Below are 60,948 nucleotides of genomic sequence, written 5' to 3'. Positions count from 1 at the left end.
ATTTGCACACTTTGTGTTTAGGTCTCGCACCGCCCCGATCGGTCCTCGTCGAACCGATCGCGGAGATGGGAGTCGACGCTCTCACGAGATAATTTCAGAATCGGTCCGGTCGTTGAGACTGAATATTTATCGATAAACGTAAAATAAATAGTATTCGATCCCCCGACCGGACGATCCGATTACAGTGTCGATGACGATTTAAACGATACATGTTAACGCGAGAGTGAGTCTGCGGCACGAGCGCGGGCGGGACACAGCGCGCAGCACAGCGCGGCGAGCGGCGGGCGCGCAGGCGGGGGCGGGGGCGGGGGCTAGTCGCGCGCGATGGGCGTGCTGCACGCCGCCGCCGGCGCGCGCCGGCCCGCGGGCGAGCGCGCCGCCTGCGCCTCCTCCGTGCCCGCCGCCGCCTCCGCGCCCGCCTCGCCCTCGGCCGCGGCTCCGCTCGCACTGGCACCGCACAGCGACGTGAACACGCTGCTCGATGACACCTCGCGCACGCATCGCTTTTGCTCCGCTGCAATTTTATTTTATTATAAATGTAACGTGCGCGTCCTCGATATACGATTTCCGATTTATATGAAGCGCATCGATTTGATGTATCGAAGTACAAAATAACCTAAAGTGTTAAAACCGATATTTAATAATTTCGATAATGACGTTTTAATATACGTCATTACGTTTTTCTTAAAGGAATAAGCGAAATTAATTACTGTCAGTTTATATAAAGTTGTGAAAAATGTTTCACCATTCAGTATAAGGCTGATTTTGTAAAAGCAAGAAGTTATATATAATAGATAAAATTTCAAATTAAATCTTATACTTTAGTGTAGCTTACCAATTAGGTTCTGCACGTTGTCTATGACCACCTCCGTGTTGTACGTAGCATCGACGGCGCGCTGCAGGAACGCTGTCCACGTGCTGAGCTCTGCCTCCTGCGACAACGCACGACCTCATGGTTACATCACTGTTTCATGTCAACTCAAAGCCAAGTAGCAATACACCCATCATACACGCCAGCGTCGAGCGATAACTCTCCAACACGTCGATATAACACAAAGGTGTACAAAAACACATCTCAACAAATGCAACAAATCACATAACCTAAATCGTACAAACTATTATTTATTATAACGTGAAAGATAGTAATACATTGAGTGAGTCCTTCCAAACGAACGAATCAAACTTACGCCTTTGTAATGTTAGTATCATTATGGTTTAGTGGAGTTACAAATGCCAGAACTACATATGACAGTTTGATCACTTGAGGCTATCACAATTCATTTCTTATCAGCAATTTAAAGGGTGACATATCGATTAGTAGGAGCAGGTAAGCAGTAAGTAAGGTTCGCGTTCTTTTGTTGAAAGTGTCCTATTTAAAGAATCCGTACAAGTTCACCGCGTTTCCTAATACGGAAGTCATGAGTGATTATCGGCAGTACATTATGTCTGTGCGTACAATTAGCGTGTTGTAGTTGAATGGAGCCTCGGCCGCGTCAGACACTCTGGCAACGATCCTAAAATAAAATATGACATCTGCCGTCGGCCACCAGCGCGCTCGACTCCTAGTATCACGGCTCTATCGAACGTTTTGACATCACAGGAAACTACGACATGACGACATCAATTTGCTTTTAATCCTGGTTAATCTCGTATTATTAAGGATAAATAGATTTAATATCATTTTAAGAGGTAGGATTTTTTAAATCATTTATATAAATAAAAGCTTCAAATATATATTAATACGTAAGAAACCTAATCCCACGTTAAAGTGCCGCGTCCGGGCGAGGTACCGGTACCTATTCTCTTGAGAAGATTTTAAGAAAACGTGCTCGTGTTCAATGAAATCTGCGCGGTCGGATTCCTCCCGATTGTTTTCCTTTAACGCCGAGTACGAGAACAGTAATAATAATAAAATAATGAATATAACGAAAATGGTACAGATAGGAGGCCCATGTGTCGGGTATCGAGCGTCGAGGCCCGCGGCGGTCGCGAAGCCGCATGACCACGAGTACCTCCCGGTGTCGGGTTACACGACGCCCTTCCCTAGCGGCGGAGTTGTCGGACACCACAAATCAGGTCAACACTGACTTTAGTCACACTACAAATAATCTAGGTTAATTAACCCGAGTTTATGAGGTAACTTTATTCTATTCTTTAAAATGTTAAAGAAACAAACATAATACTGTTTGTTAAGTATTAGTTTAACACTAAGAGCGTTTATCTTAAAATGTATTGCATTACAGTTAAACATATGTCAGTAACATAATGTTAGCGAAAACATAAATACTTACTGATACTATTAAACACTGTAAACAGACCGAATCATACAAGACGGCACTGCAATCGTATTAATTCACGTGAAACATGCTCCGCGAGGGATGGGTATTTAATATTTATAATTCCCATTGAAAATTGCTCTTTGTTAAGGTTCCTCACCTTAAAAATTAATTAATCATCCAAGTCGACGACCTCACAAAACAACATTAAGTAATTAATAAATAGTTATAATTGAAAATAATTTATGTTTCACGTGCACCACTATACAAAAAGACATCATGAAGACTAACAACATGCTCGTGCATGCTCACTAAAAGTGATAAGTATCAATTATTATTTATCCCTACTAATGTTCCTCTCATAACAAGCTGAGTTCGAGCTTGTGGTACATGTGACGATGTATTGTACGAATAATTTAATTTAATTTTCTATGAATATTAATTGCATGTATAAAAGATATTCAACAATTTTGATAGTGTAACGTCACGACTCGAGTTAAACTTCGTACTGATAATGAAAACGATATGGTTATGAAGTTTTCAGCATATTACGATATATTCTCTCGATCTCCTAAATTAGATTGAATGTTTGCTTTCTCTTTACGAAAATAGATCAAAAGAAGCCGAAATACACTTAAAAAGACTAAATAGAGTAAAAACAGCGCGCGAAATAGTTCCTGTTACGCGGCTCGCGGCACGCGGCACGCGTAACGCGGTGCGCGCGGCGCGGCGCGGCGCGTGCGCGTATAAATAGCGGTGACGGTCAGGGCCGTGATGTGCGGTCGCTGCACTGTTTCGGCTGCGCTGGTTGATGTCATCTTAATGATACTACGATGATAGATTGATTTTAAAATTTGTTTGGACCATTCGTTAAAAAATAACAGAGAAATTGTAACTTAGTGATCGGTGTGTAATGATAGTACACTGAGTGCGTTTACTTAAGACACGAGCACTCCAAAGGTGCCGTTATGTACCTTCACTCGTATAATTAGTTTGAAAATCAATGTTACTCAGGCATTAAATAAGCGCACTGAGAACACCATAAGTAGCAGCACCTTAGCAGTAGGTCAATCGGTCAGGCCGCGAAGCGATCCTGTTACTATGACCAATATAACGATGACGCTGATCAAATTTAGACTTTCAATGAATCCATCCTTCTCGCCTGCCAGCTAAATAACATATGACTCGCTAACGTTTAAACATAATATTCTGTAGCTGTTGTAATTCAAATTACATCATAAATTGTTGTTGGTGTATCCACAACTTCAATTGATCGAGTTCAACTAATATTATCGATGTTGGGAATTAAAGCACATGCTTGGTTTGACCTTTTAGAAAGATTTACAATATATATATATTACCCGGCCTTTTAAAATTAAACTGTGTTCTATGATAAAGTCTTAATTAAGATTTCTTTCAGAATCTTCCCTGATATGACCCTGAGTACATATTTGACCACGCTGTTCAATTGTTGTTCAATGAATATGTTATGTATTCGTCTCCGTTGTCGATACTCGATTATATCACGTGACGTTTATTTTTGTGCCAGTTTGTCTGTTTACTTTATTTTATTATTACAACATCGCACTGGCGATGGCGATGGCGTGTCTCGCCGCGGGCGCATCCCTCTCAACTCTCGCTCTTCTCCTAGATCTCCTTTTTTGCAATAATTACCAGGATCGTGATATTCTCAGCTCGGTCGGATATTTTGATAATCACAACACTCCGCTCCTTCGTTCCGTGGCAAACTCCGAGGCCTCCGAAACTCCGACGGCCGGGCGCTTATTTAGCTCGTCACGAGCCGGTTACGTATCTTTAATACAAAAAGCGAAAAATAATCTACAATAATATTAAAGAACAAAATATATCTTCATTATTATGGCTTATACAAATTAATATATAAATTCTAGCTAAAAATAAAGTTTGTATGCTTATTTAGATTATTCCCAATTCGATTGCTCACGGAGCTTCATTTACAGAAACCGAAAATGTCTGAATCATAAAAATAGGTCACCAACTGATCTGAATATTAATTAATCGTCGGCCAAGCAAAGCGCACAAACAGAACAATAGACTATGACATAAGAATCACAATACGGCATCTGCGATTGAACGGCGGTGGTTTCAATCGTTAATCTCAATAGCGATTGGAATATTACAAAAAGTGCAAAGGGAATGTAAAAACATTAAGACGAGAATGGAGCATGTATGTACCACTGCGAGAGAAGTAACTTTCGAAGCAAAACAGGTTAAGCACTGGGTGCTGCGAGTGAGCGTTAGTGCTAGTTAGCACAATAGTCAGGACCCCCACGCGTGACGGAGCACAAACAACAGTCGACGTCACGAGCGCCACGCTCCCGCCTCCTCTTACATTACACGGAGGAGACTCAGTGCCCACTAAACGCGCGATCACTAACATATCATTTGGAAATTTTAAATAAAGAATCGTTCTTTCTTTTATGTTCTCGGGTCTCTTTAGTTATTTAATTTCTCGTAGCTGAAACATATTTTACTAACAACGTGTCTCGTTAGTAGAGAGCGAAAATTATATGTTGTACAGATGGAACATTTGGTAATCCGAAAATTGAGTGAAATTTAATTAATCTTGTAAAATGATGATGTAAAAGTGCTCGCTAAAGTCTACTTGGATAAATAAAACCTTTGATTTGATAAAAACAAATTCCGTGGCCGCTCTGCGACGGAGAAAATTAGGTCAGCGTCGGAGCAAGGTTAAGGACCATCGAACTGTGTCGCCTCCCCTCACACCTCCACGCTTGTTCTATCTTTGTTTAAGAGATTTTGGGAGTTTCTAAAAACAACTACATGCAAACTGTTTCATCGTTTCGATTGATTTCGTACTAATTCGCGATTTTACAAAAAAAACTTTAAGTAATTATTTTTGCAAAACGTATCACGGAGCGTGTTGACCTCTTAATTAACCTCGATTTGCTGACTTTGTCGTTTCTTTCATCTCACCGTGTCAAACGTTATAATAGTGTGCGATGACCCGGTAATTATATGACTATATAACTATATAGAAGAATTGAGCCATTCTTCATTAAATAATACTTAATACGAACTCATGACTACCGAAAAACGAACTAAGCGGTCGAATCAGTCAGATATCAGGCATATGTACCCTATGGCCAGGGGACACGTGCCGGGGCGGCAGCCCTAATAATGATAATAGATATTTGGACTCATCTAAAATAACATGAAGAACATTTTAAAAATGATAATTAGTCATGTTTTCTATAACTCATTATTACCATAAATAATTAATAATATGAATAATTTTTCATTGCAGAGCGAAATCTTTTTGTGTCCTGGGCGCTAAGTCTTAAAAAACGCCACTGGATCAAATTGAATGTTTATACATTTTTTTCAGTATGTACCTTTGTTGTCCTTCAAAAATGACAACATTACAGTAACAACAACTAAAATTTTAATAAGTGTGAAACTAAATACACCTAGAACAGATAAACATTAGCACGCGACGCGGATCAAAACAATCGTTCGACATACATCTACATATTTATCACGAGATTGCGAATCCAGGAGAGATACGACGCGACCCACTTCTCTTTATCAGATACCGTACTATTCTGCAAACCGAGACTAAAAGAAATCTTCAATTTTGAACTAGCAGATTCACAAACAAACTAATTAAAAAAATATGAACCACTCCAGACACCACTACGATATTATATTACCCGTGCCCGTAGCTACACCGGCCAACTCGTCCTCAAAACCGAAACACAAACTTTTGATCTTTAGCGGTCATTGGTATCGATCACGGGTGGTCCTAGACAAGTCCATTTTACCTCCGGATAAAGCAAGATGTTTTTCAATCCTTTAAGCTATTATAGATCTGTATACATAAAATATGAGATACCCTGATTCAAATTTTAAGTAAAGAATAACTTCGCACGTTTCTTCTATAAACTCCGGTACTTGTACCTTTTCAAGATTAAAGTGAGATTTCCAAAATGTTAAAAAACGCCCTTTTTATTACGGTTTTATGTTTCGTGTATCGTTTTGAACACACGTCGCAAGGCAGCTGTCGAATAATAATAATACTCATATGGTCTCCGATAAATAAACTTTCTAGCTAGAACCTTTCTTTGTGTAATATATCGGCTTGACTTTCACCAAACCACAGGAAAACGCGTCTAATATCAGACGAAGCGAAAAACATGTTGCCGTTAGGCAAACTTGTCGTTCTAATTTAATTTGACTCCATACTAAAACATATTCAATATAATCATTAACCGCTAGAGGAACAGTCGACACGTGAATATAGTTCAGCACGAGGGTCGAGGTCCGAGCGTGTGGCGGCGGCGGGCTCGGCGGTGGGCTCGGCGGCGGGTCGTAGCGGCGGCCGTCCTGTGCTTTCACCGATTAGGCGAACAATGCCTCCGCCCGACGCACCGCCCGCGCCATTAGAAAGGTAATTTCCGTTTATATGCAAATCCCATGCACGAGATATTACAATTGCCCTCATATTTGATTGTACCGCTGTTTTGCTTTTACCGGCGCCTTTAACAGAGCGTGTCCACTGTATCGAACGACTGCTACGATGACACGTTAATCCGACCCGAAACGCGAACATCTCTTCCGGACCTTAACGGTGTATTATGAAAGTGAATCAATATGAGTCACTCTCGTACGGTCATAATGGAGATGAAACGGCAGTATTTGTCGATTCTCCAAATGACGAATGACTCGAAGCCACGCAAATTGATTTCACTTATTTTCTACTGCTACAATGTGATAATGCAATATCGATTCAATTAAATGCACAAAGAAGCGATAATGTAGTCATTGAGTGCTGGTCGGCGACTCCTCGCGCGCTTGCTTTGCGTTAAAAGTGACAGTGCGAGGTTGCGTCGACGCATTTTAATCGGGACCGGCCGCTGACGTTCGATGATACAATCCAATTAATATGAATCGAGTCCTTTTCTAATACGGTAGTTTTCTAAGGTGTGAAAGTATAGCACGCTGAGACGATTACAGACTTTCAATTGGGGTTTTCCTGGCAGCCCGTTTGGGATTACTAAGTACAAATATTTGTAGCATTGTCGTTCCTTTTTTTATTTTTTATTTTTTTATAATAACGGTAGGCGCGTGGGCGCATGAGTTTGGTGGTAGATGATGTGGTGAGGGGTACTGGACTGAGGTACCTGGGAGGTATCCCTCAAAACTCTACCACCAAGTAACTATAAAAAAAAAACAATATGTTTGTATCGGCCATTAAATTTACCGTCTAAAATTAACTAAAAGCTGCGTGACAAATGTTAGAACTCATCAACAATTGACCCCTGTTTAGCCGGCCCGATCAGATAGTTACCGTGGAATGATTAATGTCGACACCTCGGGGTCGCTAACCTGTCGAACAAACTATACTTACGATGCGATAGATGTCTACGAAGTTCGTATCAGTTTCTCTGTTTTAATTAAACTCGATGCGATAACACATAATGAGCGCTTTATCGCTGGATTAGTATTGTTCACGATTGACCGTGAGATATTTTTATTGAGAACGTCGTATCTGGCGCATCGTAAACAACGCGAAGGTGGGTGAACTATTTGTGTGTTTACATGTCGAACGTCGAGTGGAGAACATCAGTGAGTGTGACCGTGTTACTGTGACATTCGTCCCGCTGTATTATTTTATCGATTGTCATATGAATAATCTTATGTTGTATTGAAATATCAGCTCACGATTAGAGGCTATATTTTAAATTTATTTTGTTCGATAAAGGCTACTGGACCTGTTTTTTTTTTCATAACCGTTTTATAAGACTTTTCATAAAGTTTTAATAAAAAAACATCCAATCTTCCAAAACTAAAGTCGTAAAAAAAAAAATAACAAAATAAACAGAAAACAAAAGAGAAAATAAAACTACCCCTAGAAAGAAATATAAAGAATGAACAATGGCCCGGAAAAGTTGGTAACGTTTCTGAGCTATAAATTATGAAGTTTCGCTCCGAGAATATAACAGCGTACATGAGATCGTCAAATCTACGCGCGAGGGATTATATTTCATACAATCACATCTGCCGGTCGCGGCTGTTTAGCGACATCTAAGACGATGACAATTCATACGCATTTAATTTAAAATGCAATTTTGAAATGTGCAATATGGAATCAGACTACGGCTAGACGTGTCGCGTCGAGACTCTGAGACAACAAAGTTCCGGCGCGACGGTCGACGACTCCCCGAGTGTTGGCACTTGGCAGCCGGCGCCGCGGCCCGGAGCGGCACCGGTCTCGACCATTAAAAAGACAATAAATCTGTTGCTCGTCAAAGTTGAACCGTCAATTCCACGTAAGAAACATCGGCCTGCAATTTGTAAAATAATGTTGAAAATTAACTTAAGCGGCTCTCTTCTCGCTTTGAGGATTTTATCTTCATATTTACCTTCAATAGGATGTATTTGATTTAGGATAAGTTGAGGTTTATATGACATGAGGCACCTGTCTCGTGTCACGTGTCCGCGATCAATCAGCCGCTCCGGCGCGACGGCGAGCGCGAGACATTACCGCGTTAACGGCATAATTGCTGCCGACTCAATTGCCCGCGCGGTTAATTGGCGACCGCATGTGATTTCATCGCCCACCCTACATCCTCGATGACCGTTGCCCTCCGCGACGCGCCACTGAGGGGTCCTGCTCCCGCAGACTTGCAAATCGCTCCGTATACATCCTAATTGAGAATTAACAACATATCCAAATTGAAGCCGCTATATACAACAGCAACATGCCCGAAAAATAAGTTATATGTAGATCGATAATCCTACGAGGCTTAAATAATTCGTCGCCCACCGCCGCGGCGCCGCCGCCGCGTCGGAGCTGAAATTCACTACACATTAACCAATACACTAGTTTTCATATTTCCTTTTAAAAATTGCATTACTCGATGCTGGGCATTACCCAAGCGGAACGAGACTATGCAATAGCGTCTGTGACAAATGCGATAGAGAAAATGAATATATTTGTTTGTCAAAGTTAAAATTTTAACAAAAACTACAAGTAAATGTAACAACTACGAGCGAATAACTTGATCGAGTCTTGAACTGGTTTAATCGAGGCAGAAACGGAAACTATTACAACTATTGAAACAATATTTTAACACCGGCACCGAGAAACGTCGTATTAGATACCAGTAAGTCCGCATTCTTTTCTTGTTCAGAAAAACATATTTATAACTTAACTAGCTAAATACTTTATGATATCTAAAACACGACTTATGTATGAGGTAAAGGCGTCCCTTTACGGCCCGCCGCTTTGTAAACGTACATATATGAAGACAGTGCAAAAGGATTTTATATCCTATTATACTTAAATTCAGATTTTCCTTGCAAGAATTTGCCGCCTAAGCATTACAATTTTAAATTTAAAAAATACTGTTTTCACCACATAAATAAACTTACAATAATAATAACATAGCCATGTGTGATTAAAATGTTTCCACTAGCAGTTAGCTCGAGAATAACCGATTGGAAACATTTACAGGTACTGGAAATAGCTTCCTTGACCACAATACCAATAATGACCAATGCTAAGGCTACTGTTAACTGCCTCATGCCAGCATTTATAATGTGCTAAGCGTTTAATAGTGTTTTAATCTTCGAAGCGAACTTGAAACGGTCACGAGCTACTGATGAACGATCACGTTCCGTTCGCAATATACGCTTGAATTATAACCATTAGAACAAATTAATGATGTCTTTACCGTGCTCAATTTCAACTTGAGAATCGTTAACCATTTATATACGCATTATTTATCGACTCTATTTTAAGTATGCTCAATACAAAACAAAGCACACGAACGATATGTCTTACTAATTTAGAAAAGTTGTGATTATTTTTTAAGCCATATGCAGATTAAAGATTACACGCGTACGTGTTTGGGTGCGTACGTAAAAATGTTCTGTCTTCTATCTGGTAATTAAATATAGACGACAGAAGACTTGCAATTCATGATTTGCAAATATTCATAGTGCTTAGCGTATTGCAACGACCCAAAGTCGTCAAGCGGTCCCTTTCAAAGAGGCTGATGAAACATCGCAAATACAATTACAGCAACACGCGTCCGTGAATGAGGTGTAATCGTGAGCAATGAAGGCGAATGATTTAAGTGAGTGAGTGTGAAAAATTGTGTGCGCGGGCGAGGATAATCAAGTGATTCCGCGGGAGTAACGAGGGTCGACGCCCTCCGGCGGCGGCGCAGCGGCCCAGCACTGAAAACCGAAACAACCCGCAACTGTACACTGGCCTAATATCTAGTACACTCAGATCTAAACTAGATCTGTGTACAAGAACAATAAATAGTTGAGGAAATAGTGTACTTGTATAGCGTTGCATTTTAAACTAAATATAACTCTGGTAGAAATACTAATTAAAAATACATGTTTGTTTATTTACATATTAAAAGAGATGTTTCCTACAACTACGTTCAAAAACAATATATTTTCTAGTAAGTAATTAAGAATATTTGATGGCAAAATTAAAAGAAATAATCGTTTGTATCAATACTTGGCTAATTTTTGAATATTATTTCATTTGGTACTGTATACCTACTGGTATCATCAATGAATAACAGATAGTGCGTGGTATTTACGAGCACGTAAAGAAAATATTGGCTGTAATGCCGTAACACGCGGAGTACTTTAGTATTGCAAAACTAACACGTTGAAGAAACTCACCGCGGCTCGCGTTCTTGCAAGAAAATAGAAATATTTGACGAGTTCTGTGCGAATGAGGGCGACGCATAGTGTGGTCTAAGTGCTGCAAAGTTTTATTAGTATTTAAAACGAACTTAAAAATACAGAATGTTATTAAATTCAATGCGCTCTTTTATAAATGTTTACATCTTTCGAAAGGAAAAGGACATTTCGATTTTGATGATATAAAGTGAGGTGGTCTAATATATTTATATAAAGTGAGGTGGTCTAATATATATATTTTGGCTTGGTATTAAACACGCAATTAAATTGGTCCGACAGAGAAGTATGGAAGAAGAAGTCATGCTGCGCCGACCCCAAGTAAAATTGGGATAAGGGCAGGAGGATGATGATTTAAACACGCAATTGAAAGACGTTTTCAAAATCTGTCGTATCAAATATTGTTGATTAATTTATTGTTTTATTGTAAAATTTAAATGCATTCGGAAGAACCGAAATTATAAATGATATTATTAAAATGTTAAATTTTGCACGAAAACATGCGAAGTTTAGCCTAACCATTTCATCTATACTAAATACTCGTTTTTTCACGTTATGGGTAACATAGATTATCTAATAGTTCTCAATGACACAAGTTTTGTAAAAAGGAAGCGAGTAGACGGCCTACAAAGCAAGTAATGGAATGCTATAAAATTACAAGTGCGTAGTAACTCTTTCATACTTATGTACACATTAATGCTACGCGCGGTACGGTGTTGATCCGACTATTGAACTCTGTTGAAGAAAAAAATACTAACGTATTTACATGGATTTATAGTAAAATAATTCAGTTCCAATTTTATAATATGTACAAGCCGTGTACAATGTTGGGGTATACCATCGAAAACATTCAGAAACCCATTGAATTTTCTATTAGATGTTACCATAGATATCCTGCATTACCCATTCCCTAAGTTTAGCTCGGTCTCGGTGCAAGCAAAAAAATTATCTGCAATGATCAATTATAACTTTCAACAAAAAAAACCCACCTTGTGTCCAGGTTTGGAAGTTATTGATTTTACGACAACTAGCAAAACTTGCTATAATGCTAAACAAAGCCGAGCTTACATGTATGTATTTTAAGGCCAAAATAATTAACAAAATGATGGTTGAAACGAAAGTTAGGTAATAGATTTCATACGAAATTGCTACATATAGGTACATATATAGTTGAAAACCTGAGTAAATCATGGATATCAAGTACATTTCCTGACAAATGAATACTATTTTTGTTTAAAAATGATGAATTTCCATATAGAATTTTATCCCCAATTTAGGCTCCTTAAAGGATGAATTTTCGAAATCACTATAATAACTGGTTTTTACTAATGTACGCAAGCCTTAGTACTTGCCGATTTCCATATATATCATCCTCTTATATCTCATTACAATAAACGTAAATTCCAATTTTATGAATACTAGCATTAGAGGTAACGATTTCCCATACAAACTCTCATCCCCCACCTTACCCCAGTATGTGATGAATTTTGAAATATCTTATATTAGTGTTCATCTACTTCCCATAAGAAATTCCAGTGCAAAATTCTATCTCATTAGAAACACCAGTTTAGACTGCACATTTTAAGTAGTCAGTCAATCGATAACAAAAATACATATAAGGTTAAAATATAAATATAAAGTTTTCGTAGCAATCCGGGTGCGTTATTTTTCCGAGTCATCGTAAGCGTGGTGTGCGTAATGCTAAGGAACACGAAAATAGTCTTGAATAGGTGCGCGACAAAAAACCGACGTAAACTACTAACAATACGATTTCCATCAGTAACCGTGTGGGAAAAAATAGTAAAAACGAATGGAGCCAGTTTTTACAGCGGTAGTGCTTCAAGGCAACGACCGACCGCCAATTATATATCAACAAAACAATGTTACAAGTAATTTGTTATCGTCGCACATCTCTAAATCACTTCAGAATTCATTTAAAAAAAACGAACAGGACAGAGTGTATCCAGCCATAAACTATTATCTGAAGACGCGTACGTATGTATGTACGTCTTACCTTGTGCCTGTAGCTATACGCACCCGTCAAACCGGAAAACAAAAATACATTACAGTATTGCTGTTTGGCGGGCAATATCTGATGAGTGCCCTACCTCCAAATTAATAGTTAGTAGTTACGCAATAAAGATGTAAGTGTGAAATGTATCATCTTGCAAATATCAGCTATTTAATGGAAATCACTTCAAAAACTATGGCGTTTCAGTTTTGCGTGTGTGTTTGACTTAAATAATCGACTTGATCCGGTAAAAACTGATCTTCTTTGTTATGAACGTGGAAGCAAATCTTACACAACGATGACTCGTGCAGTTGAAAGGCATTTTATTAACCAGCCAGCTGACGTTAAGGGCACGCGCGATCTTACAAACAAAAAGATTCAATTGTGAGAACACTTGACAATACCACTTTGTTAAAACATCATTTACAGTTCGTTGCAATACCGTGAGAATTTATATGATACTGACTTATTTATTTAGACGCAAGGGCCTCCGAGTGTCCACTTCGTCATTAATCAAGATCACTGTGCAACGAATTTACTTTTTTTTACAATTTATACTTAACTTCACTCGTTAGTGTAGGAGTCACGTTAGGAGTCATGAGTACATGTTAAATAAATTAATCTTATGTTATACACAACGGAGTATCTCTAGTAGGTACCTACACTGCTTTGGTTTTTTTTTCAAATATTAAAATATTGTCTTTTAATGGGATTTATTATATACGCAGGCTGAGTTAATGAAAACTCTTATAAGTAAGACAGCACTTCTATAATAGAAAGTTAGATAAATGATTTATTGGGAGAGTAGTAAGAATCATATATTATAGTGTTGCTAAACCGGCCGATTAGAAAGACTGATGTGTAAGATCGAAAAAAATACAAGGACACTGACATATACATACATCACGGAGGCAGCAACATAAAAATATACAATTATTGCGACGATTTCAGATTTCAAGTTTTCGTAATGGAAAAGCTGACACCGAAGTAATCGACGAATTAGAAGATGACGCTAGAAAGCAAAGCACAACAAAGGGTTCAGTGTGCTCAGTTGACGCACAGACTGTCTGTCGTGAGAGACGAGGATGAGACTTAAGTATTTAGCTCTTAAGAAGCGACCGACTTAAGTAAGTAGCATTGCTCAGGCAACTATTACGACTTCTCCACTAATGAGCGTTTCAAAACCGTGTCATTACATTCGGTTTAAAGTAAACCGTTTTATGTTAAGTAAGTAGGTAATTAGTGATATTATAAGTTCATTATGAATCATAATCGACATTAAAATACATAAGATAAATCAATATATCTGAAGCGGCAGGAAGTAAAATATAGATTAAGTCGAGAAGAGCCAATAAGTAGCTCAGTAATTTCTTCTTGGCTTTTTATATAGTTTTGTTAATGTTTCTACATTTATTGTCTATGTTGATTTACAAATCGTTTCGCACTCCAGGAATACACATAGTCCGAAGTAGATATTAAAGCAAAATTAAGTTTTCAATACATTTTTAAATATTCTAGGAAAGTTCGCCAGTGATTAAATATATAGTTTAAATAATAAACAGCTTTTATTAGATGAATAGCTGAAATTGGTGATCTTTATACTTAAGTTGTTTTGGTACACGACCCTCCTGCAAATATGCTAAGTAACAACCCTACATAATTATACGAACGCATTAAGACATCGCAAGAAGCAAGTACCTACGCAGTGATTGGCGCCTTAATTGACGGGTCTCATGTCCGTACTAAAACAACCTAAAGTTTTGAATCCACATATGTATTTATATCTAAGTGAAGATCGACAATTCCAAATAACAATACACAACATTATATTATATATTTTAATACAAATATTGTGACTTTCGATGGTAATATACATATATAGGACCAACAGTCATATACTCTACTCCAACTATAACAGGAAAAAAGCCAAATAAATAACATTTGACAGCAAATTGACGCAGTATCATTAGTTTAGAGCTTCATTAGCTATGATACTCAGTATAGCGAAAAAATGGCGTTTGGGATGTCGACGAAACTGTTATCGGAATCATGGAAGTAAAATTAAAGTGGAAATAAGTAGTTAAATGCAAAAGTGTTGTATAATGAAGATATATTAATCATATCCTCTTAGTAGTGCACAATACAGCTGAGTTATTAGCAAATATCATGAAATACATAAATCTAAAGTTTGTTTATCTTTTTTCCTACTTCCATTGGAATAGACTAAGCGAAAATATTACAAAAGTAAATAATTCCAGTGCAGTATATGGATAGGTACTAGTAGCTTAGCTCCATACTAATAGTATTTATTTATATAATTAAATTATATTTCAATAATCATGGGGTAAAATGTTAAAATAACTTAAAGTTAAGTGAACTTGGTAAGTAAAAAACCCAATCAACCATAAAAACATACATTAACTTTATAAGTAGATGAGACAATGAATGAGACTCTCGCAATCACAATCGTTACCTAAAACAAATGAACATGACGTGACAAAGAGACTTTCTCTCTGTAATTGCGCGCCTCATCACATGAATCATTTTCCTCCGAATTTTTATGACAAGTCACGAAATGATGCGACACTCGTGATTAGGTTTAAAATCGATTTTTAATGTTCTTTATTATGAAATCGTATGAAGCGTGTTGCACTTTAAAGTGAATAAATTAACTCATTTAGCTATGCCGTTGTGTGCAGCTGAGCTCACGCAGTGTCAGTGTAAGCTCTCCTAGAAAGTCTACGAAAAGTATTAGGATTGGTTTCACCAAACATCGGCGATTTGTTTTTATGATAAACAATAACATAAAAGCAGACATTTGCTTACATCTGTGTATCGATAATCGATAAATAAATAGATAGTATCGTTATTGGTACAATAACGAGGAAATGTTTTTGTTTTTTTGTGTTAGAAACTCTGAATGTAACAATTTCGTATAGTAAAATGAGGCCACAAACTTTTGATGGATTCGAAAAAAAAATAACATTAATGTTATAATATTAAATTTTAGCCGACTTTAAAAAGAAGGAAGTAATCAAATTAGTGAAACCATTGTTTTTGTTTTTTTTTTCGTCGGTTTATCATATATTTATATAGGGCTAAGGCTAACAGTAAAAATAATATAATAAATTTAGAATTAAAAAACAATTTTATGATTCAGTTTATATTTTCTTTATTAAAATTAATCTTATCTTTCGAAGTATGTTAAGTCGAGCTTTTTTAATTAGGGTTCATTAACGGCGGATAACGGTTTGTTTTAATACAATAACCGTTCTCTGATAAAGTAAAACTCAGATATGTATGTATGAGAAAAATTATAATACCGATCGTACTCATACGCAATAGAATGAGCTGATACGAAATAGAGTCGAACTTGACATTTATTTTATCACTTTTTAACATGAGTTACGCGTTTCTAATCTTCAGAAATGAATAAAAATACACATTTAAGATTTATTTATGATCATAAACACGAAAAAAATACATGAAGTACTTTTGTATGTATACGAATATCAGCTGACTAAACAAGATTATGTAATTTCCATGATCGAATCTGCCGTGTGTTATATTCAATATTTTATACTTATTATTTGCACTGCATTTTTGTTACCAATATGTTTAACATCGAACGCAGCGGACAATGTAAAAAAAAAACAAGTAAATTGTTTTTTGTGGCATACCCCCCTGTAACACGATTCATTACAAACTTCAGTTATAGTTAAGTCTTCGGACGTAATATACGTTATTGTACCGCTGGCTTTATGTCATTAATGTAAGCGGTGTTTTTGCTCCATCGCAGGTTCAATTTTATTTTCGTTTTTATTTAAAACGTACTTATATTTAGGCCGTGTTTGTTACTTGTATTTAGTAATAATAATTTGTCATTAAGTAAATACGAAACGTTCTTTGGTTTTACTGATTGTTTTTAATGAGCAAAACGAAAGAATATTCATGATCTAAATATAAGTAGTTAAACTCGCGATTCTTTTCGAAGTCCATCACTACAAGTATAACCAACAGATTCGCATGACTCTAAATTGAAATTAGTGAGTTTAAGCGTGAAGCTCTTCCTCATGCTTTTTCTCAGAACTTCAAATCTACTGTTACAAATAAATCATTCAAGGATTTAGGTATAACGTTATGAACTTATAACATGTAAAACGGGAAAGAAAGTGTGGCTTAGCAATGGGATTATTATTATTATTTTACTTTAGTGCATCTTTCAGGGCCATTTATTCAAAATCTCTAACTATTTTGACTCGGGTTCCAAATTTAATGATCTTGATGGAAAAACATCTCTCGAGGTTTTATCATTTGGTTAATTTATTAGTCTTCATTTCATTGCTTCAACAATTTCATTCATTATATCAATCAAACTTACCATTTTAGCGAGCATGGTATCCATCTGGGGCTGGTGCGCGGCAGTGAGCAAGTGTCGGATGCGGGACGCGTTGGCCACACATTGGGCCATACAGCGCTGCAGAGCGGCCGCCTGCCTGACCAGCGCCGCCGACAGTGGGACGCCCTCTCCTGAAGCGCTACGCAGCACAGACTCCAGCACATGTGCGTGCTGCGACACATAGTCTAGGCACCGTCGCAATTCCACTGCATCACGTTGTTGGCGTTCTGAGAAGGTGACACTGAGTAAAGCCATCTTACTAATTTACCATAGAAGACTGCAGTTCAGTATCCATCATAAGAGTAAGAGGATATAACTGACTATATCTCTAATAAAATGTTAGATAGATCATTTTGTCAAATCCTGCACTTTACTGGTGTTCTGCTTAAATGAAAACCTAAAACTTAAGTTAATTTGCATCTTCTGAATGAATCCTAAGTTCATTGCGATTGACATGTAGCGAGACAATATTACTAAAACATTATTATCATATAAAATGCACTTTCAATAACAAAAACAGAAATATATAAGTATTAAATAGCAGTAATTATTAAGTCACCACAACTTAAAATTAAGCATTAATGTACAATTACTAACTCACAAACATTATTACCAATGATAAGTAAAAGAAAAAAAATAAATTTAATTTAAGAAACTACATAATATATAAATACAATTTTTAATATATAATATCCTATTAGTGAAATTAATGATATGAAAAATAATAAAGTAAGGTCATAATAATAAATATAAATAATTATTAATAAATATAAAATAATTTATATTATTAGTAAGTTAATTTACAATGACGGATGTAGAGCTGGATTTTTTGCACATTGCTTTTAAATGAAAATATTTTTAAAACACTTTTTTTTAAAAGACGTATGATTTTGAATTCACCATGAAAATCGTAAATTCGTTGAGTTCTTCTTTGATATTTTTCCTCTTGAATCTGCCGATCAGCTTGAGCTTGCTTTTCTCGGGCTTCCAGGACTTCCAAGAAAGAAGAAAATAAGGATTTCCTCTCGTTTGTATTTGTAACGGTTTCTTGCATCTTTGCTGTTTGAATTTTTCCGAAGATAATAAGACAGATGGTTGGAGGTAAAACAATTATATAAGCCAGACCTTTGAAATAAATTATTATTCAATTCATAAAAGGTCTGATAACTGAGGAAGACGAAACTAAACTAAAATAAAAATTATAATCACACAACCACTCACAAATATATACGGCCAACAACTGACAAGTGACAAGTGACAACTGCTCAACTGATAAGTCGACAATTTGTCATTGACATTTTAATTTTAACAACTATATGACAAGCAATAAGTATTTCATTAGAAAATAAGTAAGAGATCTTGCAAAACAGAAATAATTAATAAAAACCGGTCAAATTATGGAGTAAATATATACATTACTTGACGCTTTTATTTTTTTTTAAAGGTTTTCTTTTCGGTTATCAGAATTAATTTTTACCTTTTACTTTTGAATAATGTACATCATTATTTCTATTAGTATTTATTAGACCATATTGTTATAATAAAAAAAAATATATATAAATAATGTTGTTTTTAGTATAAAGCATAATGATTTCGCTCTTAGCCTTTGTAATAAAAAGTTTTTTGAAGTTCTTTATACTTTAATGTTATTGGTTATGGAGAATGACTGGGAAGATGCATGTAGTATGATTGGTTAAAATTGGAATGATATGATGAAAAGAACATACCTATCATGAGTGTTGAAAATTGAAATATTAAAGCGTTTCTGTCAATCATTGTGCGGCTGTCATATTTCCAGCTTTATAAATTTAAAAAATTGTTAAACTATTAAAAACCAATTAAAATGGCCCGTGAAAGTAGCGCTGGATTCGATAGACATATTACTATATTTTCGCCAGAAGGCAGATTATATCAAGTCGGTAAGGAAAAGGTTTATTAAACACTTCAGAAGTTAAGTTTTAACTTTTCACAATCTTTTGAGGTGCAAAGAGATTCACTTTAAATATTTTTTTATATGAGGTTAACTACAGTAGTTTTGATTTACTTTGTTTATTATATGACCACAGAGTACGCTTTAAAAGCTATAAATCAAGGCGGCCTAACATCGGTTGCACTCCGAGGCGCTGATGGCGCTGTAGTAGCCGCTCAACGCAAGGTGCCGGACCGTCTACTAGACCCTGCTTCTGTCACTCATCTCTTCCGTCTTACAGATCGCATAGGATGTGTTATGACCGGCATGACGGGTAAAAACAACTTATACATTTCTTTTTTGTTTGAAAGCAAATTAAAAAAAAAAAATTACAACTGAGAAGTAATCTGAAATATTTTTATTTCATTACTATAGACCAATGTAGACTGAACTTTATCTAAGATCATAGTCTGATGCTTTTGGGTTGATATCTGTACAAACACATTATTACAGCTGACAGCAGGTCGCAAGTACAGCGGGCTCGTTATGAAGCAGCAAACTGGACTTACAAGTATGGCACTGAAATACCAGTACACATTCTATGCCGACGCATTGCTGACATATCTCAAGTATATACACAGAATGCTGAGATGCGCCCACTCGGCTGCAGTAAGTTTGAAAGATCTGGAATTGCTTACTCATCACTTACTTAGCATATTCAAGAAACAAGTTAATTTTTCCATTTTATTGTGCCTGAAATGTTAAGTTTGAATTGTTTGGATGTTGTGATACAATCTTTTTAATATAATGATTCGATGTAATATTACTGTAATATTTAGCCATAGTCAATGCTTTGTTTTTTTTTAAAGGTATGATGCTCATTGCATATGACGATGAAACTGGCCCCAACGTATACAAGACTGACCCATCAGGCTACTATTGCTCATACAAAGCTGTGGCCGCGGGTTCCAAGGCCACTGATGCAAATGCTTATCTCGAGAAAAAGCTTAAGAAACGTGCCGACTTGTCTTCGGATGATGCCATACAGCTAGCTATCTCATGTCTTTCACAAGTGCTCTCTGTCGATTTCAAGTCTTCAGAGATTGAGGTTGGGGTAGTCTCAAAGGAAAATCCAAAATTCAGGTATTGTTTTTTTTATCAATTACCGTGATTTTATTTAATAGCGTTTGAACTGTTATTCATGTAAATTGATTCTATGTTTAAATATAAAAATAAAATTAATTATTGTCAGTCAAACTAAACCGTGGATGCAAAAGTTTGCTCTAACTTATAAAGTTTTCTTTTGTTTTTTAGAGTACTGCCAGAAAGTGAAATCGACAGGCACCTAACTGCCATAGCAGAAAAGGATTGAAAGAATCCACAACAATGAATGATATAATGTTTTTTAAATAAAAAATGTATTTCACATCCTACGTTTTATTTGCGTTTTATTTGCGACACAACATCACTACAAGTCCGTCAGCAAGCCCGCGCGGCCGGCCGGCACGTCGGCCAGCAGCGCGGCCGGCAGCTCGGCCACGACGCGCGCGAAGTCGTGCACGTCGCAGCAGAAGGCCAGCCCGTACAGCGGGCTCTCGTAGTTGCGGTGGCGCCGCAGCGCCGCCAGCCACGACACGTGCGCGCACGCGCTCTCGCAGAACACGGCCTCGCGGATCTCGCTCACGGCCACGAAGGGGTCGTTGAGCACGGCCACGGCCAGCGCGCGCTTGCCCGCCTTGTCGTGCACGACCGTCCAGATGTACTTCGGCACGGGGAACCGCGAGGCCCGCAGGAAGATTTCCTTTCGCGAGTGCCCCGTCCGCAGCGACATGGCGCCGTGCGTGCCCGCGTACACGTCTACGGTCGCGTGCGGCCGCGTCATCTTCGCGAACTTGGCCACGTCGCGCTGCATGTGCTCGAGGTTGCCCGTCGCGACGCTCGTCCACACCGCCACCTTGTTCGACACGAAGTCTGCGACCCGCATGTTCTGGTCGTCGAAGTAGTGCGCGCTCAGCAGCCCGGCCGCGGTGAGGTTCTGCCCCGCGAAGGAGAACTTCTCGTGCTTGAACAGCTCGCGGAGGCGTCTGTTCATCCTGTCGTCGTCCGAGTACAGCTTCTCGGCGATGCTCCTGGTGTTGGAATCGAACATGTCGTTGAAGTTGCCGAAGAGCGAGAGCGGAGCTCGCTGCTCGGAGTGCGGCGGCAGGCGCAGCGCGTTGGCGGGGGCGTTGCTCACGCGGGCGAACGTCGCGATGCCGCGGTCCTCGTCGAAGCACAGCGTCGCCATGTGCCGAATGTTAGAATTTTCTTCCTGGAGTTGGTAGGCGCGTCCCCTCAGCGGCGGAGAGCAATACTCGACCTGAGGAAACGATAAATGAAATTTATATATAATTAGTATATACGTTTACGTGACTCGACGATCGAAACGTATCGGACGTACCGCGTGCAGGACGTCCTCGAAGACGTTCTCCTGGCAGCCGAGCTCGAGCAGGTGGCGCAGCGAGCCGTCGAGCGGCACGCGGTAGCGGCCGGCCTCGCAGCGCGCCACGACGCCGGCGCGCAGCGGGAAGGCCAGCAGGCGGCCGGCGCCGCACGACAGCGCCACCTCGTCGCCGTGCGCCGCGCGCAGCGCGCCGTCCGCCGCGCGCTGTGACGTCACCAGCGGCATGTTGTCGGGCACGCACTCCGCGCACTGCAGCTCGATCACGCATGGCGCTGTATCCGCCCGGTGGGGAAACTTTAAATGTTATCGAATTACATGGAAATTCTTATTTTTAACTGGCCTCTGACTGCAGTGTGCCCCGGCAGCCCCCTGGAGCGTTGCAACTTCGAAGACTATAGTAATTCTACAAATTTACTCGAAATACTACAAATTTATCATCCTCCAGCTTACATGTTTGATAGATATCAAGTAATCTTTACTTTACATTACACTTCGGAGTACACCAGTAGTTCGGTCTAATATGTATTATCGTCGTAGAAAAACCAATAATATGAAATGACTTACGTTCTGTTGATGTCGCTCCGTGACAAAAACAATATAGTAGTACTAGCCACTGTGTCCAGTCCATTGTTAAGCGAGTACTGGGTCGCGGCGACGCAGCTCTAAGATAGCAGCTCGATGACTCGTGACCGCGCGATAACCTCCCCGACTACATCCTTCATAAAACGTCTGATTGTTTTCTACAATATTTGTAGTAAAAGCGGTCAGTAAGATAATAATTGTCTCAGTGCTTGCATTAGATTAACACTTATGGGCCTGTTCACTCACGAATGCGCGTTACGGTATCCCCTCACGTTAAATTATCAGCGTGCAAAACAAATATAATCTAATTTGTTTTTGTTTTTTAACCGAATATGTATAGGTTATAGATCATCGGTAAATAATCTAATTTTTTTTGACCGCAAATGCCGCAGAACTCTGTCTACTCGTCAATCCGTTGTTGAGGGACCCATTGCAACTTGACATCAACAGTAAGGCGAAGAAATGCAGCTGATTCAACTTGATCTATCGATTCCCTATCAGCTTTTACATTTTTTACATTTGGTGGACAAAATTTAACAGTATTTTTTTTTTATTATTTAGCCCAAGATTATTTACGTTAAATCAGTGTACTATATCAGAGATAGCATTGCTTACATTGTCATACTGTACCTGATATCTATATTTCTATTAATTTTAAAAACTAAAGAGCTATCATCAGCAAACAATACTATATCATGTTTATTCCCAACAATATATGGAATAGAAATTTGATTGATCTGTGAGGGACCCCCCTCAAGGATTAATACTTGAACCTTACTATCCATACCAACCAACTGAGACTGTGGGAGATCTTTTTCCTTTAGAGTGAACCCTCTGAATTCTATTGTTAAGATAAGAAGTCAGAAAGTCGAGCGCACATTCTCCAATTCTATAGTGATATAGTTTTCTGACCAGTTTCATGTTGAACACAGTCAAAGGCTTCGGATCGGTCGTAGAAAATCCTTAAGGCATCCTCTGACTCCTCCTAGGCTTCATAGATATTCCTTATAAGCTCGATACTCGATAGTCAAGCGACCTCTCGTAAATCCAAATTGTTTTCTATGATAGAATGGTTAACTCTATATACTAAGATATTGAGTGAATTTGTGCACTGGTCTCATTGCTTCTAGCAATTTGAACTAGACGACCGATGATATTGCTTTAAATAATAAGGCCATTCCGATAACATTTCTATGTTAGTTACTTTAAATACACGCACACACTTATGTAGTTAAAAAAATAGACTAGAATTAAAGAATAGAATAAAATAAAAGAATAGAATTTTTAGAAGGAAGGTCGCTAGGTTGGGTTGAAATAAAACAATCGTGTACCATAGGTTGTTTATTATGAACATAATATACAATGCCGATGTTTATTTATAAAAGCGGGTAAAAACCGACGACGAGACACATACACCGTACGATAAAATAGTATTTTTTTAATAATCCATCAACGTACATTATAATAAAGTACAAGTTCACTTATATAATAACCTAAATTTCATTAGTCTAATTTAGTAAAACCTCTTCACTCCCGAAATTATTTCTAGTCTTCGAAATGCTGATCAAAGTCAGCTTTACCAATGTGAATAACTAATCGCTAATTGGTCGCGTATTGCGTCATCTGGTGCAACCGACCAATGACCATTCAGATTAAAGCCAAGTTAGAGCGATAGTAATCTGATTTTGATCAGCGTTAAAAATAATTTTAATTTTCTAAGTACCTTCAACTTTAAGACTCCACATAAGAAGTTAACTTATAAACAAGTTAAGTACAGTCGACACGAATACAACGCAATCGACGACGATACGATCGGAAGAGCGATCACTAAATTAAACTATGATTATACGTAAGTTATAATGTATTATTAAAAATGTTGCCATAGATATTGGCTGATAAAAGTAATTTAAGTATACCTATTGCTTCCGCGGATATGTCGCTGTTCATAGCTATGCTGCGCTTTGGAGTTAGATGCAACGAAGCATGTAGCCCTCGATCCTCAATATAAATCTATATATGAAACTATTCACTATACGCTATTGGAGTTTTTAAGTAATCTGCTATTGTTTCGTAAATTACCTGTTTTAATTGCACTTTATCTTTCCAGCGAGCCGACATGTGATTAATAGAGGTTAATAATGTGGCAAATAAAATATCTTATTAATCATTACTTATGTTGAACACCGTCGTCGTGGAGAATTATTGCACACGCATCACTCAAACCTACAGCTCAGACGGAGCCGAGGCGGCTACCGTCGCGACACGACACCGTTGCCAGCTTCCAGCCGGTGTCGAGGCTCGCATCTACACAACAGTTACGATCACCGACATATATAAGAGACATCATAACAAATAAGTAACACGTACTATGCAAAGAAGCGAGGATTAAGTTGAAATACAACGAGACCGACTACGACTATAAGCTAAAGACCTCACGCTTATATCGTGGCTCCGAAGATAACGTAACTTTTAAAAGCGATCGCGACGGAAACGCGGGCGTTCCGCACTCGCAGAGCCATTTGCGACGAATACACGACGGATACGCGTCAGACCGAAACGTCGAGGCGTGCGTTCGTCCGTCGTTCCGAAGCACAGCGATCGGCGGCCGCGACGCGAAAGCCAGGCGAATCATTTATCTACATTCGAAACGGTTATATACATAGAATAAATAAAAACGACAGCGTGTCCGGCGGCGGCGGCTCTAGGAGCAGCAGGCGCGCGCGGGCGGCGCGCGCGACGGGCGGCGCTCCACCGCGATGCGCGCGTGGTCCGCGTCCGCCTCGCGCCCCGCCGACTTGTCCAGGATGGCCTCCGCCAGCTCGGAGAAGGCGCGGTCGATGTTGATGTTGGACTTGGCCGACGTCTCCATGAACCGGATGCCGTGCTCGTGCGCGATCTGAAACGTCGCGGCCGTACATGAAAGCGTGTCGGGCTGCCGGTTTTCTTATGCACCCGTGGCAGAAGTTTTGTAATTTTACATTTAAAAATATATGATTAAGGTATTATATTTGAATTTCTTTTATTACTATAAACTTTCAATAATCACCAAAACATTGAGGGTGATGGTTTGAATGAGAAAGTAGTGATAATAATCTCATTATTGATAAATAATTGTTGATTGAAAGTTAATTAACAGGTGTGCTTATTATGTTAAGACACTATAGTCTATATGCAAATAAACTCAATACTGCTTGGTTTTACTGCTAGGTTATATTACAAGAAATCATGAGTGAGTGATAAAAATAGCCCAGCTGAAGATAATAATATGACTCATGGTGCAGTTTATAATGGTTACTATTGGTAATTAATGAACTTCTATTTCTAATTTTATTGACAATATGCAAATTAGCTCTTAGATAATAAGGTGAATTTCATTGAGAATCTATGCAAAGGCTCTGATAATGTTTGTGTCTAAAATGACTGCAAGTATTTTCTGTTAAATATATTTAAACTCACTGCTTCTCCCCGCTCTTTGCTGACTACTCGCTTCTCTTCCATGTCACACTTGTTACCCAGTATCATTTTTTCCACATCTTCATTGGCATGCTATAAAGTAAAATTAAAGACAGTATAGAATACTTTAGCTTTCATTCAATTCGAAATTAAAAGAAATAGATTTTTTTTTAACAAACCTCATCTATATTTCTTAACCACTTGACAATATCATCAAATGTTTTTTCATTTGTTATGTCGTAAACCAGCATTATCCCCATCGCGCCACGGTAGTAGGAAGTAGTGATCGTGTGGAATCGTTCTTGTCCAGCTGTGTCCCAAATTTGCAGTTTGATTTTTTTACCTCGAAGTTCTACTGTTTTGATTTTGAAATCTATACCTGAAGAAATAAAAAGAGACATTAAAAAAAAACAAGTTTTGTTACACACCTTAATATAATTCCATCAAAATATAATTAATCCATGTTTTTTTACCAATATATAACGTACGAAATAAATATGTTTCATATTCATACAAAATACATTTAATTTTACTTAACAATGAGATATATTAATAAATGGATATAAAATTAAACACTGCACGGACACAAAAATACAAAGATGGTTCAGTTTCATACCAATAGTGGAAATAAATGTCGTTGTGAAGTGATTATCTGAAAACCTAAACAATATACAAGTTTTGCCAACACCAGAGTCACCAATAAGGAGCAGTTTAAATAACAGATCATAAGTTTTCTTGGCCATTTTATTATTTTATATGAAAAAAACGAAGCTATTTTATATCAAAAATCATTCGATCAGAAATGTGACAGCTAACACTTCAGCCTCAGCCATCAGCCATGTAACATTATTGCTATATGTAAAAAAAATCTGTATGCACGGCTACATTAAAAAAATCAAGTGACCCCATTCCAAAAATACGAACAAAATAAAGTGCATCAAATATACTCTGTTAGAATAGCGGTAACGTTCTGATATTAAATAATTTTATTACTTGTGTATGTATGTAAACCTTGTTTTCATATAAAAACTTTAATATGAATACATCTGCAAATTAAGTAGCATTTAAAACTATTCTCTATACGCTAAACCGTGGATGTGACTTACAATCCAAAACAAATGTTATGTTAATCTACCATACCTATCAAATACCTATAGAATCTGTGGATTTGATTTGACTATATTATAGTCTCTGTGACACTACTTATTTTCGTCTCTGTCATAAGCGGCGCGAAATCGTATCTTTTACTTCGTTCTCTGTTTAGCTGTATTACCTCGCGTCCTTAGCGTTTTGACGTTGTGTTTTCATTTATTGATCAAGTTTGGGATATAGGAGAAGTGGATCAATACCATATAGTCTTGCGTACTTGCTCCTTATTTTAAAAGATTGTTAAATAGTGATGTTTTCAATGAGAAAATCTAAATCCAAGTTTTAAATGCCTAATGCTAGGACCAAATAGTAAGTAAACAAATATCAAAATGCATCGACGAGGCGGGAAACGCATTCGGATGGATGATCCTCCACCGGAGTATGTAAACCCTATGACTCCCGCAACTCCTATGACTGACTATGGCGGACAGTCTGTACATGAACCGGAAACACCCAATGTGAATTATTCGGGCTTTAATGTAGGGGCCGTCGCTAATTCTACCATAGCAGAAGCCGCCCCTAGAGAAGAAAGCGAAGATCACACCGAGGAAGAGACGAGATCACCATCACCAGCCCCAACAAAACGAATAACACGAAGCAGAGGACGAGGCGGTGATGGTGGGTATGTCGGCAGATTAGCAGAGTCTCCTCCTCCCCCGCCTCTGCGAAGACGTGGGCGCGGCGGAAGAGGGCGAGGCCGTGGAAGAGGTGCTGCTCCTCCGCCAGCGTACTCGCCGCCACCCGTTCTACTACCGGGGGATGATGAAAACAGTCTCTACAATATACTTCGCTTTAACAAAACAGCGATAAATGTAAGTTATATTGCATATCACTAAGTTTACAACGCACACACACTTACTAACAAGAAATGTTTTTATAAATATTCTACCACTTCATTCTATTCAGTCATAATATCATAAAACACTCAAAGTAAGTAAGTCTCTATGAGAATTTTACCCAGAACTGTACTACTTCATACTGGTGTATTTCCTAATTCACTACATAGTTTGTTGAAACACTTTTTTAAATAAAACCTATTTTTTAAATTGATTTGTTTATTAAGCAAACTTTCAATAAATAAAATGTATATAACATTGTGGATCATTATTGTATCATCGATAATATTTTGTTAAACTAAAAGGTAAGAAAGTAGTTAAACAAGAGTTACTAATTATGAGATAGGTAAAATAAACCATATAATTTTTACAGATAAATAATTATGATGCATAAGAACAATCATTTACATGAATTTTGATTTAGAATTATATTTTCAACTAACCATCTAATAGAATATAATGTTTGTAGCAAGTGGTAGACATGTGGATAGAAGAGTACAAGAGCAACAGGGAGAGTGCCCTGGTGCAATTGATGCAGTTCTTTATTAACTCGTCTGGTTGCCGCGGTAAGGTCACCCCCGACATGGCACAGATGGACCACACACTTATTATCAAGAAGATGACACAAGAATTTGATGAGGTATTATCATTGTATAATGGTATTAAAATATAGTCTTTTGATTAACTTTTTAGATCTGACAGATGGTGGTGATGGTGATTAATTTATTGGCTTAAATAAACATTCATCACATATTCTACAACTAATCAATGATATTTAGAATTTTTATGGTCTGGTGTGAATAAGCATAAGAGATACAACATTTTATTTCCCAGTGTTAATATTAGGTGCCATTGTCTATGAGCGACACTTACAGTGTACACTCACTTATTATTAAAACAGATTGCACATGACATGCTCTGCTCTTGCTCTGTAGTGTTTTCCTTGGATTAGAATTCATGATATTGGTTAAGATAAATCTTTTCTTTTGGAGCCATATCAATCTCACTATCATAAGGTTATGTAAACTCTTAATAATGGTTAATGAGTAAAATATATAATAAATTTTGTGAAAGGTTGCACATTTAGAGACAATGTCAAGTAAACCAACAAGTAATTGTTGTAAATTTTATTCAAAACAATTTTTCTACAATTATGTAATTATTCATAAGTAAGTGTATTGATGGGTCAATATATTTTTTAGGAAATAAACATATCTTCTGGTAAAAATTCTAATAAATTTTATAAAATATTTTATCAACAGGAAAGTGGGGAATATCCTCTCATTATGACAGGACAGACATGGAAGAAATTCCGCTCAAACTTTTGTGAGTTTATACAGACACTGGTGAAAATGTGTCAGTACTCAATTATTTACGACCAGTACCTGATGGACAACATCATCTCCCTGCTCACTGGCCTCTCAGATTCGCAAGTGAGAGCTTTCAGGCACACAGCTACACTCGCTGGTAATCTTTGAAACTATTTTGCACTATCGATCCGTCAATCTGTCTATATCGAAATCAATATAGCTAGTCGTGTTGTCCGCTAGTGATGAAGCTGATGACGGCGCTGGTGGACGTGGCTCTGCTGACGAGCGTGAACTGCGACAACTGCCTGCGCCAGTACGAGGCCGAGCGGCTCAAGGCGCGGGACAAGCGCGCCAGCGAGCGCCTCGAGGTGCTGGTCGCCAAGCGCCAGGAGCTGGAGGAGAACATGGAGGAGATCAAGAACATGCTCTCCTACATGTTCAAGTCCGTCTTTGTGCACCGATACAGGTATTTATCTGTTCAGATTTTATATGAATCCGATGGCAATTATATGTGAATGTTGTCAACTAATTTGGTTTCCTGTTTGTTGTAGAGATACGCTGCCCGATATCAGAGCCATTACGATGTCGGAAATAGGTATCTGGATGGAGAAGTTCCCTGCACACTTTCTCGACGATCTGTATCTTAAATATATCGGATGGACCCTTCACGACAAAGTAAGAAAACAACAACATCATACAGCTCGACAACTTAGATTTGATATTTAAAAAATAACACGTTCATCTCAGGTCGGCGAAGTCCGGCTGCGATGTCTGCAAGCGCTGCAGCCGCTGTACGAGTGCGAGGAGCTGAAGGGCAAGCTGGAGCTGTTCACGTCCAAGTTCAAGGACCGCATCGTGTCCATGTCGCTGGACAAGGAGACCGAGGTCGCCGTGCACGCCGTGCGACTCGTCATCGCCATCCTCAAGTGAGTAGGGGGAGAGTCGAGCGTGCGTGGGACGAGCGTGAGTCGAAGCGCGACCAACGAATCCCTGCCGCCAGGATGCACCCCGACGTGCTGACGGACAAGGACTGCGAGAACGTGTACGAGCTGGTGTACTCGTCGTGGCGCGGCGTGGCGGCGGCGGCGGGCGAGTTCCTCAACGTGCGGCTGTTCCGCTGCGACGAGGCGCCGCCGCCCGCGCGCTCGCGCCGCGGCAAGGCGCGCCTGCCCAACACGCCGCTCGTGCGCGACCTCGTGCAGTTCTTCATCGAGTCCGAGCTGCACGAGCACGGCGCCTACCTCGTCGACTCGCTCATCGAGTCCAACCCCATGATGAAGGACTGGGAGTGCATGACCGACCTGCTGCTGGAGGAGGCGGGCGCCGGCGAGGAGGCGCTGGACAACAGGCAGGAGTCGTCGCTGATCGAGCTGATGGTGTGCTGCGTGCGGCAGGCCAGCACCGGCGAGCCGCCCGTCGGCCGCGGGGCCTCGCGCAAGCACCACCACATGCTGTCGAAGGAGCAGGCCAAGGTACGTGACGTGACGCCGTGACGCGAATGAGGGATTCCGCTTTCGACGTAGGCGAACGATCGGCACACTAACGATGCGAACGCGTCTCACAGATGGTGAGCGACGACCGCGCCAAGATGACGACGCACTTCATGGTGACGCTGCCGGCGCTGCTGGACAAGTTCGGCGCCGACCCGGAGAAGCTCACCAACCTCGTGGCCATCCCGCAGTACTTCGACCTGGAGCTGTACACCACGCAGCGGCAGGAGGGCGTACGTACCCGACCGTAACTAACCCGCGGCCCGCCCGCCGGCCGCCGCTGACCGCTCGCTCCCGCAGAACCTGACGCTGCTGCTGAACAAGATCCGCGAGATCGTGAAGGTGCAGACGGAGGCCGAGGTGCTGGAGACGTGCGGGCGCACGCTGGAGGTGCTGTGCGGCGAGCAGCACGCCGTGTACACGCGCTGCAACGTGGCGCGCGCCACCGTCACCGACATGTGCGTCAACCGCTACAAGGAGGCCATCGACGACTACCGCAGCCTCGTCGAGGGCGGCGAGACGCCCGACGCCGACGAGGTGTTCAACGTCATCAACTCGCTGCGCAAGGTGTCCATCATGTACATGTGCCACAACCTCAACGACACCAACATCTGGGACTCGCTGTTCGAGGACCTGCCCAAGTGCGTGCGGGGCAACGAGTCGGGCATGCCGGCGCAGGCGCTGGTGTACGCGGTGCGCGCCTGCTTCTACTCCGTGCTGTGGTCGCTGCACGAGCTGGAGGAGCGCGGCGAGGGCGGGCCGCTGCGCGAGCGCCTGGCGGCCTACTGCGCGCTGTGCCGCGACGTGGTGGCGCGCGGGCTGTCGGCCGAGCTGCGCGAGGAGGCCTACACCAGCATCTGCGACCTGCTCATCTTCTTCGCCGAGCAGGCCGGCGCGCGCCGCCCGGCGCTGGAGGCCGACGCCGCGCTGTGCGACCTGCTCAACGACTTCGTGCAGGAGTTCGTCTTCGTGCACCACAACTACGGTACCCACGACGACGCTCGAGTAGTCTCGTCTCTGTTCATTTACCTACTTCGAGATTTTCGAGATTCCTTGTCGACTCGTCGATTTATACTCTACGGTGTGATCGTGTAGGGTGTGACGACCTTTCGATGCAAAACTACGATTTTCACAAATTCACGTAGACATGTATGCATCGAACGAGTTCGCTTGTCCCATATATCACTTGAATATTAATTACTTATTATTATAGGTGATTGAAAAGTAATTGTTGCGACACTGGTGTCTACGTTTATTTGTAGTTTGACAAGTATGGCGTTCCGGATGATATTTTTGCTAAATCCGCGATCGGTACAAGAGATTATTTAAGACCGACCCTTATCGACCACACGCACTCTATACCGGACATTACAGAACACAAACACATACGAGTATACTCTCGGATCCCGTGTCCCTACACACGCACACGCACACGCACACACACGACACGCGACGCGCACAGCACGCACACGCTCGCGTGTACGCTTACACATAAACGCACGCACACTCGTGCACAAATTACGAGCGATACCCGGGCGTCACCCTCACACATCGACGTTTTCGTGCGAAGCGTCAGTAAACAGTCGTCGTCTCGAACGCCATACTGAGCAAACGAATCGGACCTGTAACGATGAGAAAAAATATGCATTATTTCGTTACAAATAATCGATCGGAAGCGAAACGAGATAGACATACGTAACGCGCTGTGTCTGCTTGCATGTCTGCCGTCGGCGCCGCGACCCCGGTAAGCCCCCGCGCCCTTTGCCTTAGTAATGCCGAGCCCGCTCCGATAATGCATATTTTTGTCTCCGCCGCCGCGCCCGCGACATTACTAAGGGAAACGCTCGCGCCCTGCATGCTACGATAGCCGCTTGCCGCATGCGAGACTTGCTTGTACACGACGCACGTAGAACTCGCCACACTGGTCGCTGACCGCTGACCGCTGACCGCACCCTAGTACTACCCGTACCTGACGTCTGCTCGATGTCTAGGAACCGCTCGATGGTATCGAAGCTGCCGTATCGTAGCCTTTTTTTCGCTTGAGCTAACTGTCTAGTAGAAACGTAACGCTGGTGCTACGAAAGGACCCCATCGATTTCGTTTTGGAATCGTTTTCGAGTCGTTTTATAACTCGAAGATTTTCAAAGATTTTCGTCGCAGAGCGTTACGTTTTCGGCGAACGGCACGGCGACGGTAACGAAAGGCGGCGGTCGTAAAGATCGGAGATGCGTTGCAGACGGTCAAGACGAGAGACGCATCGAGGAGTTACACAAGCGACGCAACTTCCTCGCCGCGTACTGCAAGCTCATCGTGTACAACGTGGCGCCCATTCGCCGAGCCGCCGACGTCTTCAAGCACTACATCAAGGTACGCGTCGGGCCCGCGACCCCCTCGCACCCCCCGCCAGGCCGTCCCACCCATGACCCTCGCGTCCGCAGTGCTACAACGACTACGGGGACATCATCAAGGCCACGCTGAGCAAGGCGCGCGAGATCAACAAGCTGAGCTGCGCGCTGACCATGGAGCTGGCCATGCAGGCGCTGTACGCCGAGCTGGTGCAGCGCCACGCCTCGCCGCACCGCCAGCTGCCCGAGTTCCTCGAGCTCAAGGAGCTGGCCAAGCGCTTCTCCGTCATGTTCGGGCTGGACGCCGTCAAGAACCGCGAGGCGCTGACCGCGCTGCACCGCGCCGGCGTCTCCTTCGCCGCGCTCGACCCGCCGCGGCACCTGCTGTTCCTCGAGCCGCTCGCCGAGTTCTCCGGCAAGCTGCTGCGCCAGGACAAGCGCGCCGTGCTCAAGGTGCGCCCCCCCCCCGCCGGACCCGCCCCGCCATACGCTCACACTTCGGACGTAATCGAGCCCCGCTCTCGTGTCGCTCGCAGTTCGCGGAGTCTCGCTTCTCGACGATGCAGTGGGGCGAGGAGTGGGCGCCGCTGCTGGCCTACCGCAACTCGCTGCTGACCGACGCGCCCGACGAGCGGCCGCCGCCCGCGCGCCGCCACTACACGCGCCGCAACCGTGAGCAACCCCGCACCCCCGCACCCCCGCACCCCCACACCCGCCCGCTCCCCCGCCCGCTAACCGCGTGTGTTTGTGCGCAGGCGGACAGAACGAGGAGGAGGAGGGCGACGACAACGCGGACTCGGACGCGGAGGCCGTGTGAGCCCTCCGGCCGCCCGGCCCGTGCCCCGTCGGCCGGTTTCGAGACGACACTCGAAGATGATATTTATTCCGTTGTAACTTGCTCGCTTCGATTCCTGGATTTGTATAAAGCATCGATATTGACAATACTATATATTTAAAGTGCCAATAACTATTTATAACACAGTATTGCACGAGACTGCGAAGCTGGGCCGCACATGGTGCAGCCTACGAATGGATTATTTTTTTAATGTTGTCTCCTCTTACGTTAGAGTCTGTTGATACATAATTTCATATAACAATACGAGGCACCTTTTTATTTATCTTTAAATATGAAGAACACCTTAACTTTATGGACAACATTATATAAAATTAAGTGTTTAATTTTAATAACATTTGTTGTGTTTATATATGTAAGTGCCTTGGAATATTGTTTATGTATTTGTAAATATATCTTTTAAATTCAATTAAAATACACCGGTGTCACATGGGATTATGTTCTAAGGGTCCGAATGATACCCAAATCTTTTCAGGCCATAAAAAGTTATGTTGGATGCAAAAACATCCACATACCCTGAAAATATTACCTGCACTACTTTTTTGAACAGAACCGTCGCGTCCGGTACAGCGAGCGGTTCCATTGTAGTAGTGCAGCAGCTAACGTGGCGGTAAAACTTCTATTCCGAGTCCGCTTCGAGAGTGCGGGAACAGCAATCACGCGATCAAAATCGGCCGTCTGTCTTGTATTGTTATTGAGTCGGTTAATGTAAATGTTCATTGCGACTGTCGTGTCATCGACTTCGTGATAATGTGTCGATATTTGATTTTTTCGTATTTAACACAAGTGAGGAAATGTTTATTCTCGATGCGGAGCCGTCCCTGACAGCACTGATTGTCTCGTTGATGGTTAAATTTTAGTTACGTATAATATATTTTTATAATAAAGCTATTTAATAAATACATTGTTTTTTTTTCTTTCTTGCTTAGTATATATGTAAACTGTTTGAATGGCATCGCACAGCCTACCAGTATACCAGTTGAGATATATCGCTCGTTGACAGGTCAGCGATTGAAAATCCTCATCGAACTTATTTAAACTTAGAGAGAAGTCTCCTCTGGCTGGCTGCGAGGGTGCGCTCCTTACGGGCGATTACTTGTTGGAAATTAAACTATAGATTGAATATTTTATTTATCTACTCCTTTGTTATTGTAAAAAGAAATAATATTTATAATTAGCTTATTAACAACAGGTAATAAAAAAAGTTTACACCGCTTATTTTTAATTGAACGATTGGTGATTCTGATTAGAATAATAATAAATAAATAATAAGTGGAGGGAGTAAAAACATTTAAAGTCATACACACGAAATAATTCTAGAAGTTTAACACATACGATACTGTCTAATACACATATCTAGACATCCGCTAATACTATTTTCCCCTTTTATTTATTTATTTATTTATTTATTTATTTATTTATTGGAAATAGTTACACTATCGACTTATCACTAGCACATTCACTTAGCAGTAGATACAGGGTATTAAATCTAGGTGAATAAATCATTACAGGTGTAAACAACATTGACCTTAAGATAAGACTATACTAACCTAATTATATCTTTAATAAAAATTAAAAAAAAATAAACTATAGATAATTAAACAAAACATAAAATATAATTTAAATACAACAACAAAAATCTACAAGGGTTGACATAATTTAATTTATGAATAAAATGGTTTTCAAGTTATACTATGAGATCTTTACAGAGCTTCACAAAAGTTGGCTTGCTTTGGGCAAAGATTTGCTAATCGTATAATTATTGAACAGAAATGTTTGTCGACGCTCCTCTGCTTAATTAATTTCATACAAAGTCCCACTGCGTGCCCATAGTGCGCTAATCATATTAAGAATATTCTGCGTGGCTTTAGAACTTTGACTGGGTTTAGCTACTATCCGACACGATTACTTCTAGATAATTTAAGTTTTAAAGCGTTGTTTATTAATAGCCATCTGTACCGGCTTAATAAGGGTCCATATACAAACATAAAAATAAAAATTATTGATTTTGATCTGGAGATGAAAGTTGAAATTCAGTAATGAAGAGAAAAACCATGAAGTAGACATATGTAAACCCTCCTCTTGAATCACACTCTGTTCATTGATTAAAACCGCGTTGAAATCCGTCGCGTACTTTGAAAGATCTACGTGTACACACGACTTTTTTTGTATCTTGATTGAGTAGTGCTGTTGGCCCTACTGGCCTTTACAGCGTCACCGAACGATGGGGCGAGTGTTAAAACTCTGTCTTAAGGTGAACCCTTTTGGGCTCGAGAGTGACTTTCGTCCTGAGGATGTCTCCTATGAGATCGCATATCGGCTCAGGACGTAGTCGGTAGGAAGTACACACGACGGGAAGCGACTATGTTTTATACGATGTAGAGATTACGTAACCTATCCTGACCCTTTGTTTGGCAGATATATTTCAGTCATGTCCTTAGCCTGACTATTTTAAATGATTTATATTTGATTTTTGCTTGAAATTGCTTATTTATTTTATTAAAATTTTTATTTTGAGCATTCGGCTTTGTAGACTTGCCTGTGCGCTGGCTTAACTTGTCTGGTCCCTGACAAATTCTTCATTGTATTTAAAATTATAAATATTAAAAATGACTTATTAGCACTATTGTAATCGTTTAATGTGTAGGTACTCTTACAGAAAGGGAAAAAGGCGGTTAGATTATTATAATCTTAAGAATACTATTATAAATTATACTGTATACAAATGATTAATCTATGTATGTGTAAGTAACTCGAACTTTTTAAGTTCAAACAGCTGAGTGCGAGTTAGCAAAACAACCATTTGTATTTTTGTTTGTCTGTCTGTTTGAATTGAACAATCGAATCTTTCTCTTTTTAAATTAATATCTATTTTCAAGTTACCAAAACATTTTTTTTTTTGGATGGCCGTTTGTGGTCTTTTCACGGTTAATACTTACATTGAATCGATTTTACTTAAATTACGAGTTACCTCCGGAGCAAGCTTGAATTAATAATCTTGATTAATAAGCTTGAATAAATACATCTACTCGTAGGTATACCTAATACATAAAGGACTAAAGGAAAATAGTAATCATTAAATATTGAAATGGCAGATTGGAAGGATTTTCGCAATAAACTGAATTCCGCGGGTTCAGCTGGTATGGCTAATGATGATATAAGTGTATATACTTATGTTTAATATGGTTAAGGTTTGTTTAGGAAATGTTTTGTTATTCTTATTTTATTTGATAGGGATGTGGACGAGCAAATAGTAAATAATGGTTGGTAGTCACCACTCCCAACCGACCATTGACCATTCCTCACATCGCCAATGCGCCATCAGCCTTGGTAACTAAGATGTGCTGTTCCTTGTGCGGCACAACTTGTGCCTGTAGTTACGTTGATTCATTGCCATTCAAACAGGAATACAACAACAACAACATACTAAGGTTTGTCAGTTTATCGAAAATAAAACTATTAAACCGATTTAAATGAAACTTTTTGCTTAAAAGCGTATGATAAGACATCAGTTAGGTACCTACACGTAAACGATTCGCTGCCTTGGAAACCACAACCGAAACTGACCAAGTGGTAAATATCCTGAGGGATGAATGCGTCGTAGAGACAGGAAGTCTGATCTTTCTGCAACTCATGCAGGAGTACGAGATAACCCACCAGCTACTACAGAATTAAACTTTATACAAAGTTTGAGAACTTCGGTTCAAGAATTAGTAAACCTTAACTAAACTTACAATGTGATAAAAATTAAATTATCTTCTGCTCCGATATAAGTATTACATATAATACAGGGTTATTTGAAAAAATATTGATAGCCTCCTTGACACTAACTGTAGAGTTCAAATGTTCAATTTTGAGTAATTTTGAGAAAAACGAAAATATCAAAAAAAATTTTTTTTTTAGATTAACGTTTTTCTCAAAATTACTCAAAATTGTTAGATTTAGTTAGATAGAGTTTGTATGGAGAAGTGAAATTCAATAAAATTATTTAATTATCATAATTAAATTCAATGTTTACCACATTGTAAGTTAAGGCCTACTTGATTCTACTAAAATAAACGACCATGATTCATTAATTTAAGTCAAAACAGCGCAAGTAGATATTTTATTTTACTTTTTTACCTATGCACCGAATGTTCGGCATTTCAACTGAATTTCTGCCGAATGTCAAAGTTGAACCGGATATACTTATAATAAATTTCGGTCCATCTCAAAAACAAGTCAAGGTACATATTAAGTCTTTGTAAGATTACAAACAAGATTTTTTTCATTGTTAAGTCTTATTACCTACTGTTTACAAATTATATTTTTTAACATAACTTTGGGACCAGGTTATAGATTGTACGAATAGTCTTAGTCTGCAATAATAAAATGGTGGTAATATAATAAAGTAGAATTCCATAAGAGATTATTTATATATAGGTACCTACTGAGGAAATAACTAAAATTCACTAAGCGAGCGTTATCAACATCAGTGTATTTTTTTTGCCGCGATGGCTGCTTAGTTGAGGCTAGACGCCAATCTTAATATGGGGACTTGATTGGAGCTTAGAATCTATAATACCCAATAACAAGAACTTCTGGTGTATCTAGAATCTGGCGTACTTATTTTCTAATGCTTCCCCATTTAAAAGTAAGAAAAAGTAAAAGGAAAAGTAGTTCGTTGATATCTACAAAACTCGTGATATAAGTATTTAAAAGAAAAATAAAATTTAAATTCCTTAATATGTAATAAATAATTTCCACGTCACCTTGTAGGTACACATAGCTAGGTTTATTTTCATTAAACTGCATTGATGAATGTTAAAAGGTAAAACGATACAGAATGCAACAGATCGTCGTGTCATAGATCGCTCCGTCGCCTACCTCCACACGTAGATATTTCCCCGCTGACGTTGGACCACGTCTTGTCAGCTCGCCGCGCTCTACGCAGGATTGACACCCGCCAGGCCAATAAATATTATAATACAATTTATATTTACACTATACAAGCTACTTATGTGTCGCATAAATATGGGAAAGTTTGATATTTTATGGCGAACGAGTGTGTGAATTTGTATGATCGGTCGGTGGGATTTTATAAATTATTAAATTTATCCAAGCAATCAATGCAATGTTACACCGACATCGATAACAGGAATAAAAACTTTATATTGTGCAAGCCGATCTTGGTAGCCACCCACTCTTCATGTGTTGTACCGCCAAGTACCAATATTTATTTATTGTTGTGTTTGAATCATAAGTGATTCAGTGTAACTACAGGCACAAGGGAAATATCACCTTAGTTCCCAAGGTCAGTCGGTCATTGGTGAAATGAGGTATGATTATTATATTTTATAGTATCATTGACTATGACCTGTGACCTATTAACATCAGTGACCCATGTGCCAGACTGCCTATACTCTACTCCAACCATAACAGGAAAAAAAGCCAAATAAACAATATTTGACAGCAAGTTGACGCGACATCATTGAGCTTGATTAATCTATGATATTCAGTATGGATTTGTGATAAAATGACGTTTTAAATGTCGAAGAAACTTTTATGGGAATTTTGGAAGTAAAATTAAAGTGGAAATAATTGGTTTAGTGCAATAGCGATGTATTATAAATAAAGATATATTAATCATAAGCTTTTAGTAGTGCACAATATAACTGAGTTATTAGCAAATCGCATGTAATACGCAAATCTAAGGTTTGATTATTATTTTCCCAACTTCCATTGGAATAGGCTCTACGTAAATTAAATTAAACAGACGATTACTGTTCTGCAGGACTACAATTCGTATCTAGATCGTGTGATGTTAAAAGCCGATTGGCCGTGATAAGCTATTTTTATAAGTTTATCTTATACGTATTATAAATATATTATAACTTTTTAAAGTAATAACTTGTGACAACCCTAAGGCACTACCCATTAGGTATTAGCTACAGATCGCCAGCCCCATGACGCACGTCGCGCCCGCGATGTGAAAAACGGAGGAAAATGTCGCGCTGGCCGTCGTGTCGTTCAAGCTGGGTATTCCTCAAGCGATGACTTTTAACTATTTTATAAGTGTTATGCAAGATATTTCATATTGTTAATATTTTAAAACTATCATTATGCAATTTTAATTTTTTATTAAATTTTTTGGCAATAATTTGTTTTTCTTCAGACAGTCACCAACAATTACACAACTTTGTTTATCATTTTTTGTTGACTATATGTAATTAGGGATTGTGAGAATTGTGGAGGTGCAGCAGTAAGTTTGAATTATATTTTTGCGAACATTACATAAAATACTTGTACATTAGCTTAAAAGTGCAAATTGTTTAAAATACTCGATATTTAAGTTGAAATAAGATATCGTGTACAGGTAATAATGTGTGAAGTGGCCTTTACCAGAATATATATCAGGGTTAAAATAAATCATCGTATTTGTGTATTGTATTGTAAAGTAAATAGCGCTGTGGTGGGGTGTGAGGCGGGGCGAGGCGGGGCGTGAGGCACCGCCCACTGCGCGCGCGCCGCTACGACGCGTAGCAGAGCATCCTATCGCCGTCACCGGTATTCTAGGCCAGTCTGTAGTCCTGGTCTGTTTAGTGAACATTAAATAAGCTAATTGTAACAAGATACTCATATTTTCATTACGATGCGACAAACTACTTTCTGTTCAACACCACGTATATAATAATAATAACATTATTAAATAAAACATAAGCAAGAAAACCAGTAAAACTTTTTATATTTCTTTGAAGCTGCTGAAGTTCTAACTGCTGAAAGTAATAATTGCTGAAAGAACTACGATAGCACTCAGAAAATGTACTTTACTAAATTTAAAGAGCGTTTGTGTGCTAAAGGATATTACAGCACTAATGACTTTTTAGTTGACTGCACACCTTGGGAATGAAATGATCGCCTCCAGGCTGTTTCAAATAACTAAAATATAATTTTCATTGTACACGGAAAATGGTTAAAAAAAAAAAAAAATATCCCGCTGAGTTTCTTTCGCCGGTTCTTCTCAGGTCTGAGGTGCTAAATTCCGAACCGGTGGTAGATTTTTGACAATCAATAAGCAAGTGTATACACTTCTATATTGAATAAAGATTTTTGACTTTGACTTTGACTTCTAAAAAAATATCTCATTAATTTTGATTGAGTTATAATAATAAGTAAAAAAAGTTGAATAATAAGAAAAAAAAGTTCACAACTACAAATGTCATAACTACAGCGCACCTACTTACTCGTAGGTATCAAGATGAAAAAATAATCTTAATTTGAACATGTAATATTTTATCCATGTAGGAACTACAACTCATAACATGTAGGGGGTTAACGCTTAACACCATATGCAGTTGAGTGGTTCTTGTTGCAACTTGATTTTAAACTAACTGGTTCAAAATAAATTTGCAGTATTTGGGCCACATTCACTAACACAAAGCGTATGATCGTATAAGTTTTATTGTAACTGTTAGCGTCATTACCTAGCGTATAAGTTGATGGTTCCTGACAGGCTCCGATCCCAGCACACATGTTTACGAAGCTGACTCAATCGCGCATTGACCTCGTCTAGTCATACACCCGACGTAAGAGTGTACCTACATTCGCGCTGTCCTCGTCGTGATTTCGCTTAATCACATCACAAGTTACATTGTACTAACATCAACAGCATACTACCATCAAACACAGCACTGTAATGGAACCATGCTATCTCCGTTCGTGGCGGAATGGCGTCTCACCCTCGACGATTAGAATAGCCGGCATGGCCGCTAATCGTTAGGAAGGACGTTTTATCAGCATCACAGAAATGACATACTAAACATTTAAGTAATTGAGGTTACTACTCAAAATTAATAAGAAAATTATACCAATTACCATATTAAAAAAAAATCTTACATATAATTTTCATACTCGTAATTATTCAATGATAAAATAATCAAGGTAACAGGAGAGGGTAAGAGGGTAAGGTCGGGCGCGCGGGGTCGGCGCGCGGCCGCCCTTGAACCCCGTCTAACATGTGAGCAACAGAAACATCAATCTCCTGAAATTGTAATGAGTCCATTATACAATCCCTGACAACAAATAAGTAGTACGATCTACATATAATACATTTGTACGAATGAAAATACCAAAAGCGAGACGGTACGATTTATAGGTTTAAAAACACTCGGCTTCGTTTTGAGACAATCTAAAGAATTTAAAATAACATCAACAATAGTAAGGTTACTTAATTGTTGTATTAGGAGTGGGTTAGAGTGCCCACCGTTGCGAAGTTTCGTTTTCGTTGTAAAAACAAAGTGATAGTATAGAAAAAGTTCAAAAGAGATTTTTAGGCAGGCAGGTATTGTGAGATACAATCACTCTAAAATTGAGTCACAATATCATTGGAATTATATTATAGATATATTAGTGAAATTGTATATTAACGTAGCACGGGGTATATCTCGATACGATTCCCACTTTGGCACGCAAGTGTGCATTTTCCGGGACTATGTCCTTTTTCTCACTAAAATCTGATATTAGCCATGTTCGGGGCAAGAGTTTTTTTTTAATTAATTTCATTTTTTTTTTGTATTTATGAACATAAAATACATTACTAAAAATTGTCGTTTATATTTTCCAGTTTCACGTGCCGTAGTTCCGTTAGATATATTTATAAACACTAGACATAATTTAGTCCTACCGTTTTTTTTAATTGAACCTTTAAGCATAAATTAATTTAATACTCAAAAAATAAATCCATGAGTCATGGAACCGATTGAGTCACTGAGGCCAATATTTCAGGGTAGCTCTTAGACTTAGTACGAAATGACGCGGAGCCGCCTCCGCGCCGGCGACCGCACACCGCGAGATACCTTACAGCATCTCCATTCATCTCGGGCTGACGTTAAAATAATGATTACTCATTTTTCTTCCTATTAACTGTATTGTGTCGCTCCTACATATAAATCATTGATACTTTGGTATTACGATTACAAGTAGCTAAGCGGTAAGTTTGTATCGCGTGTTTGCAAATGTCTCAAGTTTGACAAGGTTGCTTTCCACACGTTTCGGTATAACATTGACGTAAATAGAAGTACGTGTATTATATAAGTAAATAATATTTAAATGAAGTCTTTGAAACGAAGCTTTTAATGGTCTAAGTTTAAAGTTTTCATATATTAGCGACTCTTCCTGCCAGCCTAGGCCTAATCGGTAGTCTTGTAAAGTTTATTTCTAAATAATTTTCTTCAATTAAAAATTCGACAAAATGTGTTAAATATTATATTATTATAAAATAGTAAATGGTCATCGAAAGAAAATGAGTTAATTTCTATAAAAACAATATTTTTGATTTAAAATTGAAATTTAATTTGGAAATTTGTATTAGATAACAGAGACCTACGAATTGTTTCGGCAGAAAATATTGCACTGAATAAATCAACTGAAGCAAAATTTTTCGAGTGAGTGTTTATGGAAGGGTAATAAAAAACATTTGTAAAATTTAAAGCTTTTACCTTATATTCAATATGAACAGTAGACAATAAATAATTACCTAAACTAGGAATGTACAGTCTATCACTCGGGCTCCCGCCTCAGAGTCTGCGCCCACGACGCCGCTAGGCCGCCGCCGGCTCACAACCATTTTAATAAATAAATAAATAACGGCAGTCATGCGCTCACATAACAATAAATTAAGTGTCACTTTTTGAGAGCTTAGGAACTAAAACTAGGATTGTTGATATGTGCCGCGTCACGTCGGCCCGTCGGGCACCCGGGGCGCGCGCGTGCTCTGCTCGATCATGCAGCTGCAGCCCACCGACACCTCGTACGTGGTCGTCGTCTTGCTGCTCTTGTAGTACACTAGCACCGTGTCACGCATCTCAACGCACTCCATCTGGTGGTTGGCATGCGTGTGCTGGCAGCACTCGTGGCGCGGGATGTGCTGTTTCTCGCACCAGTGGTTCGGCTCCTGGGCGCACTTCATCATCTTTATCCGTCGCGGCACTCGGTCCGGGTTCTCGTCCACTTCCACTCGGATGGGGCACACGGTCTTGTTGATCGCCTCCGACAGGTCTACGCTGCGGATGTGCGTCGGCTTGGCGAGGGTGAGTGTCGCCGCGAAGGTAGCGACGACAGCGATGAGTATGATTTTTTCGGCTGACATCTCGTCTCAGTTTCTGGCTGCGTGCGCTCACGATAAGATTTAGGTTGCGAATAGCAGGTGTGTTCGGTACAAGCTGTATTTAACTGGAGGCATCCTTTCCGTGCGAGTGGCGAGGTGGCGGCGGTGGCGGCGGCCGCGGCGACGGGCGCTCGCGCTCAGACGCGTGCCGGCCGTCGCGCGGGAACATGCCGCTTGTAGCGTCAGTCGTCTCTGCGCTCTATCGAACCGTGAGCGTTCGATAGAGCGCACTATCGAAAGCTTCAGTGCAGTGCGATGTTTCGTATATATTTGTGATATTATTACTGAGTTGTCGGACTACGATTAGTGTATAGTTGTGCGTGATTAAGTAAATAATCCATTGAGGGACTTTAACAATTAGGTTAAACTTTATTTTAATTTAAGTTAAGCTCGACGTCTATTAAACTTGACTTAAAGGTTTGTTTCATAGTTTTATATTAAAATTAAGTATTTTAATTATAAAAATGTTAAATAATTATTATTATAATTAGGCTTATAGTCATTAAGCAGTAAATGATTTGTTGTGCCAAATATATAGTTCAGCCAATGGTGGTTGTGCGATAAGTGACAGGCCGGCGATTGGCTGGCAGGCCGCCAGTGCGCGTCCATCACACGCTCCGCGCCGGTGCACGGTGTGCTTGTCAATGTTGTTGTATCAACTTGGTTGAGATTTCATAGAATAAGTGTAAGGTGTCGTAGCGCGCTTAAGTTTGTTAGTTGCGGAAAATCGCAACCCGCTCGATGTATGTTACATCTAGGTGTTTGCGAGTGTGTGCGCGCTTCTATACGAACACGTTATTATATTTAAATTAATAATCTAAATATCATCTCAGTCGGTCGAGTAGAAATGGTTTAAAATGAATTCGCAAAAAATATACCAACCTTTTAAAATAAATCCTTTAATCGGATTTTGATGTAGAAAATTTATAACTACACTTGCACTGCTTGGCGGCTGCGCCCGGAGCGACAGCGAACGAACTTGTAGGTAATGTTGTTCATTGTACGTAGTGTGCGTATCGTTTCAAACGGCAATAAAACTGTAATAAAGATTACTAACGACGGGGTATTTAAATACTTACACGTTATTAGGCGTTTAAGTAAACTTTCTTTTCAAAGATTCCTTTTGTAAAAATAAAGAAGTGGTTTAGTAAAAACCTTCAAGAATATTTTTTTACAAAGGACCGTTAATTAGTCTCACATAATGCGGTTACATTTCGAACGAGAGTAAACTTGTGACGGTTCAGAGTACTCGACTAATTAACACCGGCGAATAGGGAACAAATTGTGCGCAATAAATATAAATAAAACCGTGCGTCGCGGCGCCGGCGACAATCACTTGAACACATGTCGGCGGGCGGAATATTCGGCTGGTGACACTTGTATTCGAAGATAATCCATTGTTACGGATTATGGCGACGTGGTGTGAATATGTAAGCAAATACATACAGACATGTATACGTACATACACGTAGATATATGTGGTGATAATATTATACAAATATCGTTCGATTTTGGTTCGCTAATTGCTTCAATAAACACGTGCGTCGCCATATTTTGTAAAATAAACATATTCAGCAATAATCACAAACTTATCAGAATTTGGATGTCACTTGGATTGGTTGAGAGTAGTCTGCACTCTACTGATTATGTGTTCATCCGTTTGCTACCATATTAATTATTCATTAGGTACATACCCACGTAAATCGTGATTAATTAAATTTAAAAATGCCTGATTATTTATATGTTAGTTTTTAGAGTACGTATGTGTACAAAATATGCTCATTGTTTATTTTCACAATTTCACAAAATCATTAAAATTAGTAAAATGAATTGTTGCATCCACGCATGGTCACTGACAGGTCGTATGGGGGAAAGGGTGCGGAGGGTAAGAAAAGCGTACCCTCGACCGAGCGAAAACAAATTTATAAGTGAAAAGTCTAATGAATTAAAATTAGATCGACCTATATTATATGATTCCTCAAAGAAAAGGCAACATGACGCGTGCAGTGCGTGTACGAACCGATCTCGTTTCACAGCGCGATATCACACTGGAAGTCAGTCACCCCGTAGCTCGCGACGACCGGTGTAAATATAAATAAAAGCAAACGTAGCAGCCGATAGTATACTTGTACACAATATCTAAACTCAACTCATGACATTAATAAGTAATAAGTAATTACTGAAGGATTAATACTTATGTAACATGGCAGAGCGATTTCTAATTTATATCCTGTAAGAACTAGATAGGACACGTGGCTCAGTAGTAAAAACTATGTGCACACGGTTATTATTATTATTTATTATGAAACGAGACAAATAAATTAGTAAGACTTAGCTATTGTGAGAAGTATTGTCTTACAAACCGTAACGCGATACAAATAATTACTGTTTGGAAGTGGAGTAGCTACTCTGTAACGCGAACGCGGAGCACGCGTCCACGAGACGAGACACATCACACCGCATGCGGGTATCGCCAGCCGCTGACCTCTCACGACACGACCTTGGCTAATATTTGGAATAGTGGTTTAACAGATTATATGGAATTAGTACGAGTACTCGCTCGGTAGCAGCCCGCGATAACAAAATAAACAAGCTAGCTCGACTCAGCCGAGATTTTGTAAACTGTATGTGTTATGTTTACTAATTACTAAATTTAAACAAATCTATATCATATGGATGTTAAAACCTACGAAATCTAAAATAAAGAGAATAATAACACTGTTATATATCAAACTTAGTCAATATTTATTGTATTTTTTATTAAGCGACTCGACTCCTTCTACGAGGAAATTTAACAAATCTTTTCATCATCAATCTCAATCCTTTTTACAGATTAATTATCGATAAAATGAATATAAAATAAAGCGCCTCAAAAGCATTCGTGGCCAGTATAAGTAAACAAATTATATTTACAATAACTTACACTTACTTAGCTTTACACACATAACACACAATTACAGCCATTAGTTCGATAGTATCTCTCGATAGGTATCGAAGACGCGTGCTCGGCTGCGTGTCTCTCGGGAATGCTAAGTGCGACTGGCGTGTGAACTAATTATAAAAAGTTGTTTGTAATAACTTAATTGATGATCGGGTGCTTTACCCGACGGGAGATTTATGCAACTAGGACGCTTGTAATAAATACTTGTAAACTAGTTCAGGACAATGGTTTTTCCTTGCGATTTTAGTTTGTGGTAGAACCTGCACTTGGCGCAGGCCCATCTGTGTGGGTACTACCATCTCATCATATGTTCATATGTTCTAATGGCAGGTGGCAATGCCTTGTATAATTGTGCTCCGATTTGAAGGGTTAGTGAGCCAGTAACAGTACAGGCACTAGAGACATAACAACTTAGTTTCCAAGTTTGGTGGCGCATCGGAGATGTAATGAATGGTTAATTTTTTACGACGGATCAGGTGGGCCCTTTGTCCGTCCGACTAGCTATATTATAAAAAAAAGTTTTTTTCTTATTTCCTTCTCTGATAGCTGTCCCGGCTTCAATCATAGCCAAATTTCTTAAAATACAAATTTCAACGAAGACATTTAATATCTAAACCATTTAATTGACAAGAATATCATGTAACTGTAAATAAAGTTACATACATATAATAAATTAAAATACTGATGAGGTTGACCTCGTCTTTATGTTCCCTCTAATCTTAGAAACAATCTATATATTCTATTTTTAAAAGTTTTACGAATAAACCTTACGTACATAATTTATAAATATTTTGCATTTTCAATAATTAACCAAAATTTACATTAAAAAAAAAGATTTGGTTACTATTAGTTTTCGCAAACATCATTTACTGTGAATGTAAGTGCTAATTTAGAACCTATGTATGTTTTGACCGTGAACTAAAAATTGTTGTAATTAATTAGTTAAAAGGACGAAAATGATGGTGTAAAACACAATCACTTTCTTCCTCCTGACCGTACCAATTTAGGGGGATGTGAACGTTTCTTTAAATGACGCTCTCTTAAACAGCGTGATTGGAAGGCCTACTTCAAGCTCGTATTTGTTTTGTCTTGATACACGATTAATTCGGTAAGAGTTATTTAATATTAAATAAGAGGAAATAATCTCATTGATTTATTTTAATCACAAGCAGTCTTGATTGCACACTTTTCTATGGATAAATACTTTCATAATCTAAATAATTTAACACCACAAGATCTGGTTTGTTACTGAGTGCTACTTCTGTACTTTATATTTTTATATTTTGTAAAATTAAATTATATAATTATTTAATAATTAAGGAATTATATTTTAAGTGAGTTTAGAATTTCGTTTAAATTTGTTGTATAAAAAGTATAATAGTCTATGTATAATAATCAAACATCAATTGTTAATTGATGTGGAACCGATTGTAACGAAACAAATATATATTAAGTGAATATTAAAGGAATAAATCTGTAAATATTAGTATTACTTATCGGTTTAAGTTTTGTCACTTCAAGAATCGGGTTATTAATATTTTATGTAACACTTTATATGTATACGATCAACTATTCATGTAAGTAGAGGATATCCTTCTACTAGTTATACTATGTAGATTTGGCAAATTATTCATGTATGTTTGAAATTTGTATGTATTTGCATAGCTTGGTTAAATAGATAAATCATTCGGAGTAATTAAAGACGCTAACTGAAATACTTAATTGACATTATTTTTATGTAGTTTTTTATGTTTGTCAAAATGTATATTTTTTTTGGACCATGTTTAAATTATACCGAAATAATTACGAAACATTTTGTTCTCCACATTTGAAGTCGTTTCTGTGTCTTATGTTGAAAGTCAGCCAGTCAGAACATTGTCACACGAATTTGTTAAATAAATACGTATAATGAAATATAATAACAACTGTGTCCGCGGCATCCGCGCCATTATATAAGGTGTCACGAGGAGAATTTATTATTATCATAATATTTACATGGTTCATTTGGATGTTGGTGTTTTATTTTGTTAATATGTTATAATTAGGTACTTAAGTCATTTCCTGTATATGATATTTACAGCATTGGTTTCTCCAAAAATTTTAAAATTTTTAGTGCAATTATTTATATTACTCCATAATATAAGTACAATTTAATTAAGGCCTTAGTTTAAGTATATATATGTAATATGTTAAGAGTGGCATCAGATTAAATAAAGATATTATAATTTATTTTCGTTTGGTTTTAATTTAATCCTCGTTAGTTGTTTCATAAGTGCTCGAATTAATTACCTACAATTTAATTAATCAGGATTACTCGCATTATAATAATAACGCGCAGGTCAACTCATCACTAACTGGCCGTAATAGGTAGGTCAGTTAACTAAAATCGAGTGTAGTTTAAAAAAAATAACAAAATTACAGTAAATTTATGATCATAATATACATAATGTGATTTGAATATGTCACAAGTCGCATATAAATTCAGAATATAAATTAACTGTTTGTGTTAGAATGAGTACCTACTACATAAATCTTTATTAGTATCACACATTCGTTGTTTATAAACCCATAAGGGAATTTTAAATAGTTAAATAGAATATAATAAACTTGAATGGTTTTTGTTTAAGTATTTCTAAAGATAGTAAAGAACAAAAAAATAATAATATTTCCTAAAAAGATACTCAAAAGTTTGATTCAATTAAATCTCCAGACTAAGCGACGTATGGCTACGTACTTTCAGAGCGAAACTATATCTCTTTACGTATAGTTTCAATTATAAATTGATACATTAAATTTATCCCTTGAATGGTAATATATTCTAATTTATGACAAACACTATGAGTGGAAGTTTGTTCAATAGATGGCAGTTACTTGGTAGAAAGTACTTGGAGCAACGAGATTTAGAAGGAGATCAGGCATGGTGGTGGGGACAAAAATCGCTTACGCGATGTAAGTTGTGTAAAGATAAATAAACACTCAATAAAAAAAATATTAAAAAATATTTCTACTAATAGCTTTGTGAGTTTTGTTTATATTCATTGGTCGTTTATTACCAGTTTATTCCATCAAATCGGTAGTTGTCAGTAATTTTGCATTTGATGAAATAAATAATGGGGACCAATTGTAATGTTACTAAGAACTCCTTTGAGGAGAGTATTTGCAACTTTTTGACTACGCTGCTCTGTTGTTGGATAAAAAATAAAGGTATCATAAATGAATATTAATTTTAAATGAATTTCATAACAGTAACCCATTGGACGTTTAAGTTGTTGAGGAAACGTTGCTTAAGACTACAATCGTCCTGCTATATGAACTATAAAAGTCGTCTGGAATTTATGTTGCGTTCCAACCCCAGGTTCTTTTGGTCCTTTTATAAAGGCATAAGAAAAACTAAGAGCTCATATCCATCTCAAATGATTTTTAACGAAAAGAAAGCCTCCAGTGGCCCTGAAATATGTAATCTTTTTGCAACACACTTTTCCTCGATTTATAATATCGAGACAAAGTACATGAAAGATTCACCTTCTCATAAGATAGAAGTAACGAGTAATTTTCTGAATATTATTAAGATATCGCCTGATGATGTTCTAAAAGTTTTAAAAAGAATGGACCCTTATAAAGGTGCTGGGGCAGACGGAATACCTTCTATTTTTGTTGTCAAATGTGCTTCTGCACTAGCCTATCCCCTTTCTACCATATACAATAAATCACTCTCCTCAGGTATTTTTCCGTCTGCAGTGAAGACGGCTCTTATTGTTCCCCTGTTTAAAAGTGGCAATGCCGAATTAATTGGGAACTACAGACCGATTTCCATTCTAGTAACTTTTGCTAAAGCTTTTGAGAAAATATTATGTCCTATAATAGAATGGCATTTCAAACAAATAATCTCACCATACCAACATGGATTTTTCAAATGTAGGTCTACGTCAACGAATCTTGTATCTTTCATTGATGCCATATCGACTGCTGTTGATTCTCGTCAGGTAGTTGATGTTATTTACACTGACTTCAGTAAAGCGTTCGACAAGGTTCCCCACGTTATGCTTCTTAGAAAGTTGTCTGAATATGGCATTTCGGGATGTTTATTGGAGTGGTTTCAATCCTATCTTAACAAAAGAGAATCACTAGTGGTAATCAATGGTTATAAATCTAAATCATTTCAGGCTATTTCTGGAGTCCCACAAGGCTCACATTTAGGACCAATTCTTTTCAACATTTTCATTAACGATATAAATGTTTGCTTCACGAATTCCAGTTTCATGCTATTTGCAGATGATCTTAAATTCTTTTGCACTATTACTTCGCCCAGTGACGTGGCTTTACTTCAGGACGATTTAGACTGCTTAAATACATGGTGTGAAGATAACGGCATGAGTCTCAATGTTGATAAGTGTAGCTTAGTGTGCTTCAATAGACTCAAAACGATTTCACAGAGATCATATAAACTAAAAAATTCAACGCTTCAAGAACATAGTGAGGTTCGAGATCTCGGAGTTATTCTCGATCATAAATTACGTTTCCATTTGCATGTCGACGCAATCAGTAGGAGGGCTTTTAAAAATTTAGGCTTTTTATTGCGTAATTGTAAGGACTTAAAAAACCCAACCACCCTAATTACTCTATATAATGCTTTTGTCCGCAGCGGACTGGAGTACTGCAGTGTTGTATGGAATCCCTTCTATGATGTTTATTCCAAAAGATTAGAAAGTGTTCAGAAACGTTTCTTGTGGCATCTATGTTATAAAAACGGGTTGGCTAAAAAAATACCAAAATATAAAGATAGGTTAATACATTTTAAAATGAAATCGCTTGCTGATCGAAGATGCTTGCTGGATAGCCTTTTTATGTATAAACTCATTAATGGCATTTTGGACTGTCCAAAACTACTGTCACTCATCTGTATTTCCGCGCCCACAAAATGCTTACGCTTGAACAGGCGTAAATTATTTAAAACTAAAGCTTCAAAATCGAACCTAGGACATAGTTCACCTATAAATAGAATTTTAAAGACCTATAATTGCGTAGACATGGACAAGGATGTAAACATCTTTGCCAACAATATATTAAAATTTAGAAGGTCCATAATGCCATTAATGAGTAATACTTAATTATCCATATTAGTTTTCATTATTAGTTTTATTTTAGTTTATTAATTTTTTATTCATGGATTTGTTTTTTTTTTGTTTTGTAACTTGAAATTTTGATAAGTCTTTTATTTGTTTTTTTTTTTTTTGTGTTTTAAATTATATGTTGCCTTACTGTTCATGCAGTTATCACCTGTAATTGAGGTACCACTTCTTTTATTTTTTATTTTATGAACTGTGTGCTGTCATGTATCAGTGTGTACTTTGTTGGTGACCAAATAAATAAATAAATAAATTTAAAAACATATTTAAAATTTTACGATAATATTAAATTCAAGTCTAGTTATTGGGCTATTGGTGTATATAAAAGCAGAAATTAAATTGATATAGCAGTAGAAATATAATACCTACTTGTAGAATATGTTTAATTGACACACAAAATTAAATCACAGCATTTACGCTAACTTCATAAACTTCGATTAACTTTATGAATTATTGATAATTGTTTCGAGTCAACATAGAATACACATTTTTTGATAAAAAACTTAATAAACTAACATCACCTAATGGTGCAGCTAAATTGTTAACTGATAATGTTTCCGAATGTAGAACGTGGTATTGATTTCATATATTCAAGAGATATCGTAAAATTATTCAAAACTCTTAATATTACATAGACGTATTGGGTATTTCGGTAAATATTAATTAATAAGGCAAATTGTTTAATACAAGATTACCTATATAGCTGATAAAAAGGTTTGGCTATTATAGATATTTAGAGCCGATATGTATAAAGTTATTTGTATTTATTTAAAATAATTCTATTATTTCCTTTGCTTATAATTTAATGGTTTATATCGAAAAGAGTAACTTCTGAGTTTCTCGTTAGAATCTACGAATTCCAAATCGATACCTAATCCTGTAAAATGTCAATAGAAGTCTAACCGAATAAAGTATATTTTATTACTTCTGTAATTGTAAGCTGTAACAAAAGTATTTTTCTATTATTCTAAGATCTAGATCAGTTCGAATGCAAAAAAAACAGAAAAATACGATTTCAGCGTATATACGCTGTCGTTTAAGGCTAGAAAAACTTTTTCTTTTTTCTTATTAGCTTCAGATTTTAATGTTAACCTTTTTAAATTTCTCTATTATTATGCCCTCATAGAGTCGAGATGGCCTAGTGGTTAGATCGCGTGCATCTTAACCGATGATTTCGGGTTCAAACCCAAGCAGGCACCACTGAATTTTCATGTGCTTAATTTGTGTTTATAAAAAAAAATGTGAGGTAACCTGCATGTGTCTAATTTCAACGAAATTCTACCACATTTGTATTCCACCAACATGCATTGGAGCAGCTTGGTGGAATATGCTCCAAACCTACTTCTCAAAGGAAGAGGAGGCCTTAGCCCAGCAGTGGGAAATTTACAGGCTGCTAATGTATGCCCTCATATGTTCATTAAGAATTTAATAAAAACTTGTGGATAAAACCGACGCCTTTGTAGCCAGAAACATAAAAGTGATTTTTGAAAGAAAATATCATGAGGATATCTGAACACATGTGTACCTAATGAGTATTCATCCGCATTGGAGCAGCGTGTTGGGATAAGCTTCAAGTCTTCTTACGGGACGAGGCTTAGACGGAGGGAGGATTAGTCCAGGAGTAACAACCTGTACTGCCTCTTTTTTTCAAACAATCGATCTTGAGAATCGATTCTCGTTGGGAAATAAAAGGACCTACACTATAGGCACCTTACTACTTATTTATAATAATTATTAGTAAGAAAGTAGAGAAAGTCGGAATTAAATAGAATAACTTACGACGTCTCTACATAGCAATAAGAACTCGAGAATATATTACGATACTTTTATAATCCATATAAGTTCACATACAAGTAAACAACACACTCGTACAATAATCGCGACTACAACCGATTGTCGAGCATAAATATCGTACACAATTAAGTACGATAGATTAATTACGCCACGTGTGTACCAGACGAGGCAGAATGAATTGCATAACTTAATCGTATGTACGAATGTACGTTTTGGATTTCACACGATGTCGACAGACGGTCCGAGCGGGCTCGCCTACGTCACTGGGTCGGCGCGAACGGCGGAGGCGCGCTGGTGTGTCCTTCCGACACGATACCCGTTATACTCGATGCTCGAGAATATATTATCGTGAGTTGGAACCGTGACGTCGGTCGACCGTTTTTATATTAGTATAAGTAATGTGGGGTTTTACAATCGACTAAAATTGCTTCGTTACTAAAAAAGGAAGGAGCCGATTGAACATTTTGGATTGTGTAGGTCTTGGTGTCTTCAGAATAAGTAGCGGTGCTTAGCATTTAAATTCGTATGGTTTTACAAAATATTTTAATCATATCTATGAAAGGATTATTCTTTTAAGCTTATCTTCATGACCGTGAATACGTTAAACGACCAAGTCGAATTTGAGCGTATCAGTGCAGTGAAACGATTCTGACGGAAATTATGTCTCGATGGTCTTGTTACTAGTGTATGTACGTATAGCTATAGTAATGTTGTAGGCCAAGGCTTTGAGTTCAGCCCGGAGTTGTCGGTCCTGGCTTGTGTCTGCGTTCTCTCCGGTCTTTACGGAAACCTTATCGTGGGGTTTAACTGGTATATAATCCACACACACTTAATAAATAAAAGATTATAAAATATCGAGTTTGAGAGAGAGAATTGTATCGCATTTAACGTCTTTTTTATTGTGTATAAATGATTATCGGAGAGGTCAAGACTCTAATGGCGCCAGTAGATACAGCAGCGGGAGCGCTGAAAGATAATCTCGTTCTATCCTGACAAGGGTTTGGGCCGGTGTTGAGTCAGTCTGGGGGCAGTGATATAGCCTAAGGTGGTGAAGGAAGGGTGGTACCGTTTTAAATAATGCTAATCTATACTTCTATACTAATATTATAAATGCGATGGTAACTATGTCTTGCCATCTGTCTCTCACGGCCAATCCACCGAATCGAATTTGATGATTTTATCAAATCTTATCTACTTTTTATGTCTAACACATGACTACCAAACCCTAAAACGAAATCTGCGGGCAACACGTAGTAGAAAATAATTTGTAAATGGTCATAAAAGATAAGAATTTCGAGGGGCTGACCAAGATGTCAAGAAAGAACACTAAGATGTTACCAATCGTATTTCTCTTGTGGGCTGTTTGAAATATGGTACACCAGTGTGTGCGTATATTCATGTCCCAGTATTGTTGACACCTATTGAGGAGAAGGCTGGGAACTTAAATCCATGCCTATGTTTGAACCCGCAATCATCGGTGAAGATGCACGAGTTCCACCCCACTGGGTAAACATCGTCGCCGCCGTATATTTATAAATACGAGTATACACTCGTATTTATAAATATGTCAAGTTCAATTTCTTTGGAATGCTATCTAAAATAAACGTAACGCAATTTAATAGCACAATAATAGGATTCTAGTTGAGTTGTATTTGTATTAACGCACAGACAGATATTTTATATATAAGTATACGAGTATGAGGAAGTACTGGTTATATCATCGTAGTGGGAAATCAAGACAACCGGTTATTTTATAAACAAACTTATTTACCCAATGCGACGTATAGGACTGAACTTATGTTAATTATTTTTCTAAACCCAATTAATTTATTAAATAAAGAAATCCGATGTTTTATTTATTCATTTCAATAAAGTAGGTTTTTTGGATAATTATTGTTGATTTTAATCGCTATGGGGACACAGTTTCCTCAGATCGGTTTTTGCATGTGATATTAGAAGCTTAAAATGTTTTTATTATATAGTTAGGCGGCCACGACATTGACATTGTAATTACATAATTGACTTTGACATATGAATGACTTATATCGCCCATGCGCCACCACACCTCAACCTGGTAACGAAGATGTTAATGTCCCTTGTGCCTGTAGCTACACTGACTCACTTCACCCTTCAAACCGGAACACAACCATACTAATTAGTGCTATTTTGCGGTGGAATGTTTGATGCGTGGCCGCTATTTACTCAGACGAGCCGGCGCACAGCCCTACCACCAAGTCAAAGAGTAAAGATATAAAGTAACGAGTTCATGTTCTATGATTTACTTGTAATCAACCTAGGCGTTACAGAAATATATTGAACAGTTTTGACAAACTCATAATTGAGACCACACAGGATTAGAATGATGAAATAATATAAAATTGCTTAATAGATATTTTTTTGCAGTAACAATTATTATATTATAAATAATTTTAAACATATTAAATAGGTAAGAATACATAAATATATAACAACATATATGTATATGAAAACGTAAACAATATATTTATTTTTTAGTATAATATATTCAAGATTAATGTTACAAATATAAATTTTCATGCAAGCGTGCGAGGCACCGCAGCCCGCGAGTTAATAAACAAAGCGTGTGTCATATTCATAACTCACATGATCGGTCGCGGACCGCACTTAGATTTATATTTCTGTACTCATTTTTATCTTGATTAAAATATTGTTTATTTTAATATAGGCAGGTATTAAGACTGGTAAAGGGTCCTCTGATGGTAAGTAGTCAACACCGCCTTTCTGAAGCTACGATTGCGATTTCAAACACGAGCAAGAACAACTGTGTGTGCATGTGTCTAATTTTAATTTAAATTCTGCCTCATATAACCAATCCGCATTGGAGCAGCATGGCGTAGTATGCCCCAAAAAATCTCCTCAAAAAGGAAAGGAGGCCTTTACATTAAAAAACCGTAGTTCAATCTCGACGTGAAACTTTATGTAACTCTGCACCCATTCAACTATTTTCATTGAACGGCGGACTTGAATAATGTTACGTAACCGGTAATAGTCAACGTTTAATAATGTGTTCGAAATGTTATGAAATAATATTGTAGATTTTCCTAAACAGAATGAAGGAAAACAAACCACGCAAGCACCTTAATAGTTTCCCCAGTCACTTCTGTGTTTTGTAATTAAACGCAATAACACACAATAATCGACACATATTGTACCGCGTTGTCTGAGATCAGTTAAGGCAACATTACGCTGCGACTTGCGTAATCTTAATCGCCCCCATCATAGACTACATTGGGGTTTCCATAATAATACGGACAATTGATTAATTCGATAACATGTAGCGACGTGTGGGGTCGTTGAGTGGAGACGAGCTATGATTCAAAACGTATTTTTCTTCTTAGTTGTAAGAAACATCGAGCGTGACTAAGATTATGAAATAATATCCTAATAATTATATTATTATGTTGATGTTCGCTTCCAGCGCCAAAAAACCCAGCAGCTCAGCGCTCTCGCGTCCACGTAGCAGTAACTCCTTACAGGTAAAGTCGTCATTGTTACTATTTCTTATCAATTTACCTCCTGCTTGCATTGAGTAGCACCGCTGAGCGCGCGAGCGACGACTTATTATTTATTTTTCACTCATTCATAGCTCGGCACACTTTTAAAACTATTATGGTCAGAGGAGAAAAAAAAATAAAGATTAAATTTTAATAAAAATCAGAAAACAATTCTCTCTTACACTCTTACATTAAATTGCAAACGCTATTTTTTATAATTTTTATGACATTTTTATCGCAGTAAATATTTAACAAATTGTATTCGTAGGGGGTCCTGTAACCTAATAAATACGTAGTCTAGTAGTGTCGTGCCGTAGTCCTTGTAGTAAGGGTGGTCTCTATATTCAACATATAATATAAGTAGAAGATAAATAAAGTTACATATAAATATGATAACAAAATGTATTTTATTACAAAACTAGTCTTTAACTACCTAGAGCATGCATTTTCAAGATTGCAATAAAACCATTTACATTTGCATACAAGTAACAGATGAGTAACTCCGCCGAAGTCCCACTAACGGTAAAGGTTTTCTCATTTTAACACATCTACTGAACTTTGAACTTGACGATTTCATCCATAACAACCAAAATGACCATTAAAAGATCTAAATGGAGAGATAAAATACTTTGCTTTTTTTCTAATTCCCTGGATCGATTAATTTATAAACTAAGTATAAATTAAAAATAGGACGGCATCATGTCCTGCGCGTGCACACATGACTTTGACCATTAGATTGTTGTATGGTCAACAAACTGCGGTTTATTTCAAAGAAGTATTTATATTTTATAATTCAAAACAGTAAACTACTTATTCGTTTCAAAGTAGGTTTAATTTTACATAAATAATTATTATTGATAACGCCTGGTCTACGTAATAAATAAAATATGTTATTTTAGGATGTAAATAATAATTTAATTATAATATTTTTTTAAAAAGTTTTACTAGTATTATAATAATGATTATAAATAAATCTTAAAATAACTTAAGTTGAATATTTTAGATATGTATATCATGCATGAGCATATATCAGTGACGTTAAAGATACGTAACTATTACCACAGATTAACTAATAATTAATCATTAAACATTCAATGTGATACCGATTAAATCGAGTAAGTTTAAAACAACTTTAATTTTACTATACTTATTGCATAATATTTATAAAATAGAAAACCACATTGTTTATGTAACATTAAACTGACATTAAATTACAGTAATTCATCATAATTAATGTAAACATTGTTCGCATTTCGTATTCCATTCGGTTTATCATAACGGAGCGCGCTGCGACGGCCGCGGCGCCGGTGTGCCACGCGACGGGAAATAACCGCAGCTTACCATACCACATTAAATCTATTATTAAACTAATTACTTCGCTCACATAATTAAAATATCTATATATGGGACAAATACTCGACGAGCGAGTCCAGCGACTCCGTAGAGACGAGAATACTTTATGTTAGGAGATACAGTTTTCTACTTATTATGCCAATATCTTTACTAATAATATAATTTAAGTATCGCTGAACCGATTTAGATGAAATATGGTGTAGTGAAAGTTTTAGTCCCGGGAAGGTTACTTTTTTAATTCACCTCTCGAGGGGATAAATGAAATGAAATATATAATAATTAGATGGCAAGTATGATCTTACAAGCACTTTTGAAACATTTTAAATTCAATTTAAAACTTTAGTATAGTATCGCTTCGGAATGAAGATTCTATTGGCAAGAGACTAATAATTCTCTTTTTCATTCATGATATTATTTAAATAATTTTATACCACTTGTATGAAAATCCACGAATACTAACTCCACGTATGTTACCACTTGTGCAGTCTCGTGTAGATTACCACGTATGATGTTGTCACAGATGAAATATTTATTGTTGTCACAGCCTGACTAGTTGAGACGGTTGCGATATTGAGACTTTCTCGGAAAGCCGTGCGGTCACGCAGTTGTTTTCCGTTACGGTTTTTACATATTCTACTCCTGTAATAAATCAGCCGCTGCCTCCGCTGCTTTCAGTGACGTTGTACTGTTATTGCAAGTCATGCCTATTTAGTCATACTTACAAGAGTATGTTACTGTGACTCTTACGATTTCTTAAACGAGCGCAAAATTATTAAATAGAATATAGAGACATAGTCTGTGCATACAAAAATAAAGATTAGAAAAGATTACACAAGAATGCATCATGCGGGCGGCGCGGCCTTAGCCACTCGTGGGGGCTGTAGGGGGAGGCAGGGTCGGTGACTCAGCGGGGTAGCCCGATGACGTGCCTCGAAACGCCGCGCTGCCTTCAAACCGTCCATTTACCTCATATTTATGTATATTCACATACGTGTTACTTAATATATGTTTTAGCTATAATAGCTCACTGACATACAACGCTCAGCCTAAACTAACTCGCATTAGGATTATCTAATGTAACATTAAAGTTCACTATTGAGACGTGACATGAGTGGTTAAAAATAAATATTTATTTGTTTAGGACAGCAACGGTTATAGGAATAATAACGCGATTGAAATTAGTGCCGACCTTAGTCCCCTCTACATCTGTTGGTTCGGATGTTCGAAATGCAATGACTATATGAGTACTAAGGATAGCGCGGCCGACATCGCGTCTGAGGATCCCTTACCATGGCATTCGTAACAAAATATGGTTGAATATATTAAATATTGAATCCTTAGTCTTATAATTTTGCTTAAAATATACGAGTAATAATCTAGAATCGAGTACATTTGATCGCGGCGAGACACTTTCACCGCCGTCCAACGGTTATCCCAGGTATCTTTCACCGCGACCTTGACCGAGCACTCACAAACACACACGCACACGCACCCACACGCATAAACGCGCACACGGCTGACGGCACGCATCCGCATACGATTATTTCCCAGCAGTTGTTAAGAGGTCAGTGCACGGTTATTGCGCAACCATTGTGATAAAGTTAGATACAAGTACGACGTAATTTTCAGAAACATCTATTTTAAATGAAATCATTCATAATTGTTCTCTAAGGTAAAGATTATAAAACAAAAGGCGAATGGAGCGCACGAAACATTCAAGAGATGCAACAGAAGCGAATAGCGGATGAACAAAAAATACGTGACGCGGCTTTCTCAATTGCCATTGATTCATAACCGAGTGATTCAATCAATTAACTCGCAACGATGATCACACTATGTACTAACGTGACAATCTCAAACAAATGTTGAAGTAACTTTTGACTTCGAAATTATTCTGTAGGAAATCATTTCGTATGACACTCGTAAAATGTTGTGAACCGATTTACGGTGATACGCTATTTTGATACGAGTACTGTAAGATTATGATAGTCTAACTCAAACTCAAACTCAAAAGTATATTTTCTACGTATTAATAATTCAACTTATCATTTTGACGTTGTCATCATTATTGTCATCATGTTTTATCATCATTAGTTTCATAGAGCGGGGATGTTGAGTTTACATCAAAACTTTAATTTATATCAATTTACATTAAGTACATTTGATACCGGTCCATACCTACAAACCAATTTAATATAATAACTCCTACAATAATCGATAAATATTGTAATTATTGTTATATAAAATAGGTAGTCAGGCGTCAATGTGCCA

General features: G+C 38.1%; 5 protein-coding genes across 8 annotated transcripts; 2 read left to right on the top strand and 3 right to left on the bottom strand.

Annotated features, from left to right (window-relative positions):
* Window positions 1-311: 311 nt before the first annotated feature.
* On the bottom strand, window positions 312-18,646 carry LOC125069108. Its single transcript, XM_047678476.1, has 4 exons — window positions 18,317-18,646; window positions 17,399-17,643; window positions 836-932; window positions 312-514 (listed from the first exon to the last, which is right to left on the bottom strand). The coding sequence occupies exons 1-4, from the start codon at window positions 18,468-18,470 to the stop codon at window positions 312-314; spliced, it is 699 nt and encodes a 232-aa protein (XP_047534432.1). The 5' UTR covers window positions 18,471-18,646.
* Window positions 18,647-19,174: 528 nt separating this feature from the next.
* LOC125069107 (proteasome subunit alpha type-6-like) lies at window positions 19,175-20,758 on the top strand. Its single transcript, XM_047678475.1, has 5 exons — window positions 19,175-19,335; window positions 19,483-19,659; window positions 19,839-19,994; window positions 20,195-20,468; window positions 20,640-20,758. Exons 1-5 carry the CDS (start codon window positions 19,260-19,262, stop codon window positions 20,695-20,697), a joined length of 741 nt encoding a protein of 246 aa, XP_047534431.1. The 5' UTR covers window positions 19,175-19,259; the 3' UTR covers window positions 20,698-20,758.
* LOC125069105 lies at window positions 20,747-24,166 on the bottom strand. 2 transcript variants are annotated; one of them, XM_047678474.1, is made up of 3 exons: window positions 24,161-24,166; window positions 21,766-22,008; window positions 20,747-21,684 (listed from the first exon to the last, which is right to left on the bottom strand). In XM_047678474.1, exons 2-3 carry the CDS (start codon window positions 21,991-21,993, stop codon window positions 20,794-20,796), a joined length of 1,119 nt encoding a protein of 372 aa, XP_047534430.1. In that variant the 5' UTR covers window positions 21,994-22,008; window positions 24,161-24,166; the 3' UTR covers window positions 20,747-20,793. The 2 variants fall into 2 exon arrangements, with proteins under 2 accessions (XP_047534430.1, XP_047534429.1); XM_047678473.1 differs by lacking the exon at window positions 24,161-24,166 and adding an exon at window positions 22,333-22,411 and having other exon boundaries at window positions 21,766-22,040.
* On the bottom strand, window positions 24,163-26,642 carry LOC125069109 (ras-related protein Rab-10). Its single transcript, XM_047678477.1, has 4 exons — window positions 26,420-26,642; window positions 25,983-26,182; window positions 25,807-25,896; window positions 24,163-25,246 (listed from the first exon to the last, which is right to left on the bottom strand). The coding sequence occupies exons 1-4, from the start codon at window positions 26,544-26,546 to the stop codon at window positions 25,052-25,054; spliced, it is 612 nt and encodes a 203-aa protein (XP_047534433.1). The 5' UTR covers window positions 26,547-26,642; the 3' UTR covers window positions 24,163-25,051.
* Window positions 26,643-27,037: 395 nt separating this feature from the next.
* LOC125069103 (cohesin subunit SA-1) lies at window positions 27,038-33,879 on the top strand. 3 transcript variants are annotated; one of them, XM_047678468.1, is made up of 14 exons: window positions 27,039-27,764; window positions 28,258-28,428; window positions 29,051-29,255; window positions 29,339-29,564; window positions 29,650-29,773; window positions 29,846-30,024; window positions 30,099-30,110; window positions 30,294-30,570; window positions 30,663-30,821; window positions 30,889-31,573; window positions 32,825-32,955; window positions 33,027-33,386; window positions 33,470-33,605; window positions 33,689-33,879. In XM_047678468.1, the coding sequence occupies exons 1-14, from the start codon at window positions 27,282-27,284 to the stop codon at window positions 33,748-33,750; spliced, it is 3,210 nt and encodes a 1,069-aa protein (XP_047534424.1). In that variant the 5' UTR covers window positions 27,039-27,281; the 3' UTR covers window positions 33,751-33,879. The 3 variants fall into 3 exon arrangements, with proteins under 3 accessions (XP_047534425.1, XP_047534424.1, XP_047534423.1); XM_047678467.1 differs by having other exon boundaries at window positions 30,099-30,570; XM_047678469.1 differs by lacking the exon at window positions 33,027-33,386 and having other exon boundaries at window positions 27,038-27,764; window positions 30,099-30,570; window positions 32,825-32,949; window positions 33,593-33,605.
* Window positions 33,880-60,948: the final 27,069 nt, after the last annotated feature.

The sequence above is a fragment of the Vanessa atalanta genome, chromosome 15, assembly GCF_905147765.1.
Source record: "Vanessa atalanta chromosome 15, ilVanAtal1.2, whole genome shotgun sequence".
Taxonomy (NCBI): domain Eukaryota; kingdom Metazoa; phylum Arthropoda; class Insecta; order Lepidoptera; family Nymphalidae; genus Vanessa; species Vanessa atalanta.
This window is presented reverse-complemented; position numbering and strand designations above follow the sequence as displayed.

Excerpts from the sequence above, each read along its gene's own strand:
- LOC125069108 (XM_047678476.1), bottom strand. The coding sequence starts at position 18,470 with ATGCAAGAAACCGTTACAAATACAAACGAGAGGAAATCCTTATTTTCT. Across the intron at positions 17,644-18,316 it reads ACGAATTTACGATTTTCATG|AACGCCAACAACGTGATGCA; the intron begins GTGAATTCAAAA and ends TCACCTTCTCAG. Across the intron at positions 933-17,398 it reads ATACCATGCTCGCTAAAATG|GAGGCAGAGCTCAGCACGTG; the intron begins GTAAGTTTGATT and ends GCGTTGTCGCAG.
- LOC125069107 (XM_047678475.1), top strand. The coding sequence starts at position 19,260 with ATGGCCCGTGAAAGTAGCGCTGGATTCGATAGACATATTACTATATTT. Across the intron at positions 19,660-19,838 it reads TGTTATGACCGGCATGACGG|CTGACAGCAGGTCGCAAGTA; the intron begins GTAAAAACAACT and ends ACATTATTACAG. Across the intron at positions 19,995-20,194 it reads GATGCGCCCACTCGGCTGCA|GTATGATGCTCATTGCATAT; the intron begins GTAAGTTTGAAA and ends TTTTTTTTAAAG.
- LOC125069105 (XM_047678473.1), bottom strand. The coding sequence starts at position 22,396 with ATGGACTGGACACAGTGGCTAGTACTACTATATTGTTTTTGTCACGGA. Across the intron at positions 22,041-22,332 it reads CGGAGCGACATCAACAGAAC|CGCCATGCGTGATCGAGCTG; the intron begins GTAAGTCATTTC and ends GGGCGGATACAG. Across the intron at positions 21,685-21,765 it reads TCGAGGACGTCCTGCACGCG|GTCGAGTATTGCTCTCCGCC; the intron begins GTACGTCCGATA and ends TCGTTTCCTCAG.
- LOC125069109 (XM_047678477.1), bottom strand. The coding sequence starts at position 26,546 with ATGGCCAAGAAAACTTATGATCTGTTATTTAAACTGCTCCTTATTGGT. Across the intron at positions 26,183-26,419 it reads GACATTTATTTCCACTATTG|GTATAGATTTCAAAATCAAA; the intron begins GTATGAAACTGA and ends TTATTTCTTCAG. Across the intron at positions 25,247-25,806 it reads GCAAAGAGCGGGGAGAAGCA|ATCGCGCACGAGCACGGCAT; the intron begins GTGAGTTTAAAT and ends GCGACGTTTCAG.
- LOC125069103 (XM_047678467.1), top strand. The coding sequence starts at position 27,282 with ATGCATCGACGAGGCGGGAAACGCATTCGGATGGATGATCCTCCACCG. Across the intron at positions 29,774-29,845 it reads GATGGACCCTTCACGACAAA|GTCGGCGAAGTCCGGCTGCG; the intron begins GTAAGAAAACAA and ends CGTTCATCTCAG. Across the intron at positions 32,956-33,026 it reads TCTTCAAGCACTACATCAAG|TGCTACAACGACTACGGGGA; the intron begins GTACGCGTCGGG and ends TCGCGTCCGCAG.